Raw genomic sequence first — 57,110 nt, 5'->3', positions numbered from 1 at the left:
CAAAAAATTTTGGCTTTTATTCTTTAAATGAATTCCAGTTTGGAAACTACTGTAGGATGATGCTTATTCAAAACTCTCAGAGGAAAAGAATGTAATTTGAAATATCTACGAATCTGGTAGCTATCAGACAATGAAGGACTGATCCTGCTCTCAAGAACTAACACAACAAACACAGAGATTCAATGCATTGTTTGAGGTTACAAATCAAATACACTACAAATAAATTACTGACATTGTTCAAATGACAGTATGACATTCTTATTTCAAGGAGCATCTCAGAACGTGCCATAGAACATACTGGAAGCATCAGGGCTGGTTGTTGCAGTAAAAAGAAAAACAAACTAAAAACCAAAAAGGTTCTGAAATAAAAAAAAGGGATGACGGCATAGTGCAAGAACAGAGGAGAAAAACAAGCAGCAAATAAATCTGCACTGTTGAAATGCAGCAGGACACCAGCAAAATCCCCCAGTTTCATCAAGCCTTGGCCCAAATCACTAAACTTTGTACACCATCACCATAACAATCTGTGGGATTGATGCCGACAGAGTACTGAAGGATAATGGGATCTCCAGCCAGAGTCAATGTTTGCTATGGATCATTACAATCCAGACATTGGGGTTACGGAGGACTAATGCTATTCTGATTTTTTTTAACTTTTAAAGAGTTGGATTCTGATGCAAAACATGGCCAAAGTTTCAAAACACGAACCCTAAAATAAGAACCCTCAGGGATCTTAAAGTTTTGGAAAAGTTTTGACCCTGTATGCTATTTTAAAGAGTGGAATTCCTTATATAGGCACTTGTCCCAGAAGAGTTTATGCACAACAGAGCAAGAGATAGAGCAGACCCTCAGTGTGCTCCCTTCGGGTCAGAGCTGCAATTGTGAAGGATTTATCATTTTGTTTTCAGACCACAAAATCAACAGTCACCAAAGGAGTGTGGTTTCGGCTGAAAGAAAGAAGTCAGCATTATAAGGGAACAATCAATACAATGGATACAGTTTGTTTCTGCCGGGGCAACAAATGTTTTATAAACAATTTAAAATTTAAGTCAGTTTTTGTTTCTGTTTTATTCCTGTTGATGTCACACCACAGCACACATCCAGGAGCAGGGTAAAAAACTAAAGACTTAAGCCTGGTTCACACGGGACGATTTTAAAATTGTCGGCCGATTTTCCAAACCTGAGAGACCCCACACACGGCGATAAAAAATCACGGGTCTAACAGTTTTGGATGTACAGTGTGTGGTGTGCAGCCACACGGCAAAATCAACACAATCACACACGAGCTGATTTGACTCCCGAGCATTCCCAGGTCAGACGGGAAGTCTCGCAAAATCCCTCGAGATCAAACGTGACTTCAGAGTAAACAATCATGGCGGACGAAGAGGATGCAGTGGCCATAGTTTGTGCTTTGTTTGTAACCGGAAAAAAACATAAGAAAAACAAGAAAAGGCGATGGTCAAAGAAGTGGAGACAAAGTCCTCCATCTCCGACGTCCACCGGACTTTCTGGTGCGCCATGCCGCCGGCTGTTTTGATTTTGTTTTCCGGTACTTCCAATCCTCGCCGCCTCGTCACCTCGTTTTCTGATTGGCTACACGCCACAGTCCACAGGCTGCGTGATCGTTTGTCCTCAGGGGACACCACACACGAGAAGAAATCGGGCCAAATAAATCCAACATGTTGGATATCCCCGATTTGAGATCTGAGCGGTCCCGACGTCCTTCCGAGCAGAGGAGAGCAGTCTTAACACACCACACACGGCAGGAATATATGATCAGATTATTTTACGATAATCGGAGCATCCTTAAGATTGTCGGAAGGTGTCAATCGGGGCTAAAATCGGCCTAATTATCCTGCCGTGTGAACCAGGCTTTAGGTGATAAGAATGATTCAATATCACTCTAGGTACTCACGATTAACATGAGATTGGTAGAAACTGTGTGTGTTATGCCCCCTTTAAAGCACAATGGGACAAACAAAGCACTTCAGTTCACAGTACTCTTGAATTTGAGTCATCTTCAAATTTGAAGTTTTTCATTCGGATTGTTTTCTGTAATGAAATTGAGGTTTAGGTGTTAAAATGCTTTCTTCAACAACCCCATATCATGAGCTGACATCTTAATTCACTCAATCGACCCATTGAACTGCTTCATGAGATTAATAAAAAATGTTTCTGCTTGCAAGATCGAGAAGATATTTACGTTTTTTTTTTTTTTTAAAGAATAAGGTCTTTATGTTTTTCTCTGTACTGCCTTAAGTTTGAACAGAGCTTTGAGTTTTATTGACATCGTTTGATAAGCTTGATAAGATCTTAAAATTTTTTGTGTACTGCTTGATAAGATCTTATGTGTGATGCCTATGGAAATTTTTAAACATACAATGATCAAGGTATATTCAACAGGCACATGGAGTTCTTTTATGTAACTTGTGCACGCAACTGCTTTAGGTTGAAAACAACATTTAAGGGCAAACTGTGTACCAGAGATGCGCAGTTTTGAGAGTAACTAGACATCTTCAATGTTATGTGTATGAGATGCGCATGTGTTATGGGGTGATGTGCACTGAGCAACATGATTTGCTCAAAGGTCCTAATCTGTCCTTCAATGTATCTTTTTACATACTATAAAAAGTGGGCTGTGAGTCTGTGTGACTCAAGCTGTGTGTAAACCAAATCATTCTCTGCAGAGAATTAAAGCAATACAAAAGACAAAACTCTGTTTGGTTTTTCATTCTCAGTCTTCACAATTATGTTATTACTTTATTAAGTCAGAATTTCTGCAACAAACTTGGCGACGAGTGACGGGATACCATTGATCGTCCAGGACCTGAGGGCGTTAGTTGGCTGATCACCCTAAACCCACAAACGGTTAAGCCCTAAACCCCAAAGGATTCAGGGAAGGGGGGACTGAGGTCTGAGGGCTTGTGGAGTAAATTATACTGTGTTTCGCAGCTAAGTGAAAACAGGTCTGCGAGTAAGCAGGACAGTCTTGCAAGGAAGCAAGACGAGGGGTGATAAGGCAAGACTTCATGCGAGTAAGTGAGAAGCCACACTTTAGTGACGACAACGTGTGAAGTAAAAAGGACGCATTCCAGGTAAAGTCTCGGAATGTCAAATCTAAGATCTTGATGATTTGGACAGTCAAATTTACAATGACATGAAAAAGAAATATGGGGAAATAATTATGGAAGTCATACCCTGGATTTAGAATCATGGTTTTCCAAAAATGAAAAGGTACCTTTTAACTTAACAGTCCTGAACCACATAAAAGAGAGCTTGGGAAAATGTGTGAAAAATTAAGAGAATAAATAATTAAAGAGGAGAAAAAAAAAACAAGGTTTAGAAACATAGGAATTTTTTATTTACTTTTTTAAAACCACAGGTGTGAATCAGCAGAAAGCTGAAAAAAAAAACACTCAATGCCACTCAAAGTCTCTGGAGAAAGGTTTTCAAAAGATGTGGACGTGTTTTGTCAAGATTTCAGCCCCACCATGCAAACACTTGAACGTTTGCTTATGCTCAAATTGTGGGCAATAGACTGGCAGAAGATAAGACCACATTTCCCTTCAGGCAATGCTCAAAAGAAGAATGTAAACTGGAATCATGCTGACAATGAGGCATATCGTCAGGCAGTGAAAACACTGTGTCAACACATCAAGACTGACTTTCCAGTCAGAGTGAACACCACCAAAATCCCACGGAAGAGGCAGAGTATAAAGACTGTCTCAGAATGATCCAGATGTTTGCTTTTACTGAAGGGAGAGGGGACATAGGAAAATGTCACTGTCCACATTTGATTAACCAAACGGCGGCTGGACCAGAGAAAGCTGAGGCAGACTGACAACAGAGGCTTTCACAGCAGAAGCTGGTGAAGGAGGGGGGAGTCGGGAGCAAAATCCACAAAGGCCACGCAGCACAAACACATAAGTCTGAAACACACTCACACATTTCCTCTAAAGCTCACTGCAATGAAGAAAGTATGCTTGCTCATGTTTCTGCTCACTGCAACGAAGAAAAATGCTTGATTTAATACATGATCACATTGAAAGATTAGAAAAAGACAAATCTTCTCTCTACAAGAACATACTCATATAGTCATCTGAATGATTTATCTTATAAAGAAAAGTGTTACGACACGAGCTACCTATGATAAACAAACCAAAAATATATATAGCTCTTACAGCCGTCCAGGGGTTTTATTTTGGTTTATTGGTCGTAACAACAATCCACTTTCCCTACATGATGTGAGATATCATGGGAGGCAGTCCAAACCCAGATGCAAGGGGGTGTGTGTGTGTGTGTGTGTCAGGTAACAGCCACCCAGAGAGAGGTCACTCATCTGCATTTTCCCCCAGCCTCATTCTGGCCCCACATTCTCAGTCCAGCCCAAGCATGAATATGGTTTTTGTGCAAGGTTTCTTTTTTTTCCTTTTTCCTCTTTATATTAAATACCTAACAAAAGCCACAGATAAGATTGTGTTAAAGAAGTTGAAAGGGCTGAAAACTTTTTTTTGTCTACATCTGCATCTGGTTATACTGTCAGAGAATATTTCACTGTACCATTGAAAGTGAAAAAAGTGAAAGTCATGACATTTGCCAAGTATGCTGACCCATACTCAGAACTGTTGTTCTGCATTTAACCCAGTCAAGTGCACACACACAGCAGTGAGAAGTGAACAGCCGGAGCAGTGGGCAGCTATAGATCCAGCGCCCGGGGAGCATATGGGGGTTCAGTGCCTTGCTCAAGGGCACTTCAGCCATGGGTTTTGAGGATGGAAGAGAGCGCTGGTCATTAACTCCCTCCCATCTACAACTCCTGCCAGCACAGAGACTCAAACCGGCGACCTTCTGGTAACTAGTCCGGCTCTCTAACCATTAGGCCTGTCACAATGATCGAGTCTCGAGATCCAAGTCCGAGGGCAAAAATTGTTTATTTTGCATATCTCAGTATAGCAAGCAATGAGAAACGTAGGAAGACGATGACATAACTCCAGATGAAAACCATCCAGGCCGCTCAAGCTGCAGTGACTTTAACCTAGCGCAGGAAACCCAGGTGGGCGAGAAATAAGGTCCAGACCGCTCAAGCTGCAGTGACTCTAACCCAGTGCAGGAAACCCAGGTGGGCGAGAAATAAGGTCCAGACCGCTCAAGTGCAGTAACTCTAACCCAGTGCAGGAAACCCAGGTGGACGAGGAATAAGATCCAGAAAATATCAACTGGAGGAACAGGAACAACAACTAGACAGGAGAGACAGACGAGAATTAACGAACCAACAACACGAACAGGATTGCCAGCCAAACTTAAAGGCAGCGCAAATGAGCTGCAGCTGGCGCTCATAGACCGCAGTTGCGTTGCTAGTTAACAGACGCACACAATCAGACAGAGATGCAAGATCAACGCACAGACCCATGTACCGTGACAAGGCCACAGCTACATAGCTGCTTGAGATGTGAGAATTAGAGCTGAAGATCTTCGCCCTAACCTGACGGTGAACCGAAGACTTGCCTCTGGCAATTACGTTTTGGTTGCACCAGCAACTAAAGCAAAGTCTGAGGTGTTGGAAAGTTTTGACGATGTTTATAATGAGAATAATGAGCCAGAGTGTTATATTGCTGGACGCACCATTAGTGAGCGCAGGAACGCGCTGACGCCATCTACAGTGGATTCAATCATTTTCCTCCACAAAAACATGTAGGCCTAGCCTAATCTTGGGGAGTAAAGGTTTTTCAAATGATAACTAAATATTAATTGAGTCTTTAATGCATATTGTAGACGGAGTATATAGGCTTATTGGCATTATTCTTTTATTAAATTTCAGCTGCTAGTGGCGAAGCAAATCCAGCGGAGCCTTTATCTTAATTTCGCTATTGCAAAAATACCCATCTTAATTTAGAGTTTCTTAATTTAATTTAAGAAACACTCGTTTTTTATTGGTGTGCTGGCTAAATGAGCCTATGCCAATTTAGAGTGCTGAGATGTTACAGAGGACTTATTTTATCTCTTTATTCCAACTTCCAAGTGGCTTATATACGTTAGTCATGAATAAATTGTTAAAACATGTATAAATGACTCATTCTTGACAAAAGGCAAAAGAGCTGTGTGCGTGCGAACATTTGAATAATGTCAAGCTGTAAACGGGTTCGGGCCTACCTTTTAAGGCCTGATTACATCTCGAGTGAGAATGGCATGAACTTGAAAACTGCCTTCAAAATTTGTTAGAAAGAGATTTAATGTGCAAACTGGGAAGTGGTCCAGTGCCAAATTCACACTTTAGCCACAATCCAATAATCACAGTTACATATTTACCAGTGTAAACTGAAAGATGAATTATGTGAAATGCTGCAAAAAGAAATTATGCCACTCTCTGATTTACATTGCTCATCACATAAATTATTTGGAAAAGATTACATTTTTGAGCAAAAATGATGTATGATGTATAGACAGGATATACCTGAAATGGTTTATCTGGACAGAAAACAGATGTGCGGTTTCTGTTGATTTGAGAAATGTTTGATTTGATGTTGTTTGATTCTCTTCCACGTTTCATTGAATTCATTTGAATTGGGTGGAGACAGCAGAAGAAAATGTTGAATACAATACAACACTGTCTGCATACCGAATGTGTTTGCATGGGCCTGCTGTTAAACTGTACGCACAGTCTGTGTGATTGTTGAAGCAATGACAACAACACACTCTTTTCTCTCAGCAGAGGAAGTAGAGACTCACTCAGTGCTCAAAAAAAGTCCCTAAAACACTTTGGGCTTCCACCAAATTTGACTTGAGGCTAGTAAAAAAAAATTGTGAACCAGTTCAAATCATTCCAAAATTGCATTATTGATTTTTATGAGCATCTGCAGTAATTGTGCCCTGTGAAAATTCTCCTGTGTTTACACCTATTTTCCTTGTTAAAAAGATAAAGAAACATGCAAACAAGACACTGTATCGCCCCTGATCGCTTTGGCTCACAGGAAGGGCTTGCAACCCCATGACAAACTGACCTGGATTCCAGAAGCAGAGAAAGCATTTAAGAATATATAACTGCTACAAACATCACCAACGCTGGGACTCCCAGACCCAGAGAGATTGGTCATGACTTCTGTTCTGTTACAGGATCATGGGAGAGACCTGCGGCCTATTTTTCAAGTAAGCTCCATCTGGTAGCAGCAGGCATGTCAAAATGTTTCAGAGCTGTTGCATCTGCAGAAAAAGCTATTTTAGCTTCAAGGGAAATTGTGGGGTACTCTGATGTGACTTTGCTCATGCCACGCACAGTCTCTGATCCTGTTAGAACATAAAACATCCCATTTGTCCACCGACTGTTCTGTTTGAAATGTCAAATATCACAATTAAAAGATGCACAGTGTGAAATCCTGCTACACTGCTCCCTACGAAGCAGGATGGGGAAAAACACAATTGTGTTGCCACATTTGAACAGGTCTGTACACCAAGACCAGATTTAAAAGAAACCCCCTTAGAAAATACTGACTTAATTCTATTCATTGATGGTTCAGCATCTAGAGACCCAAACAACTGGCAAAAACAGAGCAACTTCAGCTGTAACCACTGCATATGCAACAATAACAACTGGCGCGCTCCCCACGCATGCGGCTCCCCAGCGCAAGCTGGACAAACAGTTGCTATTTATACAAATTCTCTTTGCTCTTTTGGGGTTTGTCATGATTTTGGGGCACTGTGTAAACCCAGGAAATTTCTAAAGTCTGATAGTAAGCCTGAGCTAAACCATGATAAAATAGCAGCATTGTTAGATTCAAGTTTGCTACCAAAGTCAGTTGCTATCTGCAAATGTCACACACATTCCAAAAGTGATGATTTTGTGTTTTTAGGTAACAAGCTGATACCACTGCGAAGGATGCAGCTATGAGAACAGAACCTTCTTTTACCTGTGTAACAGTTAACAATAACTCATTCATACTCCCTTCTGAATCTCTGAACACTCATGCAAGCTTTTGCCACAGCAGAGAAGAATAAACAATGGACGAAGGCCGAGTACAATCTTTGGCAGAGTACACTGAACACAAACCATGTCTGCCAAAATACTTTTTCCCACACAATGCAAAACTTGTACATGGATTAGATCACATGAGTTAAGGGGGAATGTTCGATTCGCTAAATCAATAAGTTTACAATGGGATTCATTTCCTTTGGGGATAGGTATTGTCAATCATGTATGATCTGTGCCTCAAGCAAAGTGGACAGAGGGCAAATGATGCCTCAAGAAGCACACATTTTGCAAATTAAGCCATCAGTCAGGTGTGACATTAAAGAACAAATTAATGAAGTGTGGTAAAAGCACTCCCTATTGTGTTAATGTATACGAGAATCAGAAAAAGAATAAAGTCTAACATAAGTCCATTTGAAATTAAGTTTGAAAGGACAACTTCCAGTGGAGTAGGACCAGAACCACAACCACTGTCCTCTACAGCCTTGTGTGAAGATGACATGCTAAACTACTGTCGATAGTTGTCTCTTGTTCCCTCTCAGATATCTCAGCAGTTCAAGGATGCTCTGCCCAAGCCAGCAGAAGGAGTCTTGCATGATATCAGGTCTTGCTGATAACACACATTGTGGTGAAAGTGGCAGAGAGGTACATGGGTGCAGGCAAGTCACTGCAGGAAGGTTCCAGCGCCACCAGAGGACTACATACCAGTATAGTGATAGATCAGCTGCCCCGTGCCAAGGGGAACGTCTGGCTGACTTAGGTGAACAAACACACAGTGTTGTATGGGAGCTGTGTGAAACATGTGCATGAGCTGTATGCTTAACATCACTTTTACAAACAGAGGTCTAACACAATAGCTGACAACAATGGTACCAGTGTGCTGGAATACTGGTATTGGCTGTGTGGACACCTGACCACTTTTATAACAAAACCAAAAATCCTCTGACAAGAGCCAAGAGAGAGATCGAAAAGAAAGTGTCCTCACTGAAAGATCGAGCAGACAAATCAAGTTGGGCAAGAAAATTCTGGTGCATGGGGTCAGCCTTTTTCAAATTGAAGTCCAAATTGAAGAGTTATGAACTGAACACTACTAAGGTGAGGGAGGGCGTCAAGAAGGAACCACGAGGGCTGAGGCTCACTGGACTGCAAAACAGACTTGTCCTGGACCACCTCACCTCAATCCTCATGGATGAGGATTCGCATCTCCTGGTGGGGGTGGGGTATACTTGTTGGAACTGCATTTGCATGTATATTCCTGATGATGATGCTGATGGCCACATGATAGATGTGGGTATTAAGAACATGACTAATGCAATTAACAGGCAGACAGCTAGTGAGGTTAATGCTGATGATGACTGGGGATGGAATTGGCTAAAGGTTTTTTGGCACAAAGCAGAATACATTGGGTTAATTGCAGTTTTAAGCCTGGCCATGATTTTATTTTTGCTGTGTATGTGGCCTTGTGTAGTGGGAATGATTAGAAGAGCTGTAAATTGAAACATAAAATCTTCAGTAGTTCATCAGATGATAATGTACAATGTCTTGTGTGAAAGTAAGAATAATGTGAGTGCTTCTGATGAAAATGAAGACGACAATGATATGCTAAAATCTGACACCTGCAGCAGCTCTACAGAAGAAGAGTAGTAAGCATCACATGCTGTAGAATAAATAGGGTCTAAAGCAGGTCATTGTCTGTATTATGAGATGATGCAACCAGAAGGAAAGTTACGAAAGTTTTCCTTTGTTTGAATATCACACTATGATTTGTACATATAATCAAATATAAGAGTTACTGTTTTCTTTATTGCTTGCATATGTTAGGAATGACTATAATGTCTCTATTTGTTTCTCTGTTTTGTCTCTATTTGTTTCTCTGTAACTAGGATTTACACAAGCTTCAGTCTTGATCCAGAACACCTGAGAAGAGATGATACAAATCCCTTCAGAGGACCTCAGATGATGCCCTGAAACAACATACTGAACTAACAAATTTTGCTATACGTTTGATTGCATCATATAATAATTGTTAATAGTGTTCTTCATCTGTTTGACTATGTCTTTAATTGATTTTTCGGTACATTTCTGCCATATGTACATTTACTGACAGTCACCACTGATAAACTACTACTAAATATATTGTAGTACCCTTAATTGTCTGTAAAGAGGCTTTGCAAAGATTTGTATCATAAAAAGCGCTATACAAATAAACCTGAACTAAACTGAATTTAATAGTTTCACAACAGACTAGGCATCTGACCAATCAGACCAGAGCAGGCTCACGGAAAGAAGGGGTTTAGAGAGACAATCTTAAAATGCTTCAAACAAATCGTTTGAGAATTACTGGAAAATGATTTGATAATAAATGCATATTTTGAGAAAACGAAAAGCATTTTTTGAACTTGCATGCATGTAATCCTACTGTAAGAGACTTCCAAAACAATATTAGGAACCTTAAAAATGGCATAATAGGGCCACTTTAAATGTTTAGTCAAAGGGCAAATTTGACAGCAGTCTTTATGGTTAGAGAACCATAGGTTAGATGATATGGCATGACATGGCATATGTAGAAATTTATGTAACCCAAGATTTTAATTAGGGGTAAATAAAGGGTAAGTCACTTTCGCAGTATTTTGACATCATACAGAGATCGGGCTGCTTAAAGTCAAACACACAGCTGCTGCTGCCACCTTATGACAATAGGCATTATTTGACATAATAGGAGCATATACAGGATAAACAATAGCAGTGCAAGAATTGAGCCTTGTGGGACTCCGCATGTCATGGACGTCCACGTAGACTTATGCTCTCCTAGACTCACATAATAACCTCTCCCTTTTAAGTATGACCTGAACTATTTGAGTACCATCCCAGAAAGCCCGACCCAGTTTTCCAGTCTCTCTAGTAGTATGTTATGATCAACAGTGTCAAACGCAGCACTGAGATCTAGCAATACCAGGACTGATATTTTGCCAAAGTCAGAATTTAAGCGAATATAATTTAGTATCTTAATGAGTGCTGCCTCTGTGCTGTGATGCGGTCGGAAACAAGACTTAAAATTGTCAAGGTATCCATTTGAGTTTAAGTATGTGTTCAGCTGATTAACTACCTTTTCTATAATTTTTCCTATAAAAGGAAGATTTGATATTGATTTAAAATTGCTCAAAATGGTGTTATCAAGATTGCTCTTTTTCAGGAGGGTCTTAACAACTGCTGTTTTCAGGGAGTTTTGAAAAGTCGCAGAAAGAAGTGAGGCATTCACCATTCCTAAGAGATTTGCTTCCAAACAGTTAACCTTTTGAAAAAAATATGGGGGTGGCGTTGGCGCAGTGGATAAGACGCATGCCTTTGGTGTGAGAGACCTGTGTTCAAATCCACTGTGTGACACCAATGTGTCCCTGAGCAAGACACTTAACCTCTAGTTGCTCTAGAGGCGTGTGACCTCTGACATATATAGCAATTGTAAGTCGCTTTGGATAAAAGCGTCAGCTAAATGAATAAATGCAATATGTGGGAAGTGTCAAGATAGCATGTCTTCCAAAATTCTGCTATCAATTGCTTCAAATACATAGTATGTTTTTGATATTGCAGCCAAATCTGTCTGACCTCTGCATTACTTGAGGATGTGCTAATCGCCTTCCTGCATAAATGCTTGGTGTTAAAGATATAGCCTCCATAAACGGCACACTAGTGTTCTTGTTAATACAAGTTGTCCTCTTCAACAAAGGCTGGAGAGGTTTCTGGAGGCCTGTAGATTATAATAAACAGAATGCATGGAGCACCTTTCAGCACAATCCCTAGATATTCAAAAGACAAGTACTGACCACATGCTTGCATTGATAGACATCTTTAAATAGAGCAGCTGCACTTCTCTTAACAGTCCTGCAGACACTCATGAAAGTAAAGTTAGGAGGGGCTGCTTCATTGAGGATTGTTGCACTGCAACTGTCTTCTAGCCTTGTTTCATTAAGAAACATAAATTGTTTGTGGTTAAGTCATTGATTAGAAATTATTTATTTTTTAGTGAGTGAATGTTTAAAAATGCTAACTTGATGGCAGTGCTTTGTGTCTTTGTGGCAGCGGTCGAAGAGCTCTCACAGGAGCAGTGCCCACAGGCTTTGGTGGAGGAGGGGCCCAGCATTTTTTAGTTGATATCTGGGTGAATGAGTGAATGAGTGGGAGAGTTTGGTCCCAGCATACACCAGTTCCTCCCTTTTATGTGAGAAGCACAGAAGAGGAGATGCTGGAGAGACGGATAATGTGTCTGGTGAGATGGGCTGTGGCTCTGGTGTTTCCAGTGACTGTGATATGTTGTCCTGGCTTCCCTGGCTGTTTTCTAGAAAGTCATCCTAGGGTGCTGAGTCTTGGAACGGTTTTGATACATCACAATCTGTCTGTGAGGAGTTCTGTGGGCAGGACTCAGTCAGGATAGTGACCATGAGCAGTGCTTGTTGGGGCTGCGTGGTGTTTTCAGTGTCCTTGTGGGATGTGTCAACCACATGACGACTCGGACCAGGTGTGTGTGTCCTGAATGAATTGACACTCTGCTGAATGATGACAGAGGGAAAAGTAAATATTGTCCTTAAGCACTCATGCACCAAGTTTGTTTGGCTGGAAGCTATCTGGTTTAAACAGTTGTCTATGGCCCCAGAAAAGATTAAAGTTGTCGATGAAATTCACTCCTTTTATATTGCAAGACCTTTGTAGCCAAGTGTTCAGCCCAAGCAACCGTGAAAACATTTGTTCTCCTTGCTGGGAGTGGTCCACTGATGAATGACTGAACTGTCTTCGAAGTGTTTCAAAGAGGTCACTGAAGCTCTGACTGCTCTTTCCGAATATCATTCTTTCCCACATGGATGAGGATTCGATTTGCAGTCTTGTGCTTCATCAGAATGTTCCGAAGTTGCTTGTTCACATCAGAGACCATTGCTTGAGGAAGGCAGCATGTTGTTGTAGAACTGCTACTAATGTTTCTGATAATAGTCGAATCTGATTTCTCGTGTTCCTTTGGGTCTCGATCCCTGTTTGTGCCATTGATAAGTATGGCGATCAGTTTCAGCTTCTTCCTCTACACTTGGTATAAACTGTTCAGTAGATTGATGGGACTCACCGGCTGTATGATGAGAGGGTTCATGACGACGGCCTGCTGAGTGTTCCACCTGTTTTGGAAGTCCAGCATTTAACTTTGTTTCAAGAACCACAATCCTTTGTGGAAGTTTGCAGCAGTTCATGCAAAAAGTATATTAAACAGGAGGCATTTTCTCTCTCTTCTGTTTGAATGTAGGCAGCTGTTTTCCCATCTCCGGAATGTAAGCTGCGGCAGTGGGAGGCAAAGTCTTCTTTCTGTATTATTATTTCAGTCCCATAGAGTTTTTAGTTTTAGTGTTTGTGCCAAAAAATTTGTTTGTTTGAGCACTGTGCTAATCTGCTAAAGTAAAAATCTTAATAAGAAGCAAAGCACAGAGCAGTAATCAAAAACATCTGAATGTTAGCAAAGCCGAAAGCCAGATAGATTTACATTTCGAATTAGGTAGTCTGTCATCGATGACAGTAGCTCTAATAATTGCTGCTGTTTGCCAGCTGCAATCACCAATAAAACTTAATTTTTCTATAGTCATAGTATAGTATATATTTATTTAATGCCATGTCAGCATCAAAGGCTATTTTCAATGCAAAAACAATAATAAAAAATACAAGTATAACAGATATATTAAAAACCAGCAATCAAACAAACACAAGTTATGTCACATATTTATATTACATCACATTTATGTGATAGAAAATCTAAAACTTCGTGGAAATCTTTTACTAAACTCTTTAAGCGAGTTCACTTCATAAGAGTTTTCTCTGTACATGAAAAGCTAGACAGTCCAATAAAATATGTTTAACAGAAAGGGGAACAGTACACTGTCTATATTGTCATAAATACCATTATCACAAATATTCTTGAAATATCGTGATATAATTTTGAGGCTATATTGCCCACCCCTATTTAAAAGTATTAAGTATATGCTAACATTTTGTAACACCAGAGCTGTAGCTATTATTTTAGAAGTGACTGAAATGTCAAATACAATAATTTTATGCATGCATGTATTCTTATAACTTACTTTGAATTTGCTATAAGAAATCAAATACACTCCTGGACAATCAAGCAATCATTTGTAATCTACATTTTTTTCCAATTGGCAATTTTATGATAATTTTATTTACTACAAACAATTATTTCAATTGCCAGCCCAATTAGGTAGAAAATATACTTTATAATTTTTGTACTGTAATAAATGTCAATTAGCACTGCATTATTTCTTAAATTGTATATATTTATTGCGTTTATTGTCATTATGTTTCATCATTTCATTCTGCTTTCTTCATCTTAGCTGCAGCGATAGATGCCTTTGTCCATATTAGGCATTTCCTGGCAAGTTCTTGGAGCGTGAGATCACTTCTCTTTTAGTGATAAAATTTCTTCATCTCATTTTCATAAAATAAAATGCTACAGTATTTAACTTTTCCTATCCATTGGCGAATGATGATCCTGAAAGAAAATGCACATGATGTCAGTTTGCTATAGCAAAGAATGCTACTTTCATGCATCTGATTATCAGATAAACCTGGCGCTCTTAGTTCAAGGTCATTGTTAATGCTGTGGTTATTTTAACAGTTCCCTTCAATGGAACTATGTATATGCTTTACACACTTACATTTTTGCTCCGTCCATGCAATAAATTAGCACCCTTGACTGCTCAGTTAACATCATCGGTATGACCAAGAGCCATTGAAAAACTACAGAAAAGCAAAACTACTTCATTTAAGCATTAATGGCCACGAGTACTAAAGAGAGATCAGACATCAGCTGCTCAAAAATAAGTCAGTGAGACAAATGGATCTTGTGACAGTCATAAGCAGTAAATAGTGGAGTATGTGAAGGAGAGATGTGAGGCACGAACACTGTTCAAGGTCTCCATTAATTTGTGCTTGTAGTAATTTAATGTGTATATATTTTGAAAGCATTGAATCGCTATAGAGATCACAATTAATTTTTAATTCTCACCTTTTTTTAATCGATTACTGTCCGAAATTGATGATGCATAATTCAAAAATTCAAGATCGATGCATAGGCTTATGCATCGTCAGGGTTAGTAATCGATGCATTGAGAAAACGAGTGAATCGTTACAGCCTTTAAAGCTGCAGTCCGTAACATTTGACACTCTAGCAGTTAATAAACAGAACTGCTTGCGTCTTGCGGAAGAACACTGTAGCCGGAGCTACTTCTCTCTGTTTATGTCTATGAAGAATCACAAAGGTACCGGGTTACTCCGCCGCGGTACCCCCGAAGCAATCTAAAATAGTCCGAATATAAACACTTATTATAGATGATTCAGGACAGGCTAAAAACACGGTTTGGAAAATGGATTCATGGTGTACTCGCTTATTATATACAATTTGTAAATCTTAAACACAAAAGACGTTACGGACCGCAGCTCTAATTGGTTGTTTCTTACCGGAGCGGATGAATTTCTGCAAATGGCAATAGGACCACTGGGAGGAGCCAGAGGAGCTTGATTTTTTCACAGATTATCGGTCTCATATTCTACTGTCAGGACATAATGACAGGTTTCACAAATACATTTTTACAAAAGTTACCTACTTCAGCTTTAAATGTGATTCTTTTGAACTATCAATTCAAGGAACCCTGAAAAACAAATTAAATTGGCTTATACAAAAATATGAAGCATCTGAACTGTTTTCAACATTGAGGATAATTAGAAATGTTTCTTGAGGAGCAAATTGGTCTATTTTAACATTTTAAAATATTTTCAAATAGAAAACCATTCTGATAAATTATAATAATGTTTCACAACTAATCATTGTAGTTATACTAAACTACTGAACACAATCAAATCAAATTAAATCATTGATGAAATACAATTAAATACATTCTTATCCCAGAGAGAAGTGCTTACCATCGCTGATGTAGACCTTAACATGCCTCTGTAGCTTCTGATGCACAGCAGGGTTTTTAAGAGTAAATGTGACATTGAAGACTGGACTCTGGGTCATGTAGCTGCTTTTTAAGTAGAACACTCCTCCGTCTGATTCAGATGAAACCTCCACTTGGCCAGTGAGATTCTGACCTCCTGACCCCTGCCACATGACCTCTGGCCTCGGGTAGGCCTCCATCTCATACTGGACAGTCACATCGGTGGAATTGAGAAGGATGCTTAACTTCGGCTCGGAATAGAAGGCTGAAGACCCAAAACACATTCACAATGATTTTCAAGATCCTCTCTCAAATCAAACTAATCAGAAGTCAAAATTATAATAACAGAATATGAATTCATATGACTTGGTATAATGCATTTGTACAGAGTGCAAGAAACTCAAATTTTTTTTTCTAATGTTTGGCAGGGTTATTACTAAAATTACTAAAATTACAAATTTTTGAATTAATTAACTGAATTTAAAAAGCAACCTTAGCTACTTCATTTAGTACTAGAATAACTAAAACTGACATACAAATTATAAAAATACAGACATTTAAACATAAAATGAAAACGCAAACTACAAATAAAATGAAACAAATATATAAGAATATAAAATATAAATATAAAATATAAAATATATTTAAAAATAAAAGCTATTAATATAAGCTACAATGGTATCTCAGTGATACTGTACTAAAATAACACTGGCGTACCCGCGTAAACCAAATGCACCACTCCTCTGTCAGTTCCCTTGGAGTTGCTCACTACGCACACATACTTTCCTGCATCCTTCAGTCCAAACTTGGCTATACTCAGGGATGCGTTTCCTTTAGGAATCTCCTTGTGATTTAACTTCGTCCGGTTTATATAATCACGGCCTTGTCTTTCGAGCTGGTCTGTCCCGTAGTAGAAGCTGTGCACCACCTGTAAGTCTTCCTCCCGTTGCCATGTGATCACCAAATCAGAGAGGTCAGAGACTGGTTCAAACGCACAGGGAAGATGTGCTGTGGCTCTACGCACCCCGAGAACAGGACTGGAGGGGACCGTGACACTAAAGCAATCTGCAGAAAGCAAGATCAACTGAGAGGCTGTTTTGAGGAAGCACAAATTTGCATATTCAACAACATGTACAGAACATCCCTTTTTCAGGACACTATACTCATTTTGGAATAATTTAGCAAATTCCAAATAAGCTTATCAGATTGGAAGTGTTTTTCGTGCTTGTTCGATGAACCATAAACAATAAAAGCACATGCAACTGTGGAACAGTCCATAGGAAACGTACAGTTTACAAATGGAGGAAAATTAATATCACAGTTCCAATAATTTAGGACATTAAATAGAGCTTTCTACAGACTCTGAAAAACACCAGAAGAAAGATTAATAGCATTCCTGATCACCTGTGTGAATAAGTCCTGCTGCAGGGAAGCACGTGGACCGAAAATGTGAAATGTAAGCAGCATAAACAGATTTACAGACAGACATCTCACAGCAAGACATGCATAATCTTTCTCAGTCCATTAAGATGAGCACTGCTGTAGGGATGAAATGATCACCAGGTTGATGATAAACCTTGATTAAAAAGGTCCCGACAGTTAGTGTTAACGTTTCATATTTGAATTATCAATAAAACTATAATAAAATTATCAGTTTTTGATTATTGAGATTTCAAACACTTGCGGTAAATACTGCTCAGAGTCAAGCAAAGTTAGTAACAGTCTCATATAAGGCACAGGTTTCGTTTTTTTCATAAAAGCATGAAAGAAGGCAGAATGCTAAAAGAAATTACATGAAAGAATGTATGAATAAATAACTTCTTTCCTGTCTGCTGTCAGACAGTGGATCCACATTTTAGGCCTGTCTGGCATGTGTGTTTAGACCAATGTGAAAATTTGACAAAATGTTTGTTGTAAATCTTAATCGGTAAATGGAAAACAAAACTAATGTGCTTTCTAAAAAAAATAAATCTCAACACTTTGAATAATAAGGTTGACTATGTAGAACAGTTTATGAAGCAGATGAAATGCCTTTAAGTTAGCAGTTTGGCTCATCCTTTTCTAAAAAATAAAAAGATTTAAAGACTGAATTGTGAGGTTTATCATTTTAAAACTTCTCTTTTGTCAAAACCTTATTTGAACACATTAGTAAATAGCATGTTAGAAGTCACTTAACCAATAGATTTTTTGTTTAAAATTTGACAATTTTTAAATGTTATTATTTTATATGCAAACAAAAAGTGCATAGGTCTGCTAATTTTAATTGTTGTTCGAATACGAGTTCTTTTTTGGACATTTCCAGCACATTTTAACAATTTGATACACATGATCATTTTGTTCACTATAATTGTGAAATTTTCATTTGATATTGACCCCTTTTTTGTTTAGGGAATCATTATTCCATTTCTGTTCATCAAAACCTTCCACAAAGGCAACACACGTGCAGTTAGATATTTAAACTACAATAATCATTAAAAATATTGACAGCTTCAAGGACAGCATGCAGCCCATAAGGCTCCCTGAAATTTTGAATGACTTTTGTAGTGGTTGATGAATGCATATTGCATAGGGTTTCTTTTTTTAGAATAGGCAAAAATATTTAATACAGTATCAAATATTTTTCACCCATTAGAAATTCAAATCTTTTTCATTACCAAGGGCATCCTGGCACTTTGATCAGAGTGAAGGATGCGGCCAGTTATAACTACAGCGACGCTATTGTTTTAGTCACAAAGACTCTATAGTTTGAACTTGATCAGTCGCCTTGGCTAAAAGCCACTTGCTATATTTTGCGATTTGCACTAAATTATATTTATGCATTAATTATAATCCATTTTTGCCCTGTTAGAGCACAGGCATAAGTTTAGTCTCTTTTAATTGAAGACACTTGGCATATTTTTGTTTAAGTCAAAAACATTTATTATGAAAATATATTATATATTATTTTATTATATTTCAAATAGTGAAAGTGAAAGTGACATTGGTGACCCATACTCAGAATTCGTGCTCTGCATTTAACCCATCCAAAGTGCACACACACAGAGCAGTAATATATATTTTTTGAGTAAATATATTTTAATCTTAAAACTGTGGTAAAATCAAAGCCATAAATATAAACAAGTTCTGTTCTAAATTTGATGTTGAGATCTCAAAAAAATTGCTTTGAGTAAGAAAGCACAAAAATCCACATTCGAATTTTAGATGTGTGTTAAGGAGGCTGCTTTAAGGCCTGGCCCGGGTATAATTAATATTCCGTTCCGTCTTGCACCAGTGTCTGAGATGTGATGACAATGTAAGTTTTATTGCATTATAATTTTCTTGTTAGCCAATCCAGATGCAGTGCTGCTGCGATGTTCTTCAAAAATATTGCGGAAAAAGAGAACATCAATGTGGAGAAGATCTTGTTTCCTGTTGAGGTTTATTCTGTGATAACAACTAGCTGGATGTACTTTATCTCCTACATAACTTAGCAGCCAGAACTGTAATTGTACCTATTCTGGAGTATCTCTCAATCAGACTTTTGTCTATATTTGTCTGTTATAAAGTTTTTTTCTGTGTGTGTGACAGAATAAAACTTAAGCTTTCAAAGCTTAGAAACAGCATAATTTAAAAGCTTAATATGATCTGGAATGTAGGCTAACCAAAAGTGTTTTGATTTTTATCATGACTCGGGGGCTCTGGGCAGTGGGAGTGGTCCTGTCTGTGGTATTTAACCATAAACAATCCAGTTTATATCATGCAACAAACTTCCATTCAGCTGACTCCAAAAGGAAGTCGGTCCCATAGACACCCAATGTTAAAATGCCCCAGTTGTTTACAGCAGTGGTTCTCAAACCTGTCCTGGAGTACCCCCAGCACTGCACATTTTGTATGTATTCCTGTATCAGACACACCCACTTTAGGTATTGCAGTCTCCACTAATGAGCTGATGAGTTCAATCAGGTGGGATAGATGAGGGAGACATACAAAATGTGCAGTGCTGGGGGTACTCCAGGACAGGTTTGAGAACCACTGGTTTACAGCCTCCTACAAAAAGTGGCTCTCCCGAGATGGATGTTAACTCTTCCAGTAAGTGCACCAGACCAAATCACAGTTGTAAGGAAATAGTAGTGGTTACCTGTGTGAGCCACAACTATGTTGGAGTTGGCCTGGTTCCAATAAAACAAAAATCCCATGTACATGTTTTTGATTAGTTGCTAGGGAGTTAGTTGAGGGATTTCTGACTGAACTTCAAAAACCCAACCTCAAATCACCAAGACGTTCTATTCTTACACTCTAGAGATATTTTCCAGGGATGCCATAGAAGGACCATTTTAGTTCTCCAAAGATCCATTCTTAAAAGAAAAAATTTTTTAGAATGGAAAAAAATTCTTAAAAAAAATAAATAGGATTTTAAGAATCGAAGGAACCTTTTGTGCAATTAAGAAGGTTCCTTGGATGCTAAAGGTTCTTCGTGGAACCATCAATACAAATAACAAAATAATGTTGTAGCATGTAGATGCCCGAAGCCCCTCCAACAAAGCGTATGGGAGTTTTTTTTCTGAAAAACTTGCTTACACACAAACACACACTCGCCCTGCTATAACTACTGATTTAGTTGCTTTCCCGTAAACACAACGTCAAACTGTAATTCAAGGAAAACTATAATTTCAGAGAATCCTTGTTTACCTGTCTGCATCTTCAAGGCTTCCCTTGTGTACGGTTGCCACACCTGCACAGCAAGACCTACTTCATTATAAGCTCTATAACCAGAGATTTAATTACCACTCCTAGGACCAACTGGCTTTGGCATTAATTTAATTTTAGGTTTTGTATAAAGGTTCTGTGAAAGGTATGTGAAATGCCATTCCCTCAGTAGACATTTTTTCAGCTGCCTGTGACTACTGGATATAGATACATAAGCAACAAGTTTTTCAAACCAAGTGCAAGTTATTAGAACAACATTAGAAAGCAGTATGGACTCAAATACTCACTCACTTTACCTTCTTTTGTTACCAGACATTTATTCAAGGATGAATGAAGATAGCAGAAAAAAGGGACAGAAAAACAAAATGCTATGCATCTGAACTCTTAACTCAAATTCAACATTTAAAAAGTTGCACATACATGCAATGTTTTTAGAATGGAATGGGATCATTACTTTAAATTGCAACATGAATGACTGAGTAAAGTTTAGCCCTGGTGTGAAGTGTAGGCAGGGAGGCAAGGAGACAATGAAAAAAATGTTCTAGCAGCTCCCTCTTCACAAAGAATGTTAATATACTGCAAAAAAAAAAAAAAAGACATGCACTCTTGTCCTTGAATAGAAAAAAGGTCAGTACTCAATAAGTACTAAAACTGTATGTCTGCTCGTCCAACTTTAGAAAAGGAATATTTCACCTTGTATCTTTTTTTCCCCTCAAATTCCAAACCATGATTTATGTATAGAAGTGTAGGGGATTCTTGTCCTCTGAAATAATACTCCCACAATCACTTCCACTTCCAGACGGATTATGAAAGAGTTTGTTTAGAAGCCAAAAGTTATAGTTTTGTAATCACTCAACCAAATGCGAAAATGACAACAGAAATAGTTTTCCATTTTATCATTTTGTGTATATGCGAAAACAGTGACCTTCTGTCTCGTCTAAACACAAAGCAGGGTCTGTGCAGCCCACAACACAGAAAAACGTGTGTGACATTGTGGTTAAGATAGTGCCTTCTGAATAATGAAAAATTTATCAAACAATTTGGGTTTCATTAAATGGCTGCATAACCAAGTTTGTTTCTCCCAGTTGAGAGATAACATTGTTATCCAAAATAGCAACTTTCCAAAAAATAATTTTGAAATCTGGATGGTCTACAAATCCAGCTATTCAAAACGAAATACTTCCAACAGAATCAAATATATGCAACTTGGAATTTGTATAAATGTATTATTAAAATATACATTACAACTATTAGCTACCATAAAACATAAATAATGGAACTCCAAAAATGCAGCTCTTTTCTAAGTTGTAAAATTTGTCTGTTTTAGTTTGGTCAACAGATTTTAATGAAAACACTGTAATCAAGTGAATCAGACCTGATATGAAGTCATTTTTACAGATTCCACCTGTTATGAGCTCACCGTTTTCTGACCGTTTCGATCCACCCTGAGTGGTTCACAAGCAAAACGACAGAAATTGCTTGCCATAGGCTACTCAAGTTCCCTGACAAAACTTTTCTTTAACTCACACAGGTTGCTTGATTAGAAATACACACACACGTTCACTTCGAGAAAGCGATGCAAAACGCATTTTCTACTTAGGAAAGAGTTGTACAACCTAGAACGAGTCTAAGTTTAATAACCCTCATGGCAAAGCAAACACTATTTCTAAATAATCAAATCATAGATTTAAGTGATCAAGTTTAGTGTTGCATACAGAAATACTAAGTTACAAAACGCCAATCAAATCTTTGTACCGACCTGCACAACGCAGTAAGATCCAGAACAAAAGACGACGACACAGCATACTTTCAGATGAGGATTCTACACCTTGTGGAAGTTGAAGCCCGCTCTGGTTTAATGGTGATGCCACAATTGTCGTATCGTTGCACCCGAGATGGGTTTAAACGGAGGTCGGAGCCAGCTCCAAATGGGTGGGACTTCAGCTCCAAGTGGGCTGTAAACCTCCAGTCTTTGATTGGTTCATTTAATGTTATGGCGTTAATGCACGCTGCGGTTGATGTTTAAGGCTAGTTAAAATGATTACAAGCTCATTGCATTCAAGTTTGAAAATCGGAGGACATTCCTGCGCAAGTTTTACCTTCAAAACTCATATTTACGATTAGTCCGAGAGCACGTGAAGACAGGATTAGCAGCACAGATAAATTACATCTTTATTGTGTTTTACCCTTTTGTGCAAAATATTTCTGCAATACATATCTAGCATCTACGCTGCAGATTATGGACATAGAAGACCATAAGCAGGTATTGTGACTAACGTTACGTAAAATATGTATGCATTATAACTGCACTTATATTTAAACGATAAATTAAAACTTTTAATACAAAGTAAGAATGAGTATTAGTTAAAACTCCTAACTGATTGTGCTTGACTGTAACAAAGCTGGTCATTGTTACAAAACCTGCTCTTATATTTTTAAAACGTTAACTATTTTTACGTGTAACGTTAATCCAAATAATGTAATGCAATTGAAACATTTGGTTTAATTACCATATTCATTTTCAATTTAATACTCATAACTAGGGTGACCATATTTTGATCACCAAAAACCAGGACACTCTGCCCAGCAATGAGATACTCAAATTATACTTGAATATGCCTTATAATTTTAATACATTTACAGTATGCATCCTCTGTATGGAAAGAAAATTGTTATATTACAAAATATCTATAACCAAAGACACAAATTCAGATTGGCTTCTCAGAGGTTCAACATGTTTTATTATTTATTATTATTAAGTTTCAAAAATAACGTATAAAATAAAAGTCTCTTCTGTATTAGAAAAATAAATAAATCATAAATAACAAAAAAAATTACAAAAATAGCTCTCACAAACTTGTAAAAAAAAATGATATACATATATCTTTAGTTTTCTTTTTCATCTTCAATTTCCTCTTCATCCTGTTTTTCTTCCTCATCCTCCTTGTTTGCCCATCTTTATTTTGCTGTAGAGCTGATCTTTCCCAGCAGTTTTTTGTTGCTTAACAAAAAAGCATGAAGGTCTTTGCAAGAAGTGTCTTGTAGTTGTATTGCACAAACAGAATCTCTTTCAATGGCTCAATAGACAGCTGGTTCCTCTCCTTTCCACTGGCACTGCATCAGTGAGAAAACCCTCTCAACATCTGCATTGTGAGAGGGAAGTGCAAAGACAAACTGTGCAATCTTCTCCTTTTCTAAGTATTTGGTCCACTTCTGGTGCACCTGCAGGCCAATGAACTCCTCATCACTGTTGCATCTTTCTATGAATTTCTTCAGATTGGCGACCAGGTCAAAACACTTGACATCATCAATTGGCACCCCCTTCCTCTTAGGTACTTGATGCAGGCTTCCACATCATTCCAGTCTTGTGGCTCACTCATATCCATCCACATAAATGTTGAGAACTCTTCTATGGGATTCATCAACCTCTCCAGATACTCCAGACAAGCACTGTACAGGCCTTGCACATCAGCACAGAACTTATCACAGCCCTCACCAAGTCCATCTCTTTGATTTTCTGCTAAAATTTGTGTTGCAATTGTCTCCAGTAAATGCAATGCATTTTTCAGACAAACTGTTTTTTGCCAGTGTTTTAGTGAGACAGAAATGTTGAATTTTTCTCTGAGTGACTTGTAAATCATTTAATTATTGCGAGACAATTATTGTCAATAGTGGTGATGGCCCTCATCTCCAACAACAATTAAGTTGCCTACTTTGATGAGGTAGAGAGTCTGACATCATGGTGCCAAACAAACTGTCTCTTTCTGAATGTCAGCAAAACCAAGGAGCTGGTTGTGGACTTCAGGAGGAGGCAGCAGCGGATCTACCCCAATCATCATTACCGGGAACCCCAGTGGAGCGAGTGAGCAGCTTCAAATACCTTCAAATGCCCTGCAAAGAGTAGCTGAGTGCATCTCCAGACAATCTCTCCCCTCTCTGTAAGACCTCCACATCAGGAGATGTAAATCTATGGCTGTTAAGATCCTAAAAGACCTCACCCACCCTGGAAATCCACTGTTTCATCTGCTACATTCAGGCAGACGCTTCCGCAGTCTGAAGGCAAGAATGGAGAGGCTCAGGAGGAGTTTCTTTCCTCATGTTATCAGACTACTAAACATGGACATTAAACACACTGCACTTTATAGACTCTGTACTATGCAACTCATCCTCACTGCACATTGTTTACATCTCTGGACATCATCTGTGCAGTAGTTAAATATATTGTGTATATTTCATTATTTGTATTCAATATTCTACATATTTTTTTCTGCTTCATTATATGTATTTAATTTTCTCTGATTTTTTGCACAGTCTAAAAAGAGTATGCCAGACCTACATTTCACTGCTTTTTGTATGTCTTATAACTTGTACATGAAAAATAAAATCTTGAATCTTGAATTGTGTGGAGTGTTACCTGTGATTGAGTTGGTGATTAAAAGCATTAAAGAAAAACATTAAAGACTAAGAACATACAGTAAACATTTTATTGCTCTAAATTGCACATTTAGCGGCGGCAGTTGCTCAGTGTTTCATGTAGGTTGTCTACAAACTGGAAGGTTGGTGGTTCAATCCCCGGCTCCACCTGACCAAGTGTCAAGGTGTCCTTGAGCAAGACACCTAACCCCAGCTGCTCCCGACGAGCTGGATGGCACCTTGAATGGCTGACACCGCAGTCGGTGTGTGAATGAGTGTGTGAATGGGTGAATGTGAGGCAAATTGTAAAGCGCTTTGATGGCCATGTGGTCTGTTGAAAGCGCTATATAAATGCAGTCCATTTATTTACCATTCACTTTCTTGATACTGATATAATTATAAAATGTCATTTAATATACTTGAGTGCTTACAGTTGTCACAGAATTATATTACAAACTCTTGGTAATAAAATGTAAACTACATTGAAAAACACTAAATCGGTGTTTCATTTGTATCGCTACTTCATGCGATTACTTCATACGTTCAAGGATTTATTATTTTTTATAAGGTCGTCTGTTGACTGCTGTAAATAAAACCCCTTTAATATAGTTGTTGTTACCTCAGGGGATGAGGGGAGTCATCAAAAAAAAAATATATATATATATAGGCAGGCTATAATAGAGTACCGGCACCTATTTTGGGCCACTTAAAGCACTGAATATATACATTTTCTAACCCCCATATCTTGAATTTTGTGATTATTCACATGCATTCATAAATGCCGAGTAATGAAATACGAGTTCACATATCACACCTAAACACGCGTGGAAAACCTAATTAGAACTAGCTACTAAATTAGTTAAAAATGCCTATCCATATACAGCAATGTTTCGCGAACCTGCTCCAAACTTCCAAACTGACTCAAATGATTCGCGAAACTGCTCCGAACTTCCGAAATGACTCAAATGATTCACGCTCCGAACTCCCAAACTGACTCAAATGATTCGCGAACCCGCTTTGAACTCCCGAACTGACTCAAATGATTCGCGAACCCACTACGAACTCCCGAACTGACTCAAATGATTTGCGATCCCGCTCCGAACTCCCAAACTGACTCAAACGATTCGCGAACCCGCTCCGAACTCCCGAACTGACTCAAATGATTCGCGAACACGCTCCGAACTCTCAAACTGATTCAAATGATCCGCGAACCTGCTCCGAACTCCCAAACTGACTCAAATGATTCGCGATACCCAAACTGACTCATATGATTCGCGAACCCGCTCCGAACTCCCGAACTGATTCAAATGATTCACGCTCACAACTCCCGAACTGACTCAAATGATTCGCAAACCCGCTCCGAACTCCCGAACTGATTCAAATGTTTCACGCTCCGAACTCCCGAACTGAAGTGATTCGCGATCCCGCTCCGAACTCCCAAACTGGTTCAAATGATTCACGCTCCATACTCCGAACTCCCAAAATGACTCAAATGATTTGCAAACCCGCTCTGAACTCCCAAACTGACTCAAATGATTCACAATCCAAAGTTCCCATCCAAATCAAATGACACCGCCAGCGCTACTATTGGCTTACTTCTCTAATTTCATAACATTTACTGAAATTAAGGTATGAAAAGTATGTTGTTAACAAATAACATATCAATATTTCCATTCCAGAGGTGGGTAGTAACGAGTTACATTAACTTCGTTACATTTACTTGAGTAATTTTTTGAGGTAACTAATACTTTTCGGAGTATATTTAAAGATGGGTACTTTAAATTTTTGGGGAAAAATCTGTACTTTTACTTCGTTACTGTGGGCGACGCTCCTCTCGTTACTTTATCTTAATGCAATAAATGTTATAAATGCTTCAGTTTATTCCAAACGCGCCGTCTACTTTTCTCTGGGCAATGAGCGATGCCCATTCGCGAATGATTCATTCTTTTGAGTCAATTCTGTTCAAAGGCTTGATCAAACCAATTGGCAAACGAGTGAATTTGTTCATGAATCAGTTTGAATGAGTCGTTCAGTTCCCTGCCGCACGCGCTGAGCGTCTGAAGCGGTTCACTCAGAGTTGTAACGTTTAACATCAGCAGCGTTGAAAACGTGGCTATGGAACTGCACTGAATTGAAAGCAAATCTGCAAAGGCTATTGCTTGCGATGGAGATCCTTATTAGATGAACACCGCATGTGCTGTCTACTGTTTAACAGGTAATAACTTGGGCTACATTCGATTACAGTACAAGATACCACTGTGACATTAGTTTGTTGTACGTGTGTGGCTTATAACAGAGGGGGAGTCAAGAGATAGATGTGTTTTTACAGCACTGTGCATTATAACCAATCACACATTATTCTTTTGAGCTTATTAAAGCATTGGCCAATCAGAGGTGTTCCGATGAGTCATCGCTAAAATGCCGGTGCTTCCTTCACTCGCTCACTGACTGAATACCTCTTTCTGGCGAATTCTCTCGTCAGAAACAACAAAGTGCAGATGTGTGTACGAATCTTTAATTAAGATATTGATTTCACAGTGTTAACAGTTTCAGTGATTTTAATGGGAGTTTCTGAGAGTGAACTCTAGACTGTGAGTGAAAATGATCTTTAATAATGTAAATGTTATTTGCTCTCTTTCTGAACAATGAAAGATTAGTAGCAATATTTATATCACATTAACTTTCAATGTTAAATTCACATTTATTTAAAGTCAGTCGTATTAAAAATATGTTATGGCATGACACCTATATCTGTTACTTAAGTAAACAGACAGGGTTTTATAATAAATTACATAAATTGGAGTAAAGGCTGATGAAATATATACATTTATACACACACACATACATAACATACATTTTATCTGTATATCTAAATAAAAATAGGCTCAGTATATATGACCCAAAGTAACTAGTAACTAACTACTTGAGTAGATTTTTTTCCCGATACTCTTTTACTCTTACTCAAGTAACTATTCAAGACTAGTACTTTTACTTTTACTTGAGTAAATATTTCTAGAAGTACTTTTACTTTTACTTGAGTACAGTTTTTGGGTACTCTACCGACCTCTGTTCCATTCCGAACTGCTTTCCACTTTGAATAATCCACGAACATAACCAGGTGAGCAGAGCACTCTCTCACTATTTGATTGCTCTAGTCCAGTGGTTCCCAACCTTTTTCAGCTCGCAGCCCACACAACCAGGGGCGTAGCTTTTCCCGGTGAGAGGGTTCAACACCCGCACGTTTTCTGCAGTTTTGCACAAACGCCTTACTACAGTCGCTCCTCTGTTTCTCTGGCCGCTCTGTGTCTGCGCTCGCTGCGGCTGATTTTTAAAAAAGCTTGATGTGTGTTTGGGAAGATGTTCTGTTATCGTTTTGTTGACATGTCGAGTGTTTTCGGTATTATATTTCGTTTTTTAGACTAGTGCTAATTGCTATTATTGGGATATTGTTCAGCAGCTAGCTAAATTCGGTTATGTAACGTTATGTGGCATGTAATAACATAACTGTGATGAAGAAGGCAGTGAATTGACGAGGAGGGGGGACAAACTGCCATTGTTAAGCAGTGTATTTATGGGTTCATTGCCAGTGCAACTGATTTTGATATTTTGAGCATTGTTTGTTGATTAGCTGAATACTTTTGTGGATACTTACCTGTTGTGTTTGATTGTAACGTTACCTGTTGAGGAGAAAAAAGTGAGAAATTATGACATTGCATACCTGTTGAAGAACTATGAAAGAAAAGTGTATATTATTTTAATGTTTAAAAACAGTAAATTGTTACATTATTTATATCACCAGAGAAAAAGCTTTGTGTGAGCGTTTTTTTCTCTCCCCTTTTCTGATTTGTTTTTTTTTTTTAATGTAGGATTATTTTATTCCCCAGCCAAACGCTGCCAGCCGGAAATCCGGCACAGTGCCGGAGAACTTTAAGCCCTGCATTTCGTACCCCTCTGTCACTGTATTCACTGTATTCATCGTTTTTATTGTTTATAAACAAACCACATCCATCCCCCGCACTTTTGAAAAGCTTGCTACGCCCCTGCACACAACCAAACACATATGTTTGCGCGGCCCACTTCAAAAACATTAACTGACCCCGCTATTGTTGGGTTAATAACTTAGTACTCAGAAACTAGATTGTTAACTGTATTTATTGAATGAACTAGGGTTGTGCGATATGGACAAAAAAAAAATACCTATCGCGATCTCTTTGATAAATTTTGTGATTTTTGTGTTTTACAGCCATAAATGCATTCAGGAATTTGAAACATATTTCCAAAAGAAAACCAATTAGAGCTTTATCAAAAAGTTGTAACGTCGCTACAACAGACATAAGTCAAAATAATCACTATAGTAAAGGTGTAACAAACTTATGGCAAAAAATATATAAAATAAATCCCGTGTCCAGGGACCTTTTTTCTCTTTTGGCCATGTATTGTTCACAGAGCTCATTAATTGTAGTGGTGCCTCAGGTGTTGAAATAGATTTGTTATACATTATACAGGTTCACACGTATACTCCATCTGCAGTGCGTATACAGTATGTGTGAGCGGTGCAGAAGCTGCAGCGAGAGCGCATTAATGTAACGTGAAAGCACATTAAAATAATTCGTGTCCTGTGCACTCACAACTCTCTCTATGCTCATTTGTAATGGGTTTTACTGGGTTTGTCTTGCTGAGACACACAGCATCACAGTATGTTAAGGGCATTCAGCCAATCACAACGCACTGGATAGCTGGCCAATCAGAGCACACCTCACTTTTTCAGAATGATTAGCTTTGTAAAAATTGACATGTTTCAGAAAGGTGGAGCATAGAGGAGAAACAATAATGTATATTGTGTGGAAAATAATGTTTTTTTAACCTTAAACCGCGTAAACACCTTGCATTACACCAACTAATGTCCTTTTTAGCAATGTCATATGACCCCTTTAAAAAAATCTTACATAAATTTTAAAGCAAAAGTGAAAACATAAGTTATGGATAGACCTTTGTATTCTGACATTTATTGAATTTCTCTTCATGCCACAGATTGTCCAGTTCAGAGCACATTCACAGCTTTTCAGAGATATCAAATATTTGGAGGTTTGATCAGAAACACTCCCTCTCCTTGGTCTTTAAATATGACTGATATTGACAAGACTGGTCAAATTTAGAACTCTTTGGAAAATATGATAATATATTAGAAGGACATAAGTGGGACTTTTTTGTGCATTTTTATATGTACAATTATATGTTCAAAATTCCTTCTAAGGTCTTAAGTGTACTACTAATGCCAAATAATTAATGTTAACTAAAATATACTTTAATGTTAGTTAACAATACACTTAAGTGTGAATTAAGTTTAATGTTTTTGACCACCTAAATGCATATTTTTTGTACTTGATATTTTTTAAACCACTAAAGTGGGACTTAAGTATATTTTATTTTGGATGTGAACTAAAGTATACTTCAATTTCATATATCTCTGGCAATGAAGTTGAAATTTAGTTTATTAAAAATGTTTAAATAAAAACATTTCTTAAAATAGCATCATATATAAGATAGCATCATATCTTTATCCTTGTTTCTGTCCTGAGGACTTTGTCCACATCACAAGTAATGTTGTAGAGCCTTACTGCCCAAACCTGTTTAAGGTTTAGCAGAAAGAGTGCTTTATTCGACAAATTGGTTTTAGTTAATGAGAATTTGATAAGTAGAATGGGTTTAGTGTTTTAGCAATTCAGAAAAACTGTAATAAAAATCAACTGACAAGATGATCAGACATTAGAAGACCGAATCCTTGTTTCATGTGACGCATTCGCAGTCCTCTGAAAATTGTGCTAAAAAAATATCTCCTTATTTTCTCTCACAAACGTTATACACGTACAGCTGACATAAAAGTTTAAAACACACTTTCAATATACCAAAAAGTTAAATAAAATAAATAACAATAAAATAAATAACAATCCTATCCAGACGTGAAGTGTTTTCTGTGTGGACATACCTTTTGTGATGTCGTCTACGTCCACTAATGTTCGATTGGCAACCAAACGACTCTTTTGAACCAATTCATTTTGAAATGATGGCCAATGGTATTCATGGCCTAATGGATAGTTGGGACTTGTAACCAGAGGTGGGTAGAGTACCCAAAAACTGTACTCAAGTAAAAGTAAAAGTACTTCTAGAAATATTTACTCAAGTAAAAGTAAAAGTACTAGTCTTGAATAGTTACTTGAGTAAGAGTAAAAGAGTATCGGATAAAAAATCTACTCAAGTAGTTAGTTACTAGTTACTTTGGGTCATATATACTGAGCCTATTTTTATTTAGATATATAGATAAAATGTATGTAAGCGTGTATAAATGTATATATTTCATCAGCCTTTACTCCAATTTATGTAATTTATTATAAAACCCTGTCTGTTTACTTAAGTAACAGATATAGGTGTCATGCCATAACATATTTTTAATACGACTGACTTTATATTAAATGTGAATTTAACATTGAAAGTTAATGTGATATAAATATTACTACTAATCTTTCATTGTTCAGAAAGAGAGCAAATAACATTTACATTATTAAAGATCATTTTCACTGACAGTCTAGATTTCAATCACTCTCAGAAACTCCCATTAAAATCACTGAAACTGTTAACACTGTGAAATCAATATCTTAATTAAAGATTTGTACACACATCTGCACTTTGTTGTTTCTGCGAGAGAATTCGCCAGAAAGAGGTATTCAGGCACCAAGACTGTGTATGGTTTCAAGTCCACGGAATCTCCGCTGACATTGGTTGGCTAGTTCTGTGGCAAAAGAGCTTCCTTGACGCTCAGTGGCAGCAGATGCTCTAAGCAGCAGTGATACTAGGGGAATGACCTTTGAGACAGAAGTGTATTTTTCTGCTGATACTTCACGTGTTGCCTCCTCAAAAGGTTTCAGGGCCTCAATGGTCAGGTGGATAACAGACCGCTCTTCAGTTGTAAAGCACAGGTCACTCTTTCCAAGTAAACAGAGGGCTGTGGTAACTGGATCTATTTGTTCATGTAGCCTCTCCAACATGTAAAAAGCTGAATTCCACCTGGTTTCAACTGAAATAATCAGTTTATGTTCTGCCACTTTCAGTTGATTTTGTATCTGTTTAAGTTTCTTTGTGGCTTTTGTGCTATGGTGGAAAAAGGATACAATGCTTCTGCATTTTTCCAGCAGATGAACGGTCTCCGGAGATGCCTTTATTGCATCTTTGACCACCAAGTTCAATGTGTGGGCAAAACATGGGTAATGCATCCACCCAGCCTTATGCACTGCAGCAACCATGTTTGCACCGTTGTCTGTGACAACTGCAAGCACCTTTTGAGTAACGCCCCATTCTTCAGCTATTCTTTTCAGCTCTGCACTAATATTGTCACCTGTGTGCTGTACACTGAAATGGCAGGTTTCTAGCACAAAATCATGCATTTGCCAGCTGTTGTCAATAAAATGACAGGTCACAGTTAAATATGCCTCTGTGGACCTTGAGGTCCACATATCTGTTGTGAGAATGACATGGTTTGCATGTTGTAATGTTGTCATTACTTTGGCTTTACATTCAGCATACATATTGTTAATTGTACAGTCCATCAGCTTTTTCCGGGAAGGGATTTGGTAACGTGAATCAAGAATCTTGACAAGAGCAATAAAACCTTTGTCTTCTACAACTGAGATTGGCTGGAGGTCCCTTACAATCATCTCTCCAATGCGTCTTGTAATTTCAGATGCTCTCTGCGAGTCATCTATAAAATATAATACATATATTATGTTCTTGAAGCTGTGTTACAGGCATTAAGAATTTATAATTATAGTAAATCTCTCCCGTATTACTTGACACTTAAACTGTCATTTGTTTAATAAAAAAAAATTAAATGATAATTAATTATTATAAATGATTTAATTAAAGAATATCCACCAAATAGCCTATCAGGTAACATAAATAGATATAGCTAATGAAAAATGTTTAAAGCAAAATATCCAGTTTAATATTCTGCTCTACATAAAATACTGTATCTTCATATCTGATACAGTCTGTATTGTACAAAGTAGCTTATAGCTAAAAAATAATGTGACTTGACTTTTTGAATTCAAATAATCTAACCACCACTTAATACCTGGGTAATGTTGACCTCTCTGAAAGCATTCTGCTAATGAACTCTGCCTCGAGCCAGAAGATGGGGGTCGTGGCTGTGTTACCTCCTCTGCTCGCTTCAGCTGCACTTCGTCGTGCTCTGTAGGGTGTTTTGCTTTAAGATGTTTTGTCAAATTTGTGGTATTACCACAGTGGCGTATTTTTTTTTTTTACAAACGTCACACAAGGCTTCATCAGTATTTACTGGAGTGAAATAACCCCAAATTACGCTTCTCTTTCTTTCACTCATCGCAGTCATGCACTCGAACACCTTTCCTAAACCTGTCTGCGCTGACTGACTGTCTGAGTGTGCTGCTGCCTGCTGGACTGTGAGTGAGTGTGAGTGCGGTGATACAGCGAAAGGAGACGTAACTGAGTGAGCGAACGCGGTGATACAGCGGAAGAAGATATAGTTCCCATTGACGTTATGATTAAAGTGTATTTATATTCAATATGGCGTAGGCTACTACTAATTTTAAAAACGAAAAAAAAAAAAAAATAGAATCGATACTTGTATTTGAGAATCGATCCTTTTGATACAAAGGCAGTATCGAAAATATCGATACTTAAGGATCGATCAGCCCATCCCTAGTGATTTGTTATAATACGCAGCGCTGTATAAACGCATCTATCTCTGGCTAGCGCCAGCAAGCAATCACAGATCTGAATTTAGCAGCTGATAATATGACTCGCTGAACGTACTTGCACCAGTGTGATTGTATTAAAATTAATAAAATCTTAATCGGCTATTTTTTGTCTTTTGGAAGCTGCATTCAACTTGACTCCCCTCTGTTATAAGCCACACACGTACAACAAACTAATGTCACAGTGGTATCTTGTACTGTAATCGAATGTAGCCCAAGTTATTACCTGTTAAACAGTAGACGGCACACGCGGTGTTCATCTAATAAGGATCTCCATCGCTAGCAAATAATAGCCTTTGCAGATTTCAATTCAGTGCAGTTCCAGCCACGTTTTCAACGCTCTTTCTGTTCTTAAACGTTACAACTCCGAGTGAACCACTTCAGACGCTCAGCGCGTGCGACAGGGAACTGAACGACTCATTCAAACTGATTAATGAACCAATTCACTCGTTTGCCAATTGGTTTGATCAAGCCTTTGAACAGAATTGACTCAAAAGAATGAATCATTCACGAATGGGCATCGCTCATTGCCCAGAGAAAAGTAGACGGCGCGTTTGGAATAAACTGAAGCATTATAACATTTATTGCATTAAGATAAAGTAACGAGAGGAGCGTCGCCCACAGTAACGAAGTAAAAGTACAGATTTTTCCCCAAAAATTTACTCAAGTAAGAGTATAAAGTACCCATCTTTAAATATACTCCGAAAAGTATTCGTTACCCCAAAAAATTACTCAAGTAAATGTAACGAAGTAAATGTAACTCGTTACTACCCACCTCTGCTTGTAACCACAAAGTCAAGGGTTCGGATCCCTGCTCCAGCAGAGGTGTGTGTGCACTTGGATGGATTAAATGCAGAGCATAAATTCAGAGTATGCGACACCATACAGTACAGTATTTTCATGTTATTTATATAACAATGTGTAATTTAGCTTAGACTGGCGTGAGGTGAAACCAAAGCACAAAGCAAGTCTTGTTAACTATAGCTTCTAATTGCATTCAGTTGTAGGTCTATATTGTAAACAATATCATTTTTGTTACATTAATGCTACTTTAATAAAAATAGTTAAGCAATGGTGATTAAGCTCTCTATGAAGCTCTCTATGAAGTACCCTGAGCACTGCACACTTTGTATGTCTCCCTGTATCTGACTCAACCACTTCAGGTCTTGCAGTCTCCACTATTGATCTGATGAGTTGAATCAGGTGTGATTGAGGGAGACATACAGAACATAATGGCTGCATCCGAAAACTGAAAAATGCTGCCTTCGGAGGACATATTCCAAGGTAGGAAGGCATTAAGGCACGTCCGAAATCAATTTTGGCTTCAGTTCCTGTCTCCTGAGATGCCTTCATCTGCCCTCTAAAAGCAGCATAGATGTATATTGTCATTACTTACCTACTTATTTGTATTTTGTATTCTTTTATGTTTTTTTTTTTTGTTCTGTCGCTGTCATTCTGTTGCACCGCGTAGCTTCTATCACAAAAACAAATTCCTTGTATGTGTAAACCTGGCAATAAAGTTCATTCTGATGCATCCCTTTGATATCCCATAATCCTGTGCATTCCATTCAGTAACAGTTAAGACAAAAAATAAAGAGAAAGAAGGCCAAGATAAAAAGCCTTTCAGAACAGCCAAACAGGAAATAACATAAAGGGTTGGAACTGCTCAACAGGAAAGTGGATCCAACGAGCCAGATTCAAGGATCACTGATCTAGACGGAGAAAGAAAGACTGGGTTGTGTTTAAAAATAGGTAATGAAAGGAGAAAACATTGGCTATTTTTTTTTTACTCAGTCCTGGCGTCCTCTACAAAGAACAGAGAATAAAATATGAACCACCAATAGTACACTAGCAATCACCCTGAACTCCCAAGAAACTGCAACCATAAGAATATTCAATTTTGGCCTTAAAACCTTAGTACTTCAAAAACCAAACATAAAATATATATATATTTTTTTTTAAGATTTTTGTTAGAGCACATATTTCACTTCCTTCTGTTGATACACCTATTACAGTAATGTGCTCTGCTGTTTTTGACCAGTTTGAGGCTGTCTCGTTCTCTTTTGAGACAGCTTGGTTAAAAATGCAACCCATTATCAAAAGTAATCTCTTTTGTCTTTTAATAATTTTGAAAATGTCATTCATGCTTTTATCTCGATAGGTCTTGACTATTGTAATAGCCTCTATAATGTAAGTATCAATCAGACCTCTCAAACATTTACAGATGGCCCAAAATGCTGCTGCAACAACAAATTGCACCCATACTTGTACTTCAAACAAGGTTAAAAAGCAAGGAAGGACCTTTGCTGTCACAGGTCCAAAGCTTTGGAATAACTTCCCCCTTTATGTTAAGCAGGCCCTTGATGTTTTTAAATCCAGTATTAAAAACTTATTTTATACACACTGGCATTTAGCGGTTTTATGTATTCTGTTAACACCCTTTACTTTTTGCTCTGTGTAAAATTACTTTGAGTATTCTTGTACAGCACTTTGGTGAACAATTGTTTAAATAAGAAAAAAAGTGCTCTATGAAAAAAAAAAAAAAAAAAAAACTAATTTGTGTTGATGCTTTCTCAAGCCAACTTCAAAGATAATCTTGACAAACTTTAGTTGATTATGATCAGCCTAATGTTGCAATAAAAACAATTCACCACAACAACATTGGGTAAAACTTTTCCCAATAACTTATTTCCCCCTAAATGATCAGCACGAGCATTTTTGTAACAAACTACTGACTTGGAAAATAAATAAAACTCTAAATTTAGGCTAAAACATACTCTGAATAAAACTGCAAGAGAGAATCTTCACTTATGCAATACTACCTCATTCTGAAACAATCAGCAATACAACTTCAGTAAAACAGTATAAATTCATTTATTGGGATCCAAAAAATGCATGTATAAAAAACAAGTAACAAAAACATGATTTAAAAGACTAAAATCTTCACTAAAATCACACGTATTAAAATGCGCTGTCATTTTCCTCTTCAATGACACCATGAGCCTGCAACACAGAGACAATGCATTAAAATGTTACTGTTTATTAGACAATATCCTTTTGAAATGTAACCTTGCACAGAAGCAGAACAGTGTCACAACCGACTGAAACCATGAAAGGATTCAAAGACTTGGTCTTTCCCCACTCAAAGACTAAAGAGGTGTGCAAGCCTGCATGACTATTAACTACATTCTTTTCAGAGAAACCACAGACATGCCCACAGGATTTGGTGCTACACAAGACAATAAAGACTTTTATGAACAACCTATAATGCATGTATATACACAATGTTAAAACCGCAGAATTAAAGCATATCCACTGTAAGCATTCCAGTACTCTTTGGTCCAATAAATGTAAACTTTCACATGACCCTTCCAGTAATGCAATAAGACACGAGGAGATGTTTGCAAGCTACAGTGTTCAGAGCCATTTTTGATCTGAGCTTATGCACATCCGTTTATGAGTTAACACTGCCAAAATTATCCCACAAATGCTTTTCACACTCAAAAACTAGTGTACATAAGTTCAAAATCAATGATGCCTACGACTAATCGGTTACAAAAAGTGCAAAACCTGTTCTAAATGAAAAACATGCAGACATAAAAAAAATTCCAACACTTCTTGATAATTTTGCAGAGAGATTTACAACCAGTTTCGTAAAGGCCATCTATTTGAACATGACAACTGAATTATGTAAAGGTAAAATTGAATTTAGATTGACTCTTAGATTGAATTACTAAAATCAAAATCACAGATTCTATTAACTCAAGATGTTACTTACAATTCTTACTCATGTACTTTAAACTATTGTATGTTTGCGGTCATGTACACACACACACACACACACACACTTTTCACCTGTAGCAGCTGCTGGTAAAGCCAGTCTGGAAAGAACCTCATGGCATCAGTCACTGAGCAACACAAAAGACGAGTTAGTACAAGACCTCACAAATCAACTCCACAGAGAAGTCCAACTCTACACATCTCACATTACATACTTGTTAGATTTGAGGACATTTTTGTCTATTTTGTACAGCTACAAGAACACTTTTTAAGAACAATGTAATTTTGACTAAAAACTACAATCTATTTGGTTTTTAAAACAAGAGTTGCATATAACAAATACTATATAATACTAAGTTTTAGAAAATTAATGTTTAATGTGTTAACCAGGTTTAGGAATATTGTCTTTTGAATTTGCAAACGGAATTTGAGTTTGTAATGATTGTGTAGAAATGAATAAATGAACATTTGTGCTAAGAGAGAAATTTAAGGTTGATATTACCTTTTTGAAGCTTGCGTTACACTTTACGCCTTCTTTCCCAATTTTGTGGTTTATTAAGCCAGCGAATGCAACATTTGAATCATCTTCACGGTCAAAACTCTCACCCTGGGCTACAAAAGTCTTTGTGTTGAGTGATCTGGTTGAATACATCATGGAGTTTCTTTTGCTTATTTTTTTTTTTCTCACGCAAAATTACCAGATATTACCAGAGCACCAAATATCGAATTTGTTTTGTGCATGTATACTTTACCTTTTAAAAATGGGGATCTATTTGCACTTTTAGAGGTGACTCTGCAGGTCTTACCTCAAGATCCTTCTCAATAGAAGACAGATATGTAGAGTCTCTGTGACATCAGAGGGATTTAGTGACTCTGATGCAAAGTTGCAACAGGGTTATCGCTTTTAAAACAGGTATAAACACATAAAAAAGATCCAGGATTTTCTTAGTATTGTGTATAAATCATTGTTAGTGTTGAATAGATTACTATTTTTTTTGTTAAAGAGGTCATATTAAATAAAATCCACTTGGTTTTGCACCAAAACAGTCGTTTAGTTTACACTAATAATTTAAGTTTTTAGTCCTGAATGTTATTACATGTTGTCACATTATGAACATCAACACTCAAAAGCTTAATGAAAAGCTGATTTTAAAGATATGACCCCTTTAAAACAATTAAATTATATAATTGAGATAAGATTGTTAGGGGACCCAGGTAAAATTTGGAAATATTGGTCTTTTGAGGTCAATTGTTTCTGTACAAGACATAAGTATGCACATTTTTCACGATCTACTTAATACAAATAATTGCAGACTAATTTAATCAACGGTTTATACACAATATTTTTTGAACAGCATTAAGTGAGTAAAAAAAGTTTTCCATCTAAATGTTGTGATGTTATAAATTGCATGCAGAATTTTGACAGTTTGCAACAATTTTATATGGGATGAATATTAGCACTTTAATAAAAGTCAAATACAAAGGTTTTGAAGGCTGTAAAAGAAAACTAAGCTTTATTGACAAACTGATAGGGACACATTTTGGACATATTTAGTTCCCTAGTTAGGAAATGCACACAAGCTTGCTATTATTTCGGAAACTGCAAACTTCTAAACACCAAAAGAACAAGTTTTTATTAGTTGAGTATTGTACGTACAAATATTTGAGAGGGTTGTACTTTTATCTGACTACAAGTAAATCTAAACTACAAACTTAGCGATATTTGTTTTGCTCATTTAACAAAACGAATCAGCAGATGCGAAGTTTGAATGTTTTCACGAAAATTTCAAACCGTAAATAATGAAAAAACCAATTGGAATTTATTCTTTAAAGAATAATTATCATGTTTTTTTTACTAGAACTAATATTTTTGTGCATTCCTCAAATATTTTTTTTTTTGTGCATTACCAAAGCGCGTTTGGAATAAATCTAAGTGACATTAACAGGCAGTTGTTTTTTTATCCCCCCTCCCCCAATTTTACACATAGCCATCAGCTTATCTAGCATTCAGGTATCTTTTTCAAGAGAAGAAACACTTATGCATTAAAGGAAATTAACAAAAACAGAAATTTATATAACAGAAAAGCGAATAAGCACAGTATTGTAATCTCAAATTTAAAATGCCTCACGTCAAACTTATGGTCATTGTATTATTTAAAGAGTAGATTCAGAATATTAAAAAGGAGTGTTAACCAAAACAATACAAAAAAAAAAAAAAAACAACTAAAATTACTTTAGGTGGTTACAAGAGGTTACGATGGGGAGGAAGTTGCCAGACAACCGTCGTGACGGACAGCTCTCAGTATCTGCCGTATGGATGTTCCCGATAAGATTTGCCCGGCCGGGCAGTCGGAGCCTTTCCACCAGTGCCACCCCAAGCGCCTCCAGCCCATTCATCTCCAGCTAAAAACAAACACACACCCTTAACATGGAAAAACTGATTCAAGCAGAACTTGGAACATCTTAAACTGTGTTCCTGGCATGAGACGTGTGTGTGCTATAGTTTAAAGGTCATGAAACACCCCTTCTCACCACAATAAAAAAAAAAAACATTCAGTGGGCGCGGTGTACTGCAGAGCACTCCGAAACATTACAATTTATGCAACTGCATGTTCATGTTTATTCTGCAGCACTTAAACTAATACAAGTTTTACAATACTTATACAAGCCTTTTGATGGGCCGTGTCATGGAGCTATAAAAATGGTTATACTCACTAAGAGATTGAATTGCGTTTGTGACAAACTCTTATTACAAAGCAAAATAAAAAGACTCTCCTCTGATCCATGAACGTTTCTCTCGGATAATGTCACGGTCTAAAGCTTCTGTCATAGCAAATCAACACATGCTGCTGTGAAGAATTAGGTCAAGCGTCTTCTCAGAGGATAAGAGCATGTAGTCTCATAAATAAATTTAATAGACACTTCAGTGTCATCGATGTACATTAGTACATTGTCACAATTTGAGAAGTCAACATTATGCAGATTTTAAACCTGGAGAGCTTAAAAGTGCAAAATAAAAAGCTTTAAATTAAGCAGTTTTCTCCCAAAAAAAATTTAATTTGATGCTAATAGTCTTCTATGATGTGCAATACAAACGTCTCAGCTAAAATGTCATAAGGAGTCTGGGGTTTCATGACCCTTTAAGCATAAAAACATTAACATTAAAGTCTGTAGTATCGACTGTCTCTATTGTCTCAATGATGGGCCAAAAAAGCTGATTCGTGGATATATGAGTTTGTCTTACTGTAAGACTCGTAAGTTTCTTGTGCCTCTCCGTGACCGTAATCATAATACTCTGTGTCTCTGTGGAACAAAAAAGTTTTAAAAGGAGTTTTGTAAAGTCAAAATTAAAAATAAGACAAGACTTTGGATAAGGAAAAATAAGCATGGCTCCTGAGAAACCATAAATTTATAGGTTACAACTAAAATGTGTGAATAGGGATTTATAGAAATTAATTAGAGAAAGAAGTCTCTACTAATAAGAGAAAGATAAAGCAGAAACCAGCACTCACGGCTGTGGAGCAGGCTGACTGTAGTAGCTCTCATATCCTTCATAGGAAGGCTCTGCGTATGATTCTTCATATGCCTGCGAAAATACAGGAGACATGGAGATGCATCACAAGCTAAAAATATTTCTAAAGACTTGGACTTTTCACTGAAAACAGGAAACGGTTGTTTCCACAAAGTGACAGCATAAGTCAAACAATGAAATCACAGTTCTAATGCGGAGCAAAAAAATTAATAAAAAGTCATATAGAGCTACCAGTGTGGTCTGATTTGCTGACAAATTAATATTAGGAGCAGATTCTATTGACCTTCGAATTTATACTGGTTTGTTGGTTACTTAGGACCGAACAAGTACGTGTAGAATACGCATTCACAAACTAGTATTACAACAATATGGAAATTTTATTATAAAAACATGCCAGACAGTCTTGTAGTACATTACCATTCAACAGTTTGGGATTGTTCAATTATTTTTTAAATACTCGTTTACCAAAGCTGAATATTTGATTAAAAAAAAAAAAAAAAAAAAAAAAAAAAAAAAAAGGCAAAAACTGTAAAACAGGTATTTTGTAAAAAATTACAATTCAAAATAACGTGTAATATTTATATTTTTTTAAATACAGTATTACTGTTGGGAGTGCACAATATATATTGCAGATGATTAATGCCCATCTAATCAGCGGTAACTACTATCAGGTGCATGAGTTCATAGAGCAGCTGTTACTACACGGATCCATTGTTAACTGACAAGCTGCGCAAATCCACATTCATCATCACCACTGATTTGCACAGCTTGTCACAGCTTGTCGGTTAACAACGCTCTGTGTAGTAACAGCTGCTCTGTGAACTCATGCACCTGATAGTAGTTACCGCTGATTAGATGCACATTAATCACGGGCCTATATATATCCTGCACCCGATTACTATGACAAGTTTTTCAAGAGTCTTTGATGAACAGAAAGGTCAAAAGAACATTTATTTGAAGTAGAGATATTTGTAACATTATAAATGTTTCTGATCACTTTTGATCAATGTAAACTGGAAGACAAATCATATCAACTCCATACTTTTGAATGGCAGTGCAGACAACAGTTGCATTTAACAGTGGTGTTCTGGATATTGATTTACATATTCGCCGTAGGTTTCCGGTTTGGACTGGTGCTGCTGGTGGGAGAGAGCGGTTGCTGGTGTCATCCTCTGAGTTTGGGTTGGTGGTCTTGACCGAGCGGCTGCTCCTCCTCTGGCTGATGTTGGGGGTGGAGGACCACCTCTTCCTGCGGGGGCTCCCCTCGATGCAGCTCCACGCCCTGGACCTCCTCTTGGTCCTCCTCCACGTGGTCCTCCACGAGGCGGCATACCACGACCCCTTTGAGCACAATATATATGGATTATTACCGCATTCTCAACACTTAAGATGGTTAAGCTTACATGAGACAGAATTATTCTATCAACAGATGCATGTAGCTAACAGAGGCTATATTTAGGGCTAGAGGCTATATTTTTTTATATCATCTCACCTAGGGCCCATTGGGGGTGGTCCACCACGGCCTCGGCCAGGAGGCGGGCCTCTGCCAGACATATCCTGAGAACCATTCAGAAACCCTGGATCCATGAATGCATCTGGGTGCATATCTTCAAGCCCTTCCACCTGACACACCAGAGAAAGGATTAATCAGGCTAACAATTATTAAAGAGTTTACCTTAATTTCAACAGGCTTTACAATGCATTACAACCCCTGTGAAAGCCCATAAAAAAATAAGGGATACACCCGTTAAAAAAAAAAAAAACAAGACACTTCAGATTGTGGTGATGCATTTCCAGTTATTAGCATCATAATTTAGTTCTAGATTTTTTTTGTTCACATTTATAATATACTTTTGAGTTATAATACCCAATTCCATTAGGTATTGTGTCTAATGCAAAAGCCAAAGAGTGACAGTAAATATTCTATTTTCTGATAAACAGCAAAGTGCAAGCTGTATAAAGACATTTTACCAGCTATTTTTGTGCACATTCATTGAAAACAGGGAAAAATGGGCATCATCTTTATTAAAATGCAGATCATAATTTAAATGAGTGATTGAGGAAAATATGAAAAATAGTGACAGGTTAAAGCATCGGTTGTCTTGCATTGATACTTACAGGCATTAGGAACTTCTTGACCTCATCCATGGCATGAGCCATACGCAGGTAACAATCAGGAATTGGAGCGAAAACCTCGATGTGCACATGCAGCTCCATGGCCAAGTGTGCATACTTCAGATCTCCACCCTTCCTCAGCTCCTCTTCCTGTAGGTTTCACAATTTCATCTTTAGTAACCTGCTCCTTAAACAGAAAACTCACTGGCAGTGCAGCCTGGTTCATTACCTTGGTCTTATCTCTCATGGATCCTTTGCCCAGGACGGAGATCTTCGCCCCGGTGTCCTCCTGCAGACGTTTGATAGTGCTGCCCTGCGGCCCCAGAATCTTTCCCACAAAATTGAACTGAGAAACATTGAGACATCGGTTAATAAATGTCAAATAACAAATCCTTGCAACATATAGACCAAGTCAGACAGCGTGCAACGATTACCCGAGGGTACTGCTTCACGGGAATGAGCACTCGCTCTTTCACCCTCACGTTCTTGGCGGTGAACAGATCCAGATACGTCTCGGACTCTTTTTTAGGTTCACCTTTCTGGACCCTTTCAATCTCTGCAAGAGAAAACACAAGATCAGCTCAGAGCGAATTTTACATTTTATTTTGCATCACCACAGCAATGTGAAAAGATTGCAAACTGATTCCTAATGAAAAAAAATTAATCCAGTAAATACAAAAGAATAGATTCTTTCTATAGATCTTATAAAATCTACAAAACAACCTTTTTTGCTTCAAGAAACAGAAAAGGGCAGTGGGGGAATGAATGTTTATTATTAAAATTACACTTTCTGCAATCAATGGAATGCCCTAAACCATTATTACATTATACATAAATAATAAATGTATGCTCGTTTCGTTGGTTTTCGGTGCAAAATAAGCTAGATTTATAATGCACGCTTCTCTTGCATTGTCTGCAACCCACCGACCAATGCATCATGGGATCGTCTTTCTCCACAAAAGAAATGCAAACGATGCTGTCCGAAGGGAGTCACATACACGCAATCTTTAAAAAAAAAATTAAAAATAGATTCCTTAAACACGCAGTTCTCTGTAAATAGGTCTAAATGCACCGTGAATATGCCACAAGCATATCATATTTCCCATTAAAACTGCATGCTCATTATTAAGAAATTAGCGCCTTCGGCCGAAGAATATATTTTGATAATGATTTTCAACGTGGTTCCAATTTGACCTGATTGTATACGAACCAAGCTTCCCAGCATTACACAACACGAACATTTTATACAACGGTAATAAAAATAATTAAATTTAAAAGCGCAACGCGGCCCAACGGCCAAATCCACGTCTTCTGGGCCTAACGTTACAGCACACGCTTCACCGACACACGTGAACATCTACCTGTATAAATATTAAAGAAATTATCTTGAAAAGCGGGTTTGAAGTGGCTATTTAATACCAGTTTAGTCTGTGTGAAGTGTTGAGTAATGAATGAAGGCGCACTGACCTGCAGAGAGGAGTTTCATGGCGTGCGTGAACGAGGAGTCCAGGCTGTCTTTCTCCGCCAGTAACTCCGGCAGATATTTACCGTCGCCGGTGCTGCTCTTCCTTTTAATGGTGCTGTTATTACCGTCCATGTTGCTATCGGTTGACGGGGCTTTTGCAGAGGATTCAAGCGGCTAGTGCAGGAGAATGGCGCAGAAAGTGCGTGCCGAGGCTTTTCTACTCGTCTTAACAAAGGAAATGGCGGGCGGCTAATGGTACAGATGGAAATTACGTCACGTGGCGAAACCTGCTTCCGTTTCAGCGATTGGGGGAGGGGCGCCGACTGAGAACACGACTGTGATTGGACTATCCTTGATCAGCGCTGAGAAAAGTAACAGTTGTCAGGCGACTATGATGTAGAAATTACTTTAGGCCCCGTCGGCCTTTACTGAAAAAAGTGATCTACCTCTATGATCAAAAATCGAAATATGGAGTATAAGAGTTGTAAAAACAACATCACCGAAACAATATACACTGACTAAGTAATCAAGCACGTTTTAAAGGATACATTATAAAAAATGTTTATATATATATATATATATATATATATATATATATATATATATATATATATATACACACACAAGTTATTACTCTAGACTGCCTATTCATAGTTTGTGAAAATGAAAATAATAAATATAACTAGAAAAAGTGGAAAACTGTGTTCAGTTTTTTTTTTTTTTTTTTTTATCTGCTATTTGCAGTGGTTAATATTAACTATTTATGATTTTTGGAAAATGGTAATAAAAACAGTTAGGGACAGTTTGATACAGAATACACCTATTTTACAATTCATAAAAATAGTAGGGAGAATTGCCCTGCATTTCAGATTTCTGTGACATGCTGCGATGTGTAGCCAAAACATAAAATTCACACCTAATAAAAACCCCAGGATGTGTCCTAAATAAATCAAAAGAGAAAATGCAGATACCACATTCATAAAAGAAATGATAGACATATCTAATAAAATCTGCAGCTTCCTAATGTGGGACAGATGTTTCCTTAATGTGGGACAGATGTCTTCCTAAATGAATAAATGTAAATGTAATGTGGGACACTGATAAGTCTATGATAAAAGGTCAAAACCACCTTTCATGTAGAACAGTCAAATCTTATGTTATGTTATGGTATGTTATGAAGATATAAATTCCTGACTGTTCTCTAATTCAACAAACACATTCAACCACAGCAGGCATAACCTTTAGGCCTATTTGAAGACAAAATACAAAACCACAGTTGAGGCTTTAGGTTAAGTTTAATTTTAGTCTAGATCAATCTGGATTCCGAATTCATGAACGTGCAGTGAACTGCTTTTTAAAAACATTTAAGACCAATTTGAGTAATACTTTCTCTTTTACTAAAAAAGCACATACAATCACAACAGTCTTTTTGAAAACCTTAGCTTGCACAAACCTTGAGAACTACCTGAATAAAAACAACCTACAACTCATTATATCTCTGAAAACAAGCAGTGCTTTACATGTCAAGACACCATCTTTATCATCTATAATCCCATCTGCAGTAACAGCATTCTAATATTGCATAAAAACCCTGTAAATAATAATTTTTTGCCCCACAAACTATGCCCCTCCATGCATATTTGACCTTCTGAAGTACTGTCCCAATTTTCAAAACCATATTTCCTAAAGTGGGACAGTAGGAAATTTTAATAAAATATAAAATAGTTTATAAATACAACGTTATACTATTTTTTTCATGGACACACATGTAATAAGTTTAAGTTTAATAAGTTTATACTCCTTAATATCAAGTTTGTCACTGACCTTTGGGTGGTCTTCACACATTGTGCTTCCAGTTTGATGATTCCTCCACCCTCATTTATGACTGTACATTTGAGAGGTGATGTGATTTTGATCACATGACACCACAGCTTTGGTAACCCAGAGTTTCACTGGAATTCATGTATTTATGGGGGAGCTACAAACACGAAACCTTAAGTGTCCCACATTAGGCAGTGCCCCACTTTACACAACGATTAAAAAAACAAACATACTGCTGTTAAAAAACATTTGCGATCATCAATGTGTTTTAAAGAAGTCTCTTCTGTTCATCATGGCTGCATTTATTTGACCAAAGATAGAGAAAAAAAAACCAGTAATGTTGTAAAATATTATTACTATTTAAAATAAAAGTTTTCTGTTTTCATATACTTTAATATATAATTTATTTCTGTGATGCAAAGCTGAATTTTCATTAGCCATTATACTCCAGTCTTCAGTGTCACACGATCCTTCAGAAATCATTTTAATATACTGATTTATTATCAATGTTGAAAACACTTGTGCTGCCTAATATATATATATATATATATATATATATATATATATATATATATATATACATATATACAGTCGTGGTCAAAAGTTTTGAGAATTACATAAATATTAGTTTCCAAAAAGTTTGCTGCTAAACTGCTTTTAGATCTTTGTTTCAGTTGTTTCTGTGATGTACTGAAATATAATTACAAGCACTTCATACGTTTCAAAGGCTTTTATCGACAATTACATGACATTTATGCAAAGAGTCAGTATTTGCAGTGTTGGCCCTTCTTTTTCAGGACCTCTGCAATTCGACTGGGCATGCTCTCAATCAACTTCTGGGCCAAATCCTGACTGATAGCAACCCATTCTTTAATAATCACTTCTTGGAGTTTGTCAGAATTAGTGGGTTTTTGTTTGTCCACCCGCCTCTTGAGGATTGACCACAAGTTCTCAATGGGATTAAGATCTGGGGAGTTTCCAGGCCATGGACCCAAAATTTCAACATTCTGGTCCCCGAGCCACTTAGTTATCACTTTTGCCTTATCACGGTGCTCCATCGTGCTGGAAAATGCATTGTTCTTCACCAAACTGTTGTTGGAAGAAGTTGCTGTTGGAGGGTGTTTTGGTACCATTCTTTATTCATGGCTGTGTTTTTGGGCAGAATTGTGAGTGAGCCCACTCCCTTGGATGAGAAGCAACCCCACACATGAATGGTGTCAGGATGCTTTACTGTTGGCATGACACAGGACTGATGGTAGCGCTCACCTTTTCTTCTCCGGACAAGCCTTTTTCCAGATGCCCTAAACAATCGGAAAGGGGCTTCATCGGAGAATATGACTTTGCCCCTGTCCTCAGCAGTCCATTCACTATACTTTCTGCAGAAGATCAATCTGTCCTTGATGTTTATTTTGGAGAGAAGTGGCTTCTTTGCTTCCCTTCTTGACACCAGGCCATCTTCCAAAAGTCTTGGCCTCACTGTGCGTGCAGATGCGCTCACACCTGCCTGCTGCCATTCCTGAGCAAGCTCTGCACTGGTGGCACTCCGATCCCGCAGCTGAATCCTCTTTAGGAGATGATCCTGGCGCTTGCTGGACTTGCTGGACGCCCTGAAGCCTTCTTTACAAGAATTGAACCTCTTTCCTTGGAGTTCTTGATGATCCTAAAAATTGTTGATTTAGGTGCAATCTTAGTAGCCACAATATCCTTGCCTGTGAAGCCATTTTTATGCAATGCACTGATGGCTGCACGCGTTTCTTTGCATGTCACCATGGTTAACAATGGAAGAACAATGATTTCAAGCATCACCCTCCTTTTAACATGTCAAGTCTGCCATTCTAACCCAATCAGCCTGACATAATGATTTCCAGCCTTGTGCTCGTCAACATTCTCACCTGAGTTAACAAGACGATTACTGAAATGATCTCAGCAGGTCCTTTAATGACAGCAATGAAATGCAGTGGAAAGGTTTTTTTGGGATTAAGTTAATTTTCATGGCAAAGAAGGACTATGCAATTCATCTGATCACTCTTCATAACATTCTGGAGTATATGCAAATTGCTATTATAAAAACTTAAGCAGCAACTTTTCCAATTTCCAATATTTATGTAATTCTCAAAACTTTTGGCCACGACTCACGACTCAATTTCCTATTAATATAGGAAAACATTATTTTAAAATGCAATATTTCAAAATAATAATGTTTTTTTCTATTTCTAATCAAATAAATGCAGCCTTGAGGATCAGAATAGACTTCTTTATAAAACATCTCAAATCTTATTGATTCCAAACTTTTAAACGGCGGTGTACAAAAGACATGAAGATTTTAACTTGATTTACAAAAGAGATTAAATTATTTCACATTTAAATGAAGTGACCCTGTAACAATCACCCTCATTCTTAAAATGCTTTTATAAACCTGTTTATTTCTATGAAGTCTATCCACAAAAGACTAGGTAAAAGAAGTTATTTTTACTCTTTTGTAACATTTATAGCGATGAGTAGATGCAGAATAGAGGCTGATGTTGATGGGGTGGATTGGTTCTCACATGTAAATGTGAAAACTGGAGACAAAAGAGTATTGATTAGGGGCTTATCAATGTGTTTCTCACAGGGCAAGAGTGTGAATGTAAGAAGAGGACAAAGACAAAAGAAGCATAAATGGGGCAGTTTACAATGTGTCTGGCACAGGACAATTGATGAATTGTGAATGCTGGTAGATCACCAGGAGTCTGCTTTGTTTATGTCTCCTCAATAGTCTTAGGAAATGCTTTAAAAAAAGCAGAAAAAAATTATACCGAAACGTCAGTTTTTGTAGACTAGAGAAATTACCGTGCTTCATAAATCTGAAGTGGAAAGTGTTACATCTTTGCTTTTTTTTTTAATCAGACAACCTTTGCTAAATGTTATTTGTAAGCATTTTAAAGGTTTCATTTGTGAAAAGTGACATGAAAATGTTTTTCTCCAATGGATTGGATTTTGTTGTCTCATACTTTGCTATTTTACTGTTAATTATAGCATTTAAAATAATGTAAAATAGTTATAATTACCCATTGTACACATAGAAATCACAGATATAAATCAATTTAATAAAGTTATTAGAATTGGTATTGAAGGTATTGGTCTTGATACTTAGAACTGCGTTCAGATTTAAATAAGTGTGAACACCCATTACTCTTTCACTAGATACACCCAAGGAAATATCACGTCATCCGTCTGTGAAATCTGTAGCTCAGACAACTTCATAGGTCAACTGAAAATCACATTTCCTAATGATGCAAGTGCTGTAAAGAACTTGTAAACCTAAAATACTGCTTTTACATCCAAGGAATGCTTGCTTTCATTTTGAGCATGGAACGGTTTTCACAATTTCTCAAAATTTGTTTAGTCTGCAGACCACACCAGAGGGAGTTGCATCACAAAACACCAGGGAATCATGGCACTTTTGATTTGAATCAATTTATTTGAATCATGGCACTTTTTATTTGAATCAAAACCATACATGACTTAATCACAGAGTCCACATCTCAAGTGTATGTCATGATTATTACACTTAATGAGTTCCTTTCATTTTTGCTCTCAGGAAAGCTTATTTCAAATCAGACTTATTTAAAGGGGACATTGGATCGGATTAATTTCCAGCCAGTTTCTACCAGGGATGTAACGATTCACTCAACTCACGATTTGATTTTCTCATGGTTAATTTTTTTTACAAAATGAAATTGAAGACATTATACAGTAAATGAAAAGGTATCGTTTTATTAGGCTGAATGTTTCTTTGTGAAATTAAAATAACAAAACAAAATAAACATTTTAAAACAAGTTACACAAATAAAATAAATCTCTTAATATGTACAAACTAAAGCTTTGAGTCTTTGCTCTTCCCATTTAAAATTCGAGGCAACCACTGGATTTTAATCACGATCCAGCATACATGTAGCATGAGTAGTTTTTAATCTAAATTAGACTGTATTATAATCAAAAACAGAATGGTCTAGGTTTAGTTTTATGAAACTATACTACATAAATCGCATTTGAGCGAAACGACAGATGAGAGATGCAGATACACTCTCTGACAGCAGGTGGCGCTTATGAACAGCAATGATACAGCGTTTTCTGGGTTAACGCTGTAAACAAAGGAAATTCAACTTATCAACACTACTTTCATATGAATTGTTCAGAGGCAAGACGAAAAGAAAATACCAGGGAATCTTTTCTAAAGACAGAAAGTTCCCCTCAGAGATACATTCACATAAACTCCTACTCCAATTGTATCAAGATTTTTTGGCATCTCAACCAATTAGAATTGTGACAAATTTGAATCGATTTTTGGTTAATTGTTACATCCCTAGTTTCTACGTAGACAGACAGCTATTTGAGTGAGACCACCACCGAGCCTTATACAGAAATATTCTGGTGTCTTGTGAGGACATGTCCCACGGAAGAGAAGGGCGGGGTGAGCAGAAGCTCATTATCATTTAAAGAGACATGCACCAAAACGAGTCACTTTGAACAGAGACCAGGTAAAAAGGGTGTTGTTTTACACAACCACTGAGGAATTTTAATGTATGTTACAGACATTTCATGAAGACCCTGAAGAACTATACCAACTTGTTGAAAACGGGCATCTGAAGTCCCCTTTAAGAAGTCTGTACATAAAGCAGGAATCAGCATGAAGCTCAGCAGAAATTCCCGAAGTACCCGTGAATGACACACGGATTTAATTGCAGCATTGATCAAATAATCAGTGTTTATATCCGGCAAAGACACAGGCACAAAACTTTGATTTTGTTCTTATATAAAGCAAAGACAAAAAGCGTTAAAATGCAACAGATTGTTGCATCCACCCTGAATGACATAAGTATGAATAACTGACAGAACAGCACAGTGATTTAGGAGGAATGTGATGCATGTCAACTCTGAGAACATGTGTCATATAGAACAAATCACACCCAACATTAAATCACTGGTTAGTTTTGAAATTGACTGGACTGAATGAACAACAGTAAGTGAGTAATGTCTGCACATTAAGAGAATTGCAAAGATTTTTACTTTTTCTGAAGGAAGTGAGTGGTGTTTGGCTGTGCAAAATACTATGGGGTTCTAAGGGTGAACCAGATATTTGTTTTCCAGTCTAAATTAAAAGAGTCCATGCAGCACAAGTTTTTATTCTATTCTGGTCCCTCTATATCTCGAGGCCATCCTTAAAATGCAAGTCTAACAGATTTTGACTGTTATCATCTGCCAGGCAAAAAAATAAGATACAGTTGAAAGTTGCATAATTTCAATTCGCAAAAATGCTAGTGTGAAAAACATCCTCTACTGTTTTAGGGTTAGTATTTCGGGTAACGTTGTCATGTCTAATTGGGATGCTCAAACAGATCTTACTTGACTATGCATACATGATTTAAAAAAGAAATGGGCGTGTAGAATAACTTATTATCTTAAAGACTTAACTGACCTGATTTTCTTCTGTTTATCTCAACCATTTCACTCCCTCTTACATGTTGACTTACAATCATTATCAATTACGAGAAGAAAAAACACCCTCATGATAAAAAAAATGATTTGAGAGGTATTTTTGAGGGCGAAATATTTTCTCAGGTTATATAAAATATTTTTCATGGAAATTCCTTAGAAACAAGATTATGAATTAGTGAAGTATCAGATTTGGCCTTTGAAAGGTCAGTTCAGCCAAAAATAAAATTAAGCCATAAAATTACTCACCCTGGAGTCATCCAATTTTTGAATTTGTCTGAAAGAAGAAAGTCATATACATCCAAGGATGTCTTCAGGTGGAGTAATTTATGGCTTAGTTTTCATTTTTGGCTGAACTAACCCTTTAAGATGGTGACTAAATGGACATTACAAGAAGCGCCCGTCAGTTTCAATATCAATTCCAACCTCCCTATTGGGAAAGTTTTAATTAACTGATTTCACAGCTGGAATAAATATAATTTTAACATATGCGAGTACCCACTCTTCTGGTGCAACAGCAACTCAAGAGTGACAGATGATTGGAACAAATGTAACCATGACAACACAATCATGTTTATAAAGGATGTATCCGCCCACAGTGAGAAGAGTCAGGGGCGTGTCTTATCTCCATCGACACTCATGGGCTCCAATCAGAGTTCACAACGCGTTTGGTCTTCAGTGAAGGAAGCGGATGCTCATCTTCTGTTCCACGTCCACTTTTTCCAATACCTGAGGTATGAAAAAGGGTTTTTGAAAATCAATAAATTACTCCCAAACAAACTTTGGAATCATTTAATCACTTTCATGTCATTCTGACCCTGTTGCTTTCCTGAGCCAAAAGAGAGAAAAAAAAAATAGCATTTTAATCACAACACAATAATCCACACCACTCCAGTCCAACAATTAATATGCTGTGAAGCCAAGAGCTGAGTGTTTGTAAGAAACAAATCCATAATTATATAGTTTTAACTATATACAATTACTTCCAGCTAAAAACAAGTCCTCTATCCCTAATTTTGCTAATCTAGTCTGAATCAGGAGAGAAATATAGACATATCAAGCACTGTTTACAAGTGAAAACAGTTCTGAACAAATATTTGGTGGATTTTGATATGACAGGACAACAGGAGATGGACTTTTCAACTGGAGGAAGCATTTTTACTGCCAGCAGCAGCAGTTTTAAATTAAAACACTTATGATGGATTTGTTGCTTACAAACAGGGAACTTCTCACTTCACATTATGTTAATTAATGGACTGGAGTTTTGCAGATTACTTGTGGATGACTGTGATATTTTTGATCAGCAGTTTAGACTCTCATTCTGACGGCACCCATTCACTGCAGAGGATCCACTGGTGAGCAAGTGATAGAATGCTACATTTCTCCAAATGTGTTCCCATGAAGAAACAAACTCATCTACATCTTGGATGGGCTGAAGGCAAGTAAACTTTCAGCCAATTTTCACTCGTCTTCTTTCCCTTCATTACCTTGGTGAACTCGCTGAAGGAGATACACATGTCTCCGTTAGTGTCAGCTTCCTGGATGGTTCTGTCTGCAATGCTTCCGAGTTGCTCGTCAGAAATATTCACGCCTACCATCATTCTCAGCACCTAGAAAACAAGCAAGTTTGAGTCAGTGTTGGATTTTTTTTTTACATAATTATTTGATGCCATCCAGTGGCTCAGCACTAGACTACAATTCTCTATGCACGCATTTGTACAAATGACTTGTTTCATGCCAAATCAAACTTTTTCTGATCTCCCGAGGTTCAAAAAGATCATCTACTGAAACAAAGTTGCAACGTACACTGCATTATATAATGTTTGTAAAGTTTATTTTTTAACATAGCTCTTTCAGAAATCTTTCAGATTCGTGAATTTATCAAAATTTATAGAAGCTTTGCAAAGAGGACAGTTAAAAACTATATTGGGGACAACAAAACTGTTTAAGTGGAGCAAAGTGCTGTTTATTATAAAGTCACAAAAAACTGTGCAAAAAAAAAAAAGATACATATAAAAATATAAAAAATAAAAAAATGATATATATACACACATATATACACATATACATATATATACACATATACATATATATATACATATATATATATATATATACAGTACAGACCAAAGGTTTGGAAACATTACTATTTTTAATGTTTTTGAAAGAAGTTTCTTCTGCTCATCAAGCCTGCATTTATTTGATCAAAAATACAGAAAAAATGTAATATTGTGATATATTATTACAATTTAAAATAATTGTTTTAAAATTTATTACACTTTAAATTATCATTTATTTCTGTGATGCAAAGCTGAAATTTTAGGATCATTATCACATGATCCTTTAGAAATTATTCTTATATGATGATTCATTATCAAAGTTGGAAATAGTTCTGCTGCTTAATATTTTTTCAGAACATGTGATACTTTTTTAGGATACTTTGATGAATAAAAAAATAAAAAAAATTAAAAAAAAAGAAGCTATGTTTTTAAAATATAAATATTTTGTAATAACAATATACACTACTGGTCAGTAATTTGGGGTCAGTAATTTTTCTTTCTTTCTTTTTTTTAAATAAAATCAATACTTTTATTCAACAAGGATGTGTTAAATTGATAAAAAGTGATAGTAAAGAAAATATATTATTAGAATATATATTATTAGAATTTTTTTTTTTTTTTTTTGAATAAATGCAGTTCTTTTTAACCTTTTATTCATCAAATATATTTGACAGCAGAACTGTTTCCAACACTCATAATAAATCAGAATATTAGAATGATTTCTAAATGATCATGTGATAGACTGGATGTTACATGTGACACTGAAGGCTGGAGTAATGATGCTGAAAATTCAGCTTTGCATCACAGGAATAAATTATTTTTTTTTAAGTATATTCAAATAGAAAACTATTATTTTAAGTTGTAATAATATTTCACAATATTACTGTTTTTCTGTATTTTTGATCAAATAAATACAGGCTTGAGCAGAAGAAACTTCTGTAGAAACTATGTATATATGTATGTATGTATGTATGTATGTATATGTATATATATATATATATATATATATATATATATATATATATATATATATATAATTTACTTCACAGGGTAAAAATAAAGGGATTTGTTAAGTTAAATAAATATGCCCCAAAGGAAATCAGTAGAAGGAAAAGCATTTTCACAGACTTGTGGAAAGATTACATACTGGAATGATGATTGCAAAATCTCATAGGTTTGTTTTCTTTAAAAATCTAGTTCTATGCACAAGCATAGAAAATTTCAAGCTAAAATATAATAGTAGAAAAAAAGTTTCATTATTTCCATGTTTGAAAGTAAAGGAAAAAATAACATATCCCTGAAATCCCCTGAATCTGATCTACAGATATCCAGCTGCGATGGGGTTTCCGAGTCTAACAGAGGCACTTCTGTGAATATAAACAGCTGGTTTCAGATGGCAAGGTCAGCCGAGTCAGTGCTTCATTGTTCAGAGGGCACAGAACATTCCTTTGTCTCTCATATCAGAGCCGGGTGCAGAGCGCTTCTGTCATGTATGATTCTCTTACCTGCAGCAGCTCGTCTCTGGAGATCTTGTCGTCTCTGTCAAGGTCATACAACTGGAAAGCGACTGCAAAGAAAGAAGAGAGAACCACAATATTATTAAAAGCTTTTAAGTTGCAACACTTTATGCTAGATGCATAGGTACATCGCAAGGCCTGGCAGCAGAGAACAGGGTTCTGAAGCGGAGATTAAGAGCAGTACCAGGATCAGTTCAAGTTCCCTTAGGGGAAATGACGTTTCTCCTGCTTTTAAATGTTTTGAAGTTACTATGATGGATTGTAATATCTGGTTGGTCAATATTTCTTACATTTGTATTTTCTAAATTAATATTGTATTTGACCATTAAATTTCGCTAAACGAGTTTTGAAATCATTCCTTGTCTTGAGACTTTTTAAATTTAATGGCATTTGAGATAGTAAGTTGTGCTGCACAATATTTTTGTGGAAACATTAACTTGGCATTAATATGAGAGTTGAACTCACAGTGGAGTTTGTTGGTCCTGCTGTTGAGCGGCTCGCCAGATATCATGTCTTTGTTTTTCTCATTATCCTCCACAGGACGGAAATGAGCCAAAGTCCTCATGAAGCCCCTAAAGTTCACCTGATCCTCACTGAGATGCATGAGAATGAGAATGAGAGAGAGACTTTAAATCTGGTGTCCAGACGCTGATCCAGACAAGCTCCCTGATGCCTCCCTAAACATGGAAACTGCTGTCCTACTTTAGACTCGTGCTTTACGATGTTTTTCACTGACATGCCCGCAATGGTTTCTTCACACTTTAGGGAATTTGAGCCCATGGTAACATTCAAACACTTGAACCCAAATTAACCACAAAGAAACCAATAACTCATGCAAAAGGCAGTATAATAAAGGCAGTATAATATAATACAGTAATGTTATTACAGCCAAAAATTCACAAAAACAATGAAACGGAAACTACTTCCTCTGAGAAATCCAGATGAATCTTATGAAAGTGGTCAAGAACTTTCTCCCAAAAGCAAAAAAAAAATACAATTATTTTGCATAAAAAAAAGAAAGATACTTTGATATTTTGATAACCATAATGCATTGTGACATTATTTTAATCACTCTTAACCATTTTCATCATTTTTATGACAATTTTTCATGTAATGTTTTGAAAGAAAACAAAAAAATCGAGGTCAGTAAGTTTAGTTTTGGAAAGAAATTAATACTTTTATTGAGCTAGGAAACATTAAATTGATCAAAATCGACAGGAAAGACATTTTTAATGTCTTGTTAAGCATAAAAGACTGTAGTGTGTAAATATGCATTTATAAATAAAATATTTTTCATGAAAACAATGCCACAATGCAAAAAAATAAAATAAAAATAAGTTAAAATAAAATTAACTTTACTAATCCAAAAGTAAACGGATTAATTATTGTATTAGAATTATTTTTATTTTTTTTGCTTTAAGTGTGATATACAGACACAAATTTCTTCTTTTAATATTACCAATACGGTCTTTCTTTTCCATTGAAATATTTCATGGGTTTCTTTAATTTATGCACATT

At 36.9% G+C, this 57,110-nt stretch overlaps 3 protein-coding genes across 5 annotated transcripts; all 3 read right to left on the bottom strand.

Moving 5' to 3' along the window:
- Positions 1-15,887: 15,887 nt before the first annotated feature.
- Positions 15,888-22,520, bottom strand: LOC132111088 (V-set domain-containing T-cell activation inhibitor 1-like). Its single transcript, XM_059518258.1, has 3 exons — positions 22,388-22,520; positions 16,660-17,007; positions 15,888-16,207 (listed from the first exon to the last, which is right to left on the bottom strand). The coding sequence occupies exons 1-3, from the start codon at positions 22,431-22,433 to the stop codon at positions 15,903-15,905; spliced, it is 699 nt and encodes a 232-aa protein (XP_059374241.1). The 5' UTR covers positions 22,434-22,520; the 3' UTR covers positions 15,888-15,902.
- A 14,157-nt stretch (positions 22,521-36,677) lies between these two features.
- On the bottom strand, positions 36,678-44,987 carry LOC132110431 (KH domain-containing, RNA-binding, signal transduction-associated protein 1-like). 3 transcript variants are annotated; one of them, XR_009424649.1, is made up of 11 exons: positions 44,722-44,987; positions 43,689-43,810; positions 43,484-43,600; positions 43,258-43,404; positions 42,632-42,762; positions 42,243-42,480; positions 41,120-41,193; positions 40,852-40,910; positions 39,841-40,010; positions 37,676-37,768; positions 36,678-36,830 (listed from the first exon to the last, which is right to left on the bottom strand). XR_009424649.1 is itself a non-coding variant. In XM_059517025.1 (9 exons), the coding sequence occupies exons 1-9, from the start codon at positions 44,849-44,851 to the stop codon at positions 39,907-39,909; spliced, it is 1,122 nt and encodes a 373-aa protein (XP_059373008.1). In that variant the 5' UTR covers positions 44,852-44,986; the 3' UTR covers positions 39,093-39,906. The 3 variants fall into 3 exon arrangements, 1 of the variants encoding a protein (XP_059373008.1); XR_009424648.1 differs by having other exon boundaries at positions 37,676-37,735; positions 44,722-44,986; XM_059517025.1 differs by lacking the exons at positions 36,678-36,830; positions 37,676-37,768 and having other exon boundaries at positions 39,093-40,010; positions 44,722-44,986.
- Positions 44,988-52,430: 7,443 nt separating this feature from the next.
- LOC132110426 (calcineurin B homologous protein 1-like) lies at positions 52,431-56,210 on the bottom strand. Its single transcript, XM_059517017.1, has 4 exons — positions 56,058-56,210; positions 55,581-55,642; positions 53,503-53,625; positions 52,431-52,744 (listed from the first exon to the last, which is right to left on the bottom strand). The coding sequence occupies exons 1-4, from the start codon at positions 56,194-56,196 to the stop codon at positions 52,691-52,693; spliced, it is 378 nt and encodes a 125-aa protein (XP_059373000.1). The 5' UTR covers positions 56,197-56,210; the 3' UTR covers positions 52,431-52,690.
- Between the last annotated feature and the right edge of the window lie 900 nt (positions 56,211-57,110).

Source organism: Carassius carassius, chromosome 30 (genome assembly GCF_963082965.1).
Source record: "Carassius carassius chromosome 30, fCarCar2.1, whole genome shotgun sequence".
NCBI lineage: Eukaryota > Metazoa > Chordata > Actinopteri > Cypriniformes > Cyprinidae > Carassius > Carassius carassius.
This window is presented reverse-complemented; position numbering and strand designations above follow the sequence as displayed.

Coding starts and splice junctions, on each gene's coding strand:
- LOC132111088 (XM_059518258.1), bottom strand. CDS start 22,433: ATGCTGTGTCGTCGTCTTTTGTTCTGGATCTTACTGCGTTGTGCAG. Junction 17,008..22,387: donor GATCTTACTGCGTTGTGCAG/GTCGGTACAAAG, acceptor TGCTTTCTGCAG/ATTGCTTTAGTGTCACGGTC. Junction 16,208..16,659: donor GGTGCATTTGGTTTACGCGG/GTACGCCAGTGT, acceptor TTGGGTCTTCAG/CCTTCTATTCCGAGCCGAAG.
- LOC132110431 (XM_059517025.1), bottom strand. CDS start 44,851: ATGGACGGTAATAACAGCACCATTAAAAGGAAGAGCAGCACCGGCGAC. Junction 42,763..43,257: donor TCAAGAAGTTCCTAATGCCT/GTAAGTATCAAT, acceptor CTGGTGTGTCAG/GTGGAAGGGCTTGAAGATAT. Junction 40,011..40,851: donor AGAAACTTACGAGTCTTACA/GTAAGACAAACT, acceptor GTTTGTTTTTAG/CTGGAGATGAATGGGCTGGA.
- LOC132110426 (XM_059517017.1), bottom strand. CDS start 56,196: ATGCATCTCAGTGAGGATCAGGTGAACTTTAGGGGCTTCATGAGGACT. Junction 53,626..55,580: donor CCAGAGACGAGCTGCTGCAG/GTAAGAGAATCA, acceptor CTTGTTTTCTAG/GTGCTGAGAATGATGGTAGG. Junction 52,745..53,502: donor CCTTCAGCGAGTTCACCAAG/GTAATGAAGGGA, acceptor TTCATACCTCAG/GTATTGGAAAAAGTGGACGT.